Below are 72,089 nucleotides of genomic sequence, written 5' to 3' on the forward strand. Positions count from 1 at the left end.
GATGCCGATAAAGGTGATATCTTGAGTTTTGAACCAAGACTGTCCCATGGCGGAAAATATATATGGGAGATTAATATATATGCAATGTTAAAAGGTTCGAGTATAAAGGGACCTTATCTCTTGGGGACCCTTCGCATCGCAAAAAGCCGAGTCAGTGATCTGACACCGCCGACAGCTTTCCTCTGATGCGATTGCTTGGGGATCGCTTATTGCTCCATTTTGTGTTAAATGGCATCACTTTGTCTTCTTAAAGCGCAAGATGCGATGCACCATTAAGTTCCAAAACCTTAAAGGGTCGTCAGGAGCAGAAAGACATATAGATTTGGAAATCCTTGTAATTTTGGTTGATTAGGCCAAGGCCCAACCATTGATCCATAATACAGTAAACATTCTAGTTAACCAAAAAAAAATTCATATATATATATATATATATTTATTTATTTTTTTTAATTTGAGTTTTTTTTTTGGGTAGTTTTTTTTTAAGTTTTTAATATTAATTTTAATAGTTTTTAATTTTTTTTTGTTAATTTTTTATTTTTTTTAATCTAGTTTGTTTTTAATTTTTTTTTTCGTTTTTGTTGATGTTTGTCTTAATTTTTCTATTTTTACACTTAATTTTATATATATATTTTTTTTTAATTTTGTCTTTTTTTCAGATTCTTTTATAGTTTGACATAATTTTTTTTAGTCTTTTTTATATCTATTTTTATAAGTAATCAACATTCAAAAAAAAAAAAAAAAAAAAACCACTTGAAAAAAAAATTATGGTTTACAAATTTATTTATTTTTTTCCATTTTTTTTGAATATGTTTTTCTTACTATTTACTTGTTTATAATTTTTAAGTTTTTTAATTCCTATCCTTTATAGGTTAATTTTTTTTTTTTACATTTTTATGATTGATTTCTTTTTATGTTTGATTTTCTCTCTCTCTCTCTCTCTCTCTCTCTCTCTCTCTATATATATATATATATATGTTTTGTTATTTTTTTTATCTTTTTTTTGTTGTGTTTTTTCGTTGTTTTAATTTTTTAATTTTTTATTTTATTTTATGTTTTCATTATTCTTTTAAAATTTTAATGTTTTTCGGGGTCATGATAAAATCTTTTATGCCATTATTTCAAAATGTTGAAATTTTACCCTTGAAAAAAAAAAGTGTTATCCCAGCGTTAACACTTTTCGTTTTGAAAGTTTTTTGGACAATTTTTGTACAAAAAATTGGTTTTCACCATCATTTTTAAAACATGTTGAAAATTTACCCTAGAAAAAAAAGGTTTTATTCCAACATCAACACTTCTCTTTTTTGCATTGTTTTTTATGTTTTTAGGGTTTTTTAAACTAGAGTTCCCGTTTTGAGTTTATAGTTCCCGTTTCAAAGTTTACATTGTTGTTGTCTTAAAAAGGGCTAAAACCACCAGGGCAAATTTCCATCTAAAGAAGTGGAACTATAACTTCCAACAAAATTCCTACCAGATTTGACAAAGAATTTCAACAAAAGAGAGGTTGAATTAATCCACTAATTAATTTACTCCATGTGTTAAACGTCCCTTCTAGTTGTGTGACATAATTGGGAGTACTAAAGCTTTTGTGCTTGCAAGTTCAACCCCACTTAAAGGGGATGGAGGAGGTCCTAAAGCACATTGGTTAAGGAGATGCCAATCCATCTAAAAATTACATTCTTCCTCTAAGCACAAAGTCTAGGGGCGGTTTTTGCTCCAACAAGGTCTAGCTGGCAAGAGTAGGTTTCATATAGCAAGTGTGACAAACATTGCTTGTGTTTTGTGTGGTGAAGATGAAATGGTGGCGCATAAATTTCTTTGTTTATGTTGGGTTGCACAAGTGTTATGGACATGTTTTCAAGTTAAATATTGCTTCTTCACTGCCCCATTTTTGTGGAAATACCCACTATTGGGTGATACTTGGATGCTGCGAAACAACTATAAATCATTGTGGTAGTCCTTACAATTTATTGCTATCAAATTTTTGTGGAACAATTAGAGTAAAATTACTTTCCAAGAGGACCACTCTTTTTTTAGCCTTGGCTAATTAAGGAGATTTAAGCAAAAGTTGGTTCTTTTTTTGAGATTCAAATTCAGTGCCTCTTCGGTGGATGTTGAGTTACTGTCACTTGGTGCACACGAACATATGCTTACCCTTATGGTTCTTTTTTAGGGATTTTCCCAATCTGCATATTAACCCTATCATGCAAATTTTTTATTTTAAGTATTCTAATTTAACCTTTGAAGTAACATACAAAGCATTTCAAAATAAAAAAATAAAACTTAGTTACATTGCCTCTATTAAATGAATATAGAGTTTATTACCCAGTCCAAGGGAATACAGAGGGTGGATTTCCTCCTGGGAGCATATTGTCTCCAAAAATATCGCCTTCCTTTGGGGAGATGACTATCAGATTACCTCTATGCATCAAAAACATCGTAAGGTTGCTACAAAGGAGTCAAAATCTGTTTCTCAAATACTAAAAGACAACCCATATGATAATGACAAACAAATCTGAGAAGCCATGTTGAGACATTTTTTAAAGTGAATGAGGTTCATAGGGCCATAGGGACACAACTTAGAGCTCATGAACACCAACTAAAGGTAGGATACAAGCCAATGAGCTTACGAATGCTTTCTTCAAGGCCTTAGCCAATAAGGAAACCAAGGGGCAATAACCACTCTCAAGACTACAGTTGGCCAAGTGTCTAGTTAAGAAAAAATTGAAAATAAATTTGTCCACCACTTTAATTATCTTTCAATCCCAGGAATGTATGTACGAATGCAAGATGTCCATGTTAGAGTCCCTAGATATTATAGTCTTGCATCACCTCTTGGAACAATATGCAAGGGCTTATGAACAAAGAGTTAGCTCCTGATGAATTGATAACAGCTCTAAAAGAATAGTTGATGAAAACATCCTTGGATTGGATTGTTTCCCATGCAACCTTTACAAAACAACATGGAACTTTGTTGGGGTAGACCTCCTACAAGCATACAAGAAAGCATTGAAAACACAATCATTTGGAACATGCATCAATCAAGGCAATATCTAGTTTATTCCCAAACCTTGAAATCTTAAGAATGTTCCAAACAAGTGGCATTTTACTTTGTTGAATGTTTTATATAAACTTTTGGCCAAGCCCTTGGCCTCTATATCAAACAAATTTTGCACAAATTTATGTGGTTTGTGCGAAAAAACCAATTCTTGGGCTTGGATTCTCCCTTCATCAAAGTGTCTTTGAAAAAGCTTATGATTGCGTAGAATGACCCTTTATTCTTGCCATTTTGAAGGCCTTGTGATTCAGCTCCTTGTTTGTTATTAGGCCTTATCAAAGACATTCCATTGCCTTAATCCAAAACAATATATTTTGTGTATGGCTTATTCCTCACCCAAATATATATATATATATATATATATATATATATATATATATATATATTGGGATAACAGCATGGAATGTTCACAAACCTTTTATGATGCTTTTAACTCTAATATTCAATTATCCAAGGACCAAAACTCAATGTTATAGATAGAGCCAAAGTGCTTCTAGCCCAAATATTCAATGTTCCAAGGCCCAATACTCAATGTTATAGATAGAGCCAAAGTCCAATGCCTAGGTGGCTTGAAGGCCAGGGGTGAACCAAAATCCATCCAAGTCATATCCTTAAATTTCTTGGCATTTCCTTTGCCTTCCAAGCTTCATTTTAGAAGGTAGTTGTTCAAATAGTGGAGAAGAAAATTCAAAAATCGATTACCAACCTTTTGACTTAGCAACTAAGGTTTCAAATTTGCATTAAAGTTATGGCTACCACCAATTTGTATTAATCCTCATGTTAAGTTCCTTCCATGAAACCATATTAGAGGCTAGAAAAGGTCCTGGGTAAAGGATTTCACCTAGTTAATTTGTTATTGTATTGTACTCTAAGAAAATGGATATGCAAATCCTAAAAAGCCATGCACATGCTCAAACTTTGTGTGCTAAATTAGTGATTCAGGCATTGGGTTGTGTTACCACTCAAACTAGCAGGGGGTCCTAAAGGGGCACTTTCTAGGTCGAGCAACAATGACGTTGAAGCCCACTGTCACCATAGTTAAGGCTTCTTACTCTTTACGAACTTTCACGGATGGGAGGAGACCTGATATATAGAGAACCACTTATGAATGATAGATCAACTAAGATGGGTGTGAAGTGATCTCGAGGACCCTTTCCTAGGGGAGGCTCAAGAATGGGACTTGCTTGCTTCTTAAGCAAGGTACAAGGCTTTCTAAGAGAGGGGGATGAGGATTTAAAGGCTAGGTTTTAAGGAGTGTGAATTGTAAAGGAGCTTCCAAAACCCTAAAATCCTTGTTGAACTTGGTTTCCCAAGTGGATTTGAAGATTTGACTTTTCAAATGTATGGGACTGCACAAGACCAAGTGGACCCAGCTTAGGTCAAGAGGAAGGAGTCTAGCAACCAATGATAGATTTGACCTAAACAAGGAGGAGAAGGGGATCAAAGAAGTGATTTTCACTCAAAGGTGCAAAATGATCCCTATGAGGAACTAGCCTAGGGAAACTTAGGGCAAAAACCAATCTCGAGGCTAGGGCTTGGGATATCTCACAACCCCACTATCGAAATTCCCTCAAATTTGGAGGAGGCCTAGGAGAGACACCAGTGCAGTAGAGGCCAAGAGATTGAAGTTTTTCTATGGGTGGTTTGTCGAGAAAATGATGCCCTATGAGCCCTAATGTGGCTAGACCTATAAAGAAAGAGAGGTGAAGAAAAATAATTCTTTAAGTGATCACCTTATGGTAGACCAATGCCTAATCCTTTGGGGAGATTAGAGTCAAGACAAATATGAAAATGGACTTCGTTTCTAGGTCAAGGAGGCTCTAAGATCAACTTTGCTTGTCATTAGGGAAAAGGAGAGTGACCTTAAAAGCTTTTATACTTCGTTTTGCAAGGTAAGGTGGCTTGTCAAGATAAATTCAAACATAGAATTATCCCTAGGAGAATTCGTTCAACATACATGGCCCATACATAGAGATATGTTATATAGAAACATAATTCCACAATTTCAAAGTAAATGCATGCAGCAACTAGCCCTAGTATAGAAAAAATCTCATCATCAATGGATGTGACAAAGTAAAAGAGTAAATAGCATTAGATTTGTACTTACATGTAAGAGAATATATCCAACCACCAATAAACTTGTCAATCATGAAGCTCCAAAGTAAGAAAAGACAATCCATACATCAAAATTCATCCATGCTCCAAAATTTCATCCACCAAGGAGTAGCAAAAATCTCAAGAGAGATACAAGTCCAAACAAAGTGATGATGAAAAATGAACTCTCATCATTTATATTTATACACTTCTAATTTGTTCGATTTAGCTATTTAAGCCTACATTAGCCCCTAAAATAAAAAATAATGTGCAAATAACTAACTTTTGGTGACAAGCCCACCAAACTAGCTCATAAACCAAATAACAAGCCTCTCAAGAAGTCAAATGATCAATAATACATATTGTTGGGCTCTCTAAGAAGGCTGATGAAGTCCATAGGTGACATAATGATGAATAAGACTTCAAAAAGTGATGGACAAGGGGTTGGCCCCTTGTTCTCCACATAATAAACCTTTGGTGCTCCTCATGGGTCTCCATGTAAGTCGAAGATGCCTGTAGACCATTTGCAAGGGCTCAGATGATGGTTTAAATGATGCCACATCAGCATACAAGTTCATTTGCCAAGTGCATGGTATAACTGTAGGGTTGTTTGGGCAAAGGTGAACCAGGTGCATCTTCCTCCTCTAATGGTGAATCTAGAGTAATCTTTGAACGTCTCTAGGGATCCATGGAATGTTGTCTACTGATATGGAGGCCCATGGCTCTCAACGCACACCCTACATGTGCCAATGTAGCCCTCTAGAGGGTTAGGACCCCATATAGGGAGACCAAACCCAAGATGGAAACCACCTGCAATCCTGCAAAAGATCCAATGCATCCTCTAGCCTTGCAGTACAACAAGTCATCAAGGAAATCGAGTAAATTAACTTACAAACCATGGACAACAAGAGGGGACTTCATAATGGCATGCCCTTCCATAATTGGCTTTGGCATGTGCTAATGTCTCCGAGATCCAAGTGGGATTCACCAAGTATCCAATTAGGTGGTCTCTACTTCTAAAGGGGATAGTATGTCCAAGGTACATCCTTTAAACAGTGGTGGTACGTGATAAAGAGGTGAATGGAGTAGGGAATGAAAAGGGGCAGCCTTGGGCCACATGCTAGGGTACAAGGGTAGCTAGTAAAAGGGAAGCCCACACTTGGGTATATAATTTATTGAAGGGAGAAATTGTGGTAACATGAGGTGCCTCGGCCTTGATTTTTCCACCCTTATTTATATGTCTTTTACTATTTTTCTTTAATTGACTGCTCGGGGCTCAAGGGGTAAGAGCATGATGTGTGAGATATAGCAATGGATACCCCCTTTAAGGTAGGGCAGTTCATTGCCCACAAGGGTTGGGACAATCATGGATTCCTAAATGATAAAGGAGGCTCATCTAGGGCCTGTAGGAACCAGGGTGATGACCATGATGATGGGGTAGATCTCATGTATTGGCTTTTGCACACATGCTAAATGTGTTTGTCTCAGCCATCTTTTGCATTTTGTGGTACATATTCCTATTGAATGTAGCCAATTATGCTTTTGCTATTCTTTTCCGCTGCATCAACCTCCGGGCATCATTCCAAGCCTGACCTAAGGTGTGGGCAAAGGGGAAAGGAAAAGCTAACCCTATGTTGACCCAGTGGAGGAATGTGGACCCATGTGGGAGAAATGCTGAATGGGGTTATAATGAGCGAAAAGGGAGTAATATATATGGATGAGGGAGCCCAAGTCAGTAAAAGAGATCCCACGGGGCTAGGGTCCAAGGTTAACATCCAAAAGAGGTCTAAGGGACAAGAGCACAGACCTAACCCATTATTTTTGTCTAATCCCCCCATTAATCCATGTCCATAAGTGTCCATGATAAAAAAACTACAATACTCAATTACCAAATGACAAGGCATGCCTTTAGGCTCGGAAGGCCCACCTTCAAACATATGATCATGGAAAATGGGTGAGGGACCACATGGTTGGCTCGGGTGGCAGAGAAATGGCACAACGAGCTAGTCGCTGGCTGCAAGGGGTTGTTGGCTACCGTCTGAAGAGCATCTAGGCGAAAAAAATTCTCCTAAGGATATCACCCACAAAATGGTGGGTAACAGGTTGATTATGGCATAAAATAAACCAAGCATTTACTAAGGGAACCCCCTTGAGGGTTTGCCTTGTAAAGAGACTCAGTGACTACTCCACACCCACAAACTAAAAAGGGGATGTGAAAACTTGTGTCTGTGACATTGCCTTCCATGTGACTGTTGTCCTTTAGTGGATTGATCTTACCCTGCCTTGTGGTGGTCCTGAATGCATTAAAAGTTAAACCCTTAAAAATTCCAGTGTTCCACAGGGACGTGTCCCCCAGGCTAGGGGACGTGCCCTGACGCTCCCCCACGCTCCAGGGATGGGGAAACTTCTGGGGAAATGTTTCCCCCACGTCCCCTTTTTGGGGAAACTCGGGGAAACTCTGGGGGGATGTTTTTCTGGCAACGAAACGCGACTCCTTTGCAGGGGGGACGTTGGGGGGACGTTGGGGGGATGCGGGTGGGACGCAAGGGGGGGGGCATCGGGGGGACGCCCCCCCATTTTTTGTCTAATAATTTTTATAAAACATTAAAAACAAAAACAAAAACAAAAACAAAACAAATCTAAATATATGAAAAAAATTAAAAAATTAAAAATTAAAATGAAACTATATTAAAAAATAAAACTTGTTTTTTAAAATAAATTATATTATATTAAAATTTAAAACTTAACGTTCGCATGGGGTAGCTCAAGTGGCAATGGCCGTGGAAATGAAGTCTCACCGAACCGGAGATCTTGGGTTCGATTCTTGTGCTACCCTCCACGGAAATGGGGTGAATAACGTACATGTAAAAACTCGAAAATGAGAAGGTCCTACCGAAGCTGACACCTAAACCAAAAAAAAAAAAACTTAACAAATAAAATGAAAACAATAACAAAATAAAAAACTTAAATAAAATAAAAATAATAACAAAATGAAAAAACTTAAAGTATATTAAAACTTAAGACTTAGTATTTATTAGTATTATTTAGTATTTTTTTAGAAATTTACTAGTATTTCATTGCTCAATGCTTTCTATGTTTAATTTTAGTTTAATATTATATGGCTATTTTAGACTTCAACATAATGTTCATGTCATTGTCATATGATGAATTTACTTGTTATCGTGTGCATTGCATAATGTCAATTGTCAAATGATGAATTTATTAATTTAATTTAAATGTGCCTTGTGTCATGCCAAATGATGAATTTAGAAGGAACATTGCATACTGTCAAATGATAATAGTCTAATGAATTTAGAAGGAACATTGCACAATGTCAAATGATAATAGTCTAATATGTAATGATGATCATATTTAGTCTTTACATATACATTTCATAATTATTAAGATTTTCTATTTAGTTATTGACATATTTTTGGAATTTCATTTTTTTTATTTTTATATACTAAAATAAACTTGTGAAACAACTCGGAATCTCCCTGATCTATGAGGGATCGTCCCCTGCCGAGATGGCTTTATCAAGCACGAATCTTACGTCACCTAGAGAGTTTCTCAAGCAATCGAATGTCGAACCCCACATTGGAGATTTTTTCAATCTAACAGCCTGTATCAGTTCTCAACTATTATAATATTTTGCTTGAAAGAAAAGCACTTTTTCGCGTTGTACTTTAAGCCAGAGTCTGTCTCATCCTCTTCTTCCTTTGCTGGCTGTTCAAGGCTGATCGTTTCTCTTTTGAAATGCTTCGCGCCCTTTAGCTTTAGTTGTCTCTGCCTCAGCTTCCTCAAAGGCACCTTTGAATGCCTATACAGCTTTGGTGGTTCAAGGTCTTCGCATGCCCTCGTCATCTGGAATGGTCTGATCTTCTTCAAGGACAACAACTTACAATATTGCATAATGAATCAGGGTTTGAGAACAGAAAAGTCTTTTAATTCTAATTTTCTCATCATAGCTACAGCCTTGTCTATTTGTCTTCTGTTTCCCATACTCTCCAGGCCACATTTCCACTTCTCTATCCCTTAGTTCTTAGAGAAAATTCAAGCTGGGAAGTCAAATTATTTGGAACAACAACCCCCTTCTCAGATTCACAAGCCTGTGTTTGAAGTGCCGTTTTACTGTGTGCAACACCCCCTGTATATTGAGGCCCAGCAACTTTAACAGTACATATAATGTTGGGAAATGTATCATTCCTGTCTGGATACAGATGTTTGATCGGTAACTTTATCCAAATGGCACAAAGAAATTTGTTTAAATCTATAAGTAGAACAGAATTTTCAGAATATCTTCAGTTAACAGAATAATCTTCCAAAACAAATTCTACTTCCATGCTTGTCCCAGTGTCACTTTGTGCTGCTTTATAAGACTGCTGACCTGTATCATAACTTAGCATTGGTCCAATGCTAGATAACTTTTTATGAAGTTTGTAACTGAGTTGACAGATATGATAACAATTGAAGCTTCAGCCGGAACAAACCAGTCACTTGTAAGAAAATATGCAATGTTCGCTAACTGTGGAAGGCTAAATGTTGCAGGAGCTTCTCTCAGGAACATATAATTGAGCATGAAAAGGCCATAACCATAATTATTTGCTGGGGCACCTCAAGAGAAATGAATGGAATATAGTAAAAGCTTTCAGGAGTAATAAATGATGCTTCATCCACCAGAAGTTGTTCAAAAAAACAGAAATATGCAAGCATGCTGATCATGATAAGGGATGGACACCCCTGTTAAAATGGTGGTAACACTACCAATCACAGAGATCTGAGGACTCCTCATTATTGGTTGTTGTTTAGGAGAGTACGCAAAGGAGGCACAATTGGCCGCCTCCTCCTATGCAAAACAGTGATAAGTTTCTAACATTAGCTTTCACAACATTGGAGAATGGGAAACCTCCTAAGCGGGCTAATAATGGCCAATATCCGATTGTAGTGAAAGCTTAGTCCATTGGTACTGGTTGGGTCCAACCCCCAGTGATAATGATGATCCTCCGCTTGATGTTGGACTACTCCCTATTGTAGCCAATGTTACCAGAACCGACAAAATTGGTCGGTCCAACCAGTTATGAGGTTGTACTGGTTTGATTGAATGCTCCAATCCGATATGGTTCGTAGTACGTAGCGAAATGGTAATAAATGTCAAACTCGATCAGTTCCATACCTAACCAGACAAGTGACAATGGGGGTCACTTAAATTTTTTGAAAATAATCGATTAAAAAAAAAAGTTAAATGCTAAACGTAACCCTAAGTCCCCCTGCAATGCAATCTAAAGAGGATTTGAATATTGTTGTTGGATGAGTACCTTCAGGGCCAGGGGAATCAAGCCAAAATCCCATTTTTGAGTCTAGTCATGTTAATGATGTAGATGATGAGGATTCAGTTAATTCTCTCATATGATTAGATTGTAGAGTCTAGAGGCTTCCTTATAGTTATTAATTAGTACTATGCTTATTTTTGGACTCTAGAGCCCATTTAGAGCCTGTTTTTTGATGTATTTTGATTTAGTTACGGATTTCACTCGATACTATTTTGGGTATATGCACCCTTACTCGCTATATACATGAGAAACTTTGCATATTTTTGTATAATGGTTGGATTCACATGGATACATGATTTTTTTTTTCAAAAGTTGAATGTTTTATATGCATTTTTTGGTCGATCGGTTTGGTGGTCCATTTTGTCTGATACCTAATGGATTAAGATCATGATCAAAAATTAGTCTTGATGATTTGAAAGGTTCTGATTAATATGATTTTTGTTTCTGTTTATGTCCACTTCCAGTCTGATTTCAGTTTCTGGGGTTGACTATCCAGTTCTGATAGTTTTGGTTGCATCTTAATGACACTGTGTTTATGCTTGGACCTTCAGCCATTATCTTGTCATGTCTCATGGATTGCTTTTGTTATGTATTTATGGTTAACCTTTATGATGGCACTCTAAACTTATGGGTATTCTGGTAGATAGTCGACTCAAATTAGCTTTGATAGTGCTTGTGAAGGCTACGTTTGCAACCCTTGTTTCACTGAAGCATTCTATGGACATATTCTAAAAATTTCAGTCAAAGGGAGATGTTTATTCAAAAGAAAACTAATTACAATGATGAAAAATTAGGGAGTAGTGTATGAACATTTAATGACTTGAGGAAAGACAACCATGAAGGACCCTACGAGACCTAGAGTTAGTAATAGAGAGAATTCCAAGGTTCCAAAGCTGACTGCAAGATCTGTCATCACTACAAGCAACACAAGTTCAATCATGCCAATCCCTAGGATTGGATGTAGGATATTGAATTTTAATCAACTGTACAAAAGAACTATGTGCAAAGAGGAAAAAATTCACAAGACAGAGAAGGCATTCTATTTTATTTTGGTAGCATGTTTACCAAATGAATTTAGCCACCAACTTGGATATTTGCACACAAATTCATCTAAGAGCTTGTCAATCCAATGATTATTGGGCCTCTACACCCTGCAAGCCTTGTTGCCTGAACAATTCAATTGCCCTTTGGTGACAAATCCAGTCTCATGTAGTAGCAAGTACTACCCCAAAGATTCTATGAGCATAAGACATCCCCAAAGCTTGTTGCCATAGTAGGACCTAAACATTCACCCTCACAAATCCCACAAATGCCTTTGTGTAGCTCAAATCACAGCATGCTACCAACTTACCTCACACAACCTAGATTTTCTGTCACAACTTTGATTTGTTGCATCTACCCTCACAAAGAATAAATCGCCCCACAAGCAACCTAAATCTTTCTTCATATAGTTCAGATCTATTGCAATTGCCGTCACAAAACCCAAATTTGTCCTCGCACAATTTGGATCTACTACATTTTCCTTCATGAATCTTGAATCTACCATCACATGGCCAAGATTTGCCCTTGGAAATGCTAGTGACAAAATAAACTCAATGAAAAATGTTCCAAATATCATGGTTTTCCCACTTAACAAAATAGCCCAATTTGTAGCCCACAAATATTAGCAACAGAAGTGACAGTAAATGATTCTCAGGAGGACATTGGCATAAAAATGGAATGTGTGGACTAGAAGTGGAGGAAGATAAGGGCTTCAACTTTTTCTTTGATGATAGTGTAGAATACACATACTAGAGTTAGAATTTTGAACAGAGGGGTTATTTTATACATTGTTCAAAAAATGATAGTCTTCCTAGATGAGGAAGCCTTTGATTAATAGTGGAGTTTTAAATGGCAAGTGTGAATAATTCCTATAAACTCCTAATGGCAACTTGGCTCTCGTTATTTATGTCCACATTTTATTTATGAGGTGTTGAAAATCAGCAGCTCAGAGATGAATTTCCTTTAATAAAAGCTCATTTTGACAATTCTAGAGTGACTTTCTAAAATTAAAAAATCATGTCTAGTATCTCAAATATGACTTTTCAAAAATAGTAAATCACCTTGCATCAATTGGTAATCAAGTATAGTTGATGGAAAATCACTTAAACTTATCATTAATCAATCCCAATAGTTGAATTTTGATTTAATCATCAATATTATTATTATTATTATTATCCTTTATGCTACTATGATATTATCAAAAGGAAATTCAAGTCCCCTTTCTTTCATGACACTCAATCACTTTGCACCTCTCTCCTTGATGACTCAAATAGCACTACATTACACTCTCTTACACACTCATTAAAGGCATGTCATGAAAGATTCCTCTTACACTCTCATTAATGCATATGTTACACTCTCCTCATTTAAGTCATATATTTCTCTCCTAAAATGATGACACTCCTTAATGGCATAAGTTACACTTCTCTAAGGCATGCGTTGCCTCTCCATAATGGCATAAGTTACTCTTCCCAAAAAGGCATGCGTTGCACCTACCTCATGGCATGCGAGTTGTACCTCCTTTATGGCATGAATTCATTGCACCTCCTATATATATGTGTCTCATATCATCTCACCTTACTACTTGTGCGTTGTGAAAGAAGAATTCGAACTTGAGAGAGAGAGAGTTGGAGAGACTTGAAGAAGATTGTGAGAGAGAGACTTGGAAAGTAAGAGTAAGACTTGGTGAGCCAAGGTTGATTTAATGTTTCAGTGTTGATTCAGTTGAAGGGAAGGTTGATTCAGTGTTTGCATCTGCTGTTGCTACCAATGATCTTTATGCTTCAGCTTGTTCAAATTTGGGTGAACTTACTCATTCTCTTGATCTCTCATTGTACTCTGTATCTCCGTTGAACAATTGATATCTAATATAAGAAAAATCGAGTTGTGTTTTTCCCCTTGTGGGGTTTTGCCTGGTCATTGGACCTAAATTCTCCGAGTCTCATTTTGTTCTTGGCTATCCTCTATTGTGCATTTGGTTTATGTTCTATCTACAATTGCATAATTGATATTGCGGCAGAAGAAATTTTTGTAATAAGTAATTGTTATAGTATAAAACATCAGAATTTCAACATGGTATCAGAGCTTTGGTGAAGACAAGCCCAAGAATATAAGAGATATCACTCCTTTAAAAAGATCTTACTTGTTGCTAAAATTTATTTGACTTGATCGAGATGTCTTCTTCTTACTTCAAGAATGAAGAGAAGTTGAATGATGCTTCGAATTTTGGTCTACGGAAGGCAAGATTGGACATTACTCTTGAAGAACATAATGTATTGGAATATGTGGAAGGTGTGGTAGCAGAACCACCAGAAAATTCAAATGTTGTTGTCAAGGCCAGATACAAGAAGGGAGAAGTCAAGGCTAAGAAGATTATTTCTTATTCTCTTAGAGACCATCTCATCACCTATGTCTCCAAGTTGAAGAAATCTAAGGAAATGTATGACAAGCTGATTGGAACGTAATAAGTAAACAACTTGAGACAAATGTTTGCTTTGAAGAATCAACTCAAGGACATTAAGATGAACAGAGGAGAGACCATTCAATCATGTTTCATGAGGATATCTAAAATCAAGGATCAACCGTCAACTACTGGTGAAATTGTATTTGATAAAGAGCTAGTGTTGATTACGCTTGGAGATCTTTCTCCAACTTGGGAAACTTTTATTACTACCATCAACAACAATGATAAGTGTCCCACATTTGATGAGCTCTTTGGAAAGTGCAGTCAAGAAGAGGCCAGAATGATTGCTAGAGGAAGAATTCCCAAACATGAAGAGGAAGAACCTACTGCCTTTGTTGTCCAAGACAAGAAGCAGAAAGGAAAAAGAGGTCATCACTTTTCAAGAAAGCCTGCTCCCAGATCCAATAGTTCCTATAAATGGATGTTACAGTTGCCATAAGCATGGCCACTATGCCCGTGATTGGCCAAAAAATAAAAGTGCACCAAGATCCAACCACAACAATCGTAGCAACAACTTCACCGCTAATTATAGTAGAAGAAGAGAAGATTGTTCGTAAAGAAAGTTATTGTTCTTCCAATATTTCAAGGAACCCAAGGTATAATAATAATGCATTTGAAACATAATCACAATACTTTCTCGTTTCTACTCTTTCTAGTTCCTCTCCTACAGATTCTTGTGATAGCTGGTTGGTTGATAGTGGTGCTTCAAGACACTTTATTGGTTATAAAGAAGTTATCTCAAATCTGGTTGAGAGGGAAACGAATCTGAAAATTATACTTGGAGATAATTCTACATATCCTATAAAGAGATCTGGTTTTGATTCTTTTCATTTGGATCAAAGTAAAACTTTATCTCTTCAAGAAGTTTTGTATGTACTTGGTTTGAAAAAAAATCTTGTATCTATATCTGCCTTAAAAGACAAAGGAATGAAAGTTGTTTTTATAAATGGAAAAGTTTTCACTTGGCCAATGAAATCTAGCATGAGAGATGCCTTCACTCTGGGATCAAGATTTGAAAGTATTTATAAAATTAATGGAAGACCAATCCATGTGTTGATTCATGATAGTAATCATCAATGTGAATTGTAGCATCGAAAGTTTTCTCATCTGTACTATAAAGCTTTGTCTCATGTGAGAAAGATAGTTTCTGGGATGCTTGAGATTATAGTGGATCACGATGGAGTTTGCCAAGGGTGCGCAAGTGGAAAGCATGTAAAGGGACCATTCCTTTCAAGCAAAAGCAAAACCAGTCAATTACTTCACCTTATACATTCTGATTTATGTGGACCTATGCCTGTGACTTCTCTTGGTGGCTACTTGTATTATATAATCTTTGTGGAAGATTTTTTTCACAAGACATGGATTTTCTTTCTAAAAAGCAAAGGTCAAGCATTTGGCATGTTCAAAGACTTCAAGGCTCTAGAAGAAAAGAAAATTGGAAAGCAGATCAAAATCTTCAAATCTGACAACGGAGGAGAGTTCACTTCAAATGATTTCAATGACTTTTGCCAAAAAGCTAGAATCAGAAAATAGACCACCATACCATATAACCCAGAACAAAATGGTATGGCTGAAAGAAATCGCAGAACTATCATGAAAGCAATCAAAGTTATGTTGCACGATCAAAAGCTACCAAAGTTTTTATGGGGAGAAGTTACTAACATTGTTGTCTATGTCCAAAATAGATCTCCACACCGAGTCTTAAACAACAAGACTCCTGAAGAAGTCTTCATTGGTGAAAAGCCCGAGGTTGGGCACTTAAAGATCTTTGGTTGCCCTGTCTACTTTCATGTGCCAAAGGAAAAGAGGACCAAGCTGGAAGCTTCAAGTAAGAAAGGTACGTTTGTTGGTTATTGTGAAAATTCTAAAGCTTACAAAATATACGTCCCTAGTCAAAAAAATATAGAGTTTAGCAAGGATGTAACATTTGATGAAAATCCGCCTCTTGGAAAAGCCAAAGACACTCCTCCTCCTGCTAATGTTGAAAGACAAGATGATGCCTTGGATACACAAGAAGATCCTGGGCCTGAGCCTGATCGTGTTGATGAACCCATGGATCCCTTGGATCCTCCTCCATGTGACCCTCTTGCTAGGAAGAGACCATTTGGCTTTGTGACACTTACAAGATGCTAATAGACATATTGCCCCCAAAGGAACCCTCAGAGAAAGCAAGAAACCATGTCGGTTCCAGGGATACGTTGTAGTCATGAGCAACATTATACAAGCTGAACCATGCACTTTTGAAGAAGCGGTGAAAGATCAAGTATGGAAAGATGTTATGTCCGATGAATATGAGTCTATCATACATAATGATGTATGGGAAGTAGTTGCAAGGCCTAAAGGCCTAAAGGGAAGTCTGTTGTGACTTCCAAATGGTTGTACAAAATTAAGCATGGTGCAGATGGAAGTATTGAAAAAAATAAAGTTAGATTTGTGGCTAGAGGTTTCTCTCAAAAAGAGGGAGTAAACTATGATGAGATTTTTGCACTTGTTGCCCAATATATTACCATTTGATCTATTGTGGCTCTAGTTGTTAGCCAGGGGTGGACACTTCATCAAATGGATGTGAAAAACACTTTTCTACATGGCTTCCTCAAGGAAGAAGTATTTGTGGAGCAACCGCAAAGCTTTGAAGAACATGACAGGAAAACTTGTGTGTAGACTGAAGAAAGCTCTCTATGGATTGAAGTAAGCCCCAAGAGCTTGGTATGCCCGCATTGATAGCTTCTTGATGAAGCTTGGTTTTACCAGAAGCAATGTTGATCCAAATCTCTACTTCAAAATGGTCCAAGATATGCCTTTGATTTTGGTATTATATGTTGAAGACTTATTCTTGACAAGTGGAGAACCTCTTATCCTCTAGTGTAAGAGGGAGTTAGCTTCTGAGTTTGAAATGAAAGATTTTCATTTGATGCACTACTTTCTAGGCCAAGGTATGGCAGAGACCTGGTGAGATTTTATTTTCCTTTCTCAAAGAAAATATGTTGTCAAGCTATTGGAAAGATTTGGTATGACAAAATGTAAGTCCATGAATACACCAATGGAAATGAATTTCAAGAAGTTATGTGGTGAAGCTGCAGGACCTGATTTGGCAAATCCTTTTGAGTATCGACAACTGATTGGGGCACTGATGTTCTTAGTGAACACTTGTCCAAACATACATTTTGCGGTCAATACCCTGAGCCAATATATGATTGAGCCATCACATGCACACTGGATTGTTGCAAAGAATGTGTTGAGATACCTGCATGGGACCATGAATCTTGGATTGAGATATCCTGTCGGAAATGTGACACTACATGGATACTTTGATGCTAATTTGGTTGGTAACTTTGCTGATAGAAAGAGCACATTTGGATGTTGCTTGAGTTTTGGATCTGGCATGATATCTTAGATGAGCATAAAACATAAGTTTGTAGCCCTTAGCACGGCTGAAGTCGAGTACATTGCTGCAAGCATGGCTAACTATGAGGCAGTATGGCTAAGGAACCTCTTTGGAGAGATGTTTGAGCATGTACCAGATACGATAGCAATATACTATGACAATAAGAGTGGGATTCGACTTGCAGAAAATCCCATGTTCCATGACAAGTCCAAGCACATTGAGATTAGATATCACTATATCTAGGATATGGTGCAAATAGGAGTAGTGAGACTCCATCATATTGCGACTGATGATTAGATAGTTGACATACTCACCAAGCCTTTGTTGAAGAATGTAACTAGTGTCGGTCTTCATAATTGTACTTGTCAAACAAAAATTTATTATTAAAGAAAATGACTTATTAAAGCATGGGTTTCATGCTTGGGTCAATGTTTTCTAGGTCAAAGCCTCCTTTTAAGGCTTCTATGTTGTGTCTTGAGTCATTAAAGTCATTTTCATTTTTATTAGACCCTTCTTGGACTTTTGTATCATGTAAAATAATTATTTTCGAGTCAAAAAGGTTATTTGTCACCTCCACGCCAAGTTGGCCCTCTTCCCATGAAGTCGGCCTACATTAGGGCAATTCGACCCAAGAGAAAGGCTATATAAAGAGAGGCAATTCGACCTATTTGGAGCATTCACTCAACAAGTTCGAACTTCAAAGAAGAGAGGCAGAAAAGAGAGTGAAGTAGCTGGAGAAGGACGAAATTTGCTGGGAAGACCTACTCTGAGTTTCTATGCTATCTATCTCTCGCCCGTGTGAAATTTCTGGGCATTTGCTAGGGCCGAAATTTTGTGTCTACTGCAGGTCTGAAATTTTGTTGTTGGGGGTCGAAGTTTTGCTGCTAGGGTGTCGAAATTCTAAACTCAAGTTGTTGCTAAGATGCCGAAATTCTAGATTGAAGTTGTTGCTGGGGAGCTGTCACTTGGAGATTTTGTCAAGGATTATCTATTGAAGGGAAGAGTTGACTTAGTGGTTGGAGGAGGTCTTTGTCTAGGTCTAAGAAGTCTGGAAGTGTCTCATCTTGATTTGAATCCACTGATGGAAGAGTTTTTGACTGGGTTTCCCCATGTAAGGGTTTTTAGTTGGCTGAGCACCTACATCTTGTGTCTCTTGTTCTTGTGGTTTTCATTTACATATAATTTGGTAATTGCTTAATGAAAGACAAACTAACTAAGAAGTAAAAGGAGCCAACATAATTCACAAGTAATTATCAAGAAAGAGGAATCAAACCCTAATTCCTATATGTAGGAATTTACAGGGTAAGTTCCTCAGATAGAACACCAAATGACACTGCTCACAAACAGATCACGAATCAACACACCCGTATTTTTAACATGGTTAAAACCCTCAAAGAGGGATACAGTCCACGACCTGAGCCAACACGGCCACTTCAGGCAATTTATTAATAAAAGAAAGAAAATTTGCATAAGCTTCTCTCATGAACGGTCACCCTACAAATGACCCTCCATGCTCTTTAAATAGAGATCATGGACCAATCGGGTGTTAAGCCACGAATCAAGTGTCAGTAATACCGAGGAGAGAATGAACCGTCAGATCACTTCATGTCTAGAACATATCGTGATCGCTGGATTGTAAGTTACAAAAGTACACAGTAAAGAAACACACTTTACCTAACTCTACATTAGACCAAGTTGTACTTAACTATTTCCTATGTGTCGGAATATCCTAACATCCCCACTTAAGAACAACTTGGGATAGGATTGAAGGATGTACAAATATGACACAATAGGAGAAGGAAGGAGGCATTAGAGCCTATCCCCCCTTAGTGACAACTTCCTGAACTCCAACTATAAATCGAAGTTTAGTAAACTTCACCTCTGTGAGAGCCTTTGTAAAGATGTCTGCGACTTGATCATCAGTTGAACAATATTGTACTTCAAGAACATGGTCATGAATGAGCTTTATCATGAAGTGCATGTGTAGTTCAATGTGTTTGTTGCATTGATGTTGGACTGGATCTTTGCATAGTTGAATGGCACTTTGATTATCACACCAAAGTGTAGTCGGATGTTGCTGCTGAAAGCCAAACTCTGACAGGATTTGACAAAGCCACAAGGCTTCCTTACTAGCTTCTACGGCGCCACGATACTCTACTTCTGCTGAAGAAAGATAAATGGCACTTTGTTTCTTGCAAGCCCATGTAATAGGTCCAAAACCAAGAGTGAACACATAAGCTGCAGTAGACTTCGGATCATTAGGGTCACTAGCCTAATCGGAATCAATGAAACCAACCAATAAAGGAGATGCTTCTGCACTGTAATGAATCCCAAACTGAACTATACCTCGAACATAACGAAGTATTCTTTTAGCTGCTTTCCAATGACTTTCATGTGGGTTTTGCATAAACCGAGCAATAAGGCCAACAGCAAACTGCAAAGGAAAGGTCAGGACGTGTATGGGTCAGATACAAAAGTTTTCCTACAAGCTGACGGTATAAGGTAGCATCGACTTCAGGAGAAGTACAAGTGACTGAAAGTTTGGCTCCAGACTGAAAGGGAGAAGGGGATGGCTTACAGTCTTCCATGTGAAAGTGGTGTAGAAGATCACAAGCATACTTGGACTGGGGAAGGGAAATACCTTCCTTGGATTGCAAGACTTGAAGACCAAGGAAATAATGCAAGTGTCCTAAGTCTGTCATTTCAAACTTCTTTTTAAGGCTAGACTTCCCATGGTTTATAAGGTTGGGATCACTTACCAGTAAGGATAAGATCATCAACATAAAGAACAAGAATGATAAGGGACTTACCCACTTTCTTGGTGTAGACAGTATTGTCAGAATGACACCTAGAAAAGCCAGTATCTAAAAGAAAGCTATCCATTCTAGCATACCAAGCCCTAGGGGCTTGCTTCAAACCATAAGGGGATTTCTTAAGCCCACATACAAGGTTGGAGTCTATTTGTATAAAGCCAGGAGGTTGTTCCATATAGATTTCTTCATGCAAGTCCCCATGCAAGAAGGTAGATTTAACATCCATCTGATGGACTTCCCATTTGAAAGAAGCAGCAAGGGAAAGAACAAGGCAAATAGAGTTCATTTTGGCAACAGGGGAGAAGGTTTCAGTATAGTCAATGCCTTCAACTTGTGAAAAACCCTTAGCAACAAGACGAGCTTTATGTTTATCAACTTTTCCATCGAGTCCAAACTTGGTTCTGTAAACCCATTTACATCTAACAAGTTTTCTTCCCTTTGGAAGAGAAACAAGATCCCATGTATCATTTGTGCTAATAATGAACGATATTCTTCATTCATAGCTGCGTCCCAATCTAGATGGCCTGAAGCTTCTGCAAAGGTGTCAGGATCATGATTCGCTGAAATTTGAGCCAGTAAAGAAGAGGCTCTATCTACCTGAGAACGTGTACATCGTTGATCTGTAGGATCACCTGCAAGAGCACCTGCTGCATCCTGAGTAGCACGGGCCCATTTTGGAAGCTGAGGAGTTGAAGGAGGATCCTGAGAAGGTGGGGGAGGATTGTCATCCTCGCTCTCATCATCTGAAGAAGAAATGTTTTCAGAAGTAGAAGAGATAGAGGGAGGTGGCACATCCGCCGAACTAGGCTCCTAGGCCAATATATTTTCAGCAAACTTTACATCTCTTCTAATGATAATATTTTTGGACTTAAGTGGAATAAGTCTATATCCTTTGACATCTTCAGAATATCCAACAAAAATACATTTTTCACTCTTAGGTTCTAAAGGTTTATGTTTCTCATCTGGAATATGGACCCATGCTTCACTTCCAAAAACACAAAAGTGACTTACATCTAGTTTAATTGAGCTCCATGCTTCTTCTGGAGTGATATTCTTTAAAACCTTAGTAGGAGTGTGATTTACTATGTAAGTTGCACAGTTAATTGCTTTTGCCCAAAAATTAAGATTAAGTCCTTTGATTGAAGCATACAATTAGCCATTTCCTTTAAGGTGTGATTCTTCCTTTCAGCTACACCATGTTGTTGTGGAGTATATGGAACAAGATGTTGCATTTGAAATCCATGCTTAGTGCAAAAGTTGATGAATTTGTTGTTAACATGTTCTCCGCCATTATCAGATCTTATCTTAAGAATTTGATGTCCAGATTGTTTCTCCACAAAGGCCTTAAAGGCCAAGAACATGTTAAATACTTCAGTCTTGAGTTTTAAGAAGTATACCCAAGTGCGTCTGGAGAAATCATCAATGAAAGTTAAGAAATACTTGTAGCCAGAGAATGAAACAATTGGAAGTGGACCACATAAATCACTATGCACAAGCTGTAAAGGGGCTGAGGCATGCCAAGCGACACGTTTTTCAAAACTATCCTGATGATGTTTTCCGAGTACACATCCGGAACAAACACCATCTCTGTAAGATACCATAGGAAGACCTGTCACCATATTTTCTTTACATATATTTTGAATGGAGCGATAGTTTAAGTGACCAAATCGCTCATGCCAAAGTTTGCTCACTTCATCATTATGAGCAACAAATACCGAGGGAAGTGTTGATGACCCAAAGTTGTTAAACTTATACAACCTTGTAGAATCATCAGTAATGCCAGTAGCTAAAATCTGTCTAGGATCTCTTAGGTCCTTAATTACAACATCGTGAGGTGAAAATTCAACAGTTTTACCTTCACCTGAATGAGTTATCTGATATACAGATAGAAGGTTGAAAAATAAGGTTGGAACACATTGTACATCATTAAATTGACCATTGTCTAGATGAATAGTTCCAGTCCCTGCAACACTAAGAGATATATCATCACCAACATATATATTTTTGGTGTTACAATCATTTAAAGAAGAAAACATGGCTTTGTTTTTGGCCATGTGATAAGAAGCTCCAGAATCAATGAGCCACTCATGAGAATGAGAAGAAGAAGATACATTTAGTGCATAACCAGACCGAGATGCTTAACAACCACATTATACTTAACTAGACCAAGTTATACTTAAATATTTCCTATGTGTCGGAATATCCTAACACTATAAGCATTGATTTCTCAACATGGTATCAAAGCTAAGGTCGAAGAAGGTCGAAGATCATTTTGTTGACTTGGAAGAAAAGGTTACTCCCTCTATGGCAAGTTACTTGAAGATAGGATTCAATATCATGAGAATTGCAAGAAGATGGATTGGAAGGATCATCTACAATCAATCTAGGAGATTCAAGAGTGAAGGATTCTTGGTTGCACTTACAGGTACTCTTGATGATGACAAAGCATGGATCATTGGTAGTGGAGCATCAAGATATATGACGGGAGAAAGTGGACAACTTCATACTCTATCAAAGGAACCATCATCTCATGTAGTAGAGCTAGGAGAAGAACAATGATACAGTCAAAGGCCTTGGATCTGCATCACTGAAGTTGGAAAGTCGAGCAAAGCTACACCTCAACAATATACTTTATGTCCCAAGTTTGAAAAAGAATTTACTTTCCATTTCTTGTTTAGAAGATAAAGGAGATAGGATTTTCTTTGTAGATGGTTAAGTTTTGGTTTGGGGAAAGGATTCAAGTATTGAAAAGGCAAAAGTTATTGGAGTTCGTGAAGGAAGGTTATATAGAGTTATAACACCATCTCCTCAAGCCCTAGTTCACATGGAAATCAATCTTATCGAACTATGGCATTGAAGATATGGGCATATTCATTACAAGATAATACCCTCACCTAGTCAAATGGTAAAGGGCATCCCAACATCAAGGAAGATCATAAAGGAGTATGCAAGGGATGTGCTTTGGGAAAGAATACAAGGAAACCTTTTACAAGCAGTGATACAAAGTCTAGGGAGATCTTGGACCTCATTCATTCCGATGTGTGTGGTCCAATGTCTAACAAATCTCTTGGAGGCCATCTTTATTATATGACCTTCATTGATGATCACTCTGGAAAGACGTGGCTATATCTTCTCAAGACAAAGGACGAAGTATTTGAAAAGTTCAAGGAATTTAGATCCGAAGTGGTGACCTTAACTAAAAGAAAGATAAAGATGTTGAGATCCGACAATGGAGGGGAACATACTTCAAAAGAATTAATTGCATATTGTAAAGAAACTGGTATTAAGAGGGAGCTCATTGTTCCCTACAACCCTGAGCAAAATGGAGTTGCAGAAAGGAAAAATAGACAATTGAAGAATGCATACGAACTATGATATTTGATCAAGATCTACCAAAGTTTCTATGGGGAGAAGTAGCAATGACAACAGTATATATACAAAATAGAAGTCTTCATAGAATCCTTGATAATATGACACCGGAAGAAGCATTCACAAGGTAGAAGCCTTGTGTAGACCATCTTCGAATCTTTGGGTGTCTTGCATACATCCATGTTCCAAAATACAAGCGAAAGAAATTGGATTCTAAAAGCATGAAAGGATCTTCGTTGGTTACAGACTTTCTTCGAAGGCTTATAGAATCTACATCAAGGAAGGAAGAAAAATTGAAGTCAGCAAGGATGTTATATTTGATGAAAATAATGCCTACAAAAGATCCAAGGATATACCAATCGAATCCGATGATGAAGATGTACCATTATTTGAAGAAGAAGAGCATCATGACAAGACAACTACAAACCAAGAAGAAGAAGAAGAAGGACCAAGTGAACCTATTCAACTTTTAATCATTCCCGAAACAAAGAAGAGGCCAAAATGGTTAAAAGCTACACTTGAAGACGCTAAAGGACATGGAGCAACTAAAGGATCTTTTTAAAAAAGCAAAAGACTGAAGAGATATTCAAGATATGTTGCATACATGACAAAATTCATAGAAGTTGAACCAACTACATTTGAAGAAGCTACTCATCAAGAAGAATGGAACAAGGCGATGCAATAAGAATATCAATCCAACCTGAAAAATGGAGTCTAGGAAATCGTTCCTAAACCAAGTGACAAATCGGTTGTTACCTCAAAATGGATTTACAAAATCAAACATGTTGTTGATGAAGCAGAGACAAAGACAAATCTATATTCATTGCAGTGGGTTTCTCACAAAAAAAGGGTATAGACTATGAAGAAACCTTTGCTCCTACTGCAAGGTATACTACTATAAGATCTTTGGTTTCGCTAGTTGGTACTATGGGATGGAATATCCATCAAATGGATGTCAAAACAACGTTTCTAAATGGAACCATTACGAAGTATACATTGAACAACCGGAAGGCTTCAAAATAAATAGCAGAAATACATATGTTTGCGGACTCAGGAAAGCCCTATTTGGCTTGAATCAAGCTCCTAGGGCATGGTATGCAAGGATGGATGCATATCTCTTAAGAATTGGGTTAGTCAAAAGTTTTGTCGATGCAAATCTCTACATAAAGGTGGTGAAGAATGAATCAATCATAATACTATTATATGTGGATGATTTGTTTATTACAGGTGTGGAGCGCAAAATACTAAAATGAAAGAAAATGTTGGCAATTGAATTCGAGATGAAAGATCTGGGACTCATGTACTACTACTTGGGCTTGGAAGTCTGGCAAAAACCTGGTGAGATATACCTAAGTCAAGGTAAATACATAATCAAGATGTTGCAAAAATTTGATATGATGGATTCCAGGCCTATGACTACTCCCATGATCACTAATCTTAAGAAGTTAAGACGCTACAACTCTAGTCTCTTTGATCCTACTAGCTACCGCAAGTTGTTGGGTTCTCTGATATACTTGGTAAATACAAGACCTGATATATGTTTCGTTGTAAATGTTCTTAGTCAATTTTAGTTGGAGCCTTGTCATGACCATTGGATAGCTGCCAAGCATATCTTGAGATACCTACGTGGCACAATACATCATTGTCTGAAGTATAATGGAAAGGAAGTAAAGTTAACAGGTTTTACCGATTCCGATTGAGGTGGTAGTGAGACTGATGGAAGAAGCACTATCGGTGGATGTTTCAGTTTGGGATCTGCAATGATTTCATGGATGAGTAGAAAACAAGATCTTATTGTGTTAAGTAATGTTGAAGCAGAATATGTGTTAAAATTGGCAACTAGGGCCAAACTCCATGTGGGTCATCTTATTTATGGCAACTGATATTTTTCTTGGATTCCTCTCATCGAGAGGTGTAGGATTGATCTAAAGATCATCCGATTCCAATAAGTATTCATGGAGATATGAATTTATTTGTGTTACGGGACAATTCGTCAAGGTCGGCCAGCAACTAAATAACACCCACATGTGCTCAACGTTTTAGTATAAAAAGAGGTGACTTGATAGTCATTTCTACACACACTTCACTCTTGATTTCTCTCCACTTGTTTTGGGTTTTAGTGGAAGAGAAATCTAAGAGAGGAAGCCCTAAACGCAGAAGGTAAGGAGCCCTAGTATGAGCCCTAGACGCAGTCAAGAAGGAGGGCTACTCGCTGCCCTGGTCTCTAGAAGTCCTAGACGCAGTAGGGAAGGAGCCCTAGCATGATCTACGCATGACCTAGCCACAGTCCTAGATAATCTATGCATGACCTAGAAGTGATGCCCTAACTCCTAACGCAGTGATGGAGGAGAGGCCTAAGTGTTGTCCTAAAGGAGATTCTGGGACAGCGTGATATAGAGGAGATTAAGGAGGCCAAGCCGTGGATGTTTTGAGGTCTGTTCTCTTGTAACAGGCCGAGTAAAGGGACCTTGCTAGGCCGCAGCTAAGGCAGCATTCCAGCGAGGAAAAGAAGGCAGTGTGGAGCCTTCTAGGATCAGTTTTGAGGGTTGGTTGCTACAGCAAGAAGGTTGAATGTGTTTAAGGCTAAACGCAGGTCTGTTGGGCAGCAAACAAGGTAAGGAACTCTGTTTTGAAGAGGGTTGTAGGTGACAGCAAGGACTGTGGTAGGCCGCAGGCCTAACCACTTCAAAACAGGGACAGCATGGAAGTGTTTGGGGCTGTACAGTGCCCAGAACAGCAGCACGAATGGAGAGAAGCCTTACTAGCATAGGCCGCAGTTCATAAGGGCAATTCTGGGCCAAGATTTGAGGACGGTTAGGGACTGTTGTGTGCCCTAACCAGTCCCAGAAATTACAGCTGTAATAAAGTGACAAACAACAGCGTTTGTATGGTGACATGGCAGCAAAGAGGACAACAGCTATGACATGGCAGCAAAGGCACAATAGGACAACAGCGATGACATGGCAGCAAAGAATAGGACAACAGTGATGACATGGCAGCAAAGGCACAATTGGGACAGCAGCTATGACATGGCAGCAAAGGCTACAATGGGACAGCAGCAAAAGCATGGTGCTGCAAACTCATTAGGACAACAGCAAGGTACAGCATGCCAAATGGGGCAGCTAGGCAATGGTGCTTAGTACAGCAAGCAAACGGGACAACAAGTACAAAGCGCAGCAAGGTGCAGCAATAGTACTTGGGACAGCAACGATACTTAGTGCAGCAAGTACATGGTACAGAGATGATTGGTGAAGCATGATGAGATGCAGCATAGTGATGATGGGAGCAGCATGGTGCAGCATGATGATGAGGAGCAGCACAATGATAGGTGCAGCAAGGCGATAGAGACACCCTGGAGAATCAGTTGAAGCAGCATGTCTTCAACTGAGTTCAGCTACCTCATGTATCATCTTCTTAGAGATGATCTATGCTCTTATTTAGATAAGTCAAAATGTTGATCTTTATTGTATATGTACTATCTCTCTCTCTCTCTCTGCTGAACTATTGAAGAACATATAAGAAGAATTGATCAAGGGTTCCCCACATTGGGGTTTGTCCCTAGCTAGCGCCACATCTTGTGTCCTCTTGTCTTGGCTTGTCTTCTGCGATCTATGTTTATGTTCTATTTGCAATTTACTTTAATGCTGATGTGATTGCTAATCTGGAAAAGATATTGAACTAATTGTGAAAATTGAAATAAATTGCTCTAAGCATAGAACATACCTAAAATTAACATGGTATCAAAGGTGAGGTGAAGACAAAGCCCAAGCAAAAGTGAAAGAGCAATCACCAAAGACAGTTGGGAAAGGACAAAAGGCTCAATGGATTCCTCATCCCTCTTCAAATTCACCAATGGTGAAGTCGAAGCAGAGAATATTATCAGAATGGCGCAGTGGAAGCTTCTACCTAAAGATCACTTCAATGGGAAGTCCAAACCTAACGGTGGAAGGAAAGGCAGATGCCTTGTTTATAATAAGTTCGGCCATTATGCGAAGAAGTATCCGAATGGTAGGGACACATCACTTGATGATGATAACAATCATTCCAGGGACATCTTCAATGATCGGAGGAATGACAAGTAATGCAGGTCATCAAGGAAACGACCAACTCTTCAAAGAAAGCAAGGAACCCCAGGTATGAAGAATTAAATGTTGTTTCTGATAAGATAAAGAAGCGTTATCTTGTATTGGCCCTCTCCTTCAGACTCTTTAGGAGTCTGGCTTATTGATTGTAGTGCTTCAAGGCACTTCATTGGATAGAAGGGTGCTCTCTCTAATTTGGTAGAGATGGAAACAATCGTGGGATTATAGTTGGAGTTGATGCCACCTATCCCGGAAAGGGTGTAGGGAATGTCACCCCTCAATTGAATGAGGGTAACTCGATTCATTTACAAGAATCTCTTTTATGTACCTGATCGCAAGAAGAACCTGGTGTCCATTTCGGCAATGGAAGTCAAAAGTTTCAGGGTGGCATTCATCGATGGAAAGGTACATATTTGAAAATGGAATTTTCAAAGATGCTTTTGAGTTCAGGGTTGTATCAAGTTGCAGGAAGTCCATTGGGGACCATGTCAGTTGTCACATCTCATCTATAGCACCGGAGGTCTACTTATTATGGGACCCTACCCAATGTGATTCAAATGGTGACAGGGATGCGTGAATTCAAAAAGAGCATGAAGGTACATGTCTGAGATGTACCAAAGGAAACTTATAACGAGACCATTCCCCTCATGTAGCAGGTCCACAGGTTTGGAACAACCCAAGGGGTTTGAGATTCATGATCGGGAATCTCATGTGTGCAGGCGGAAGAAAGCCCGCTATGGCTTGAAGAGAAACACCCTAGGCGTAATATGAAAGGATTGACCGCTGTCTGATGAAGCTGAGATTCACTAGGAGTGAAGCCGATCCAAACCATTTCTTGAAGGTTGTGGATGATAGACCTCTCATACCAGCATCTTCTGAGGACAACCTCTTTCTTACAGGCGCAGACCCTCTCATTTGCAGAAGTAAGAGGGAGTTGGATTCCGGATTTGGAATGGTGAACTGCAAGCCCGTGACTACCTCGATGGAGCTTAACTTTCAGAAGCTATGTGGTAGTGATGCCGGACCATATTTGGGAAATGCCTCTGAGTTTCATAAACTCATTCGCATTGATGTTCTTGGTGAACTTCCGTCCGGATATATGTTTTGCAATTAGCATGTTGGGCTCATACTTGGTTGAGCCTCACTAGATTGGTGCCAAGAATCTTCTGAGATATCTTCGGGGCACAATCTCTCATGGATTGAGATACATTGCAAGAAATGTGAAGCTGCATGATTATTCGAATGCTGACTGGGCAGGCAGTGTGGAGGATCACAAGAGAACTTCTGAGTGTTGGTTCTCTTTCGGTTTTGCTTCTATATCCTAGATGAGCAGGAAGCAGAAGCACCGCTGAGACCGAATACATAGCTACGAGTATGATCTCGTGTGAAGCTCCCTGGTTGCAAAAGCTCTTCAGTGAGTTGTTTATGCACATGATGGATACCGGGGGGGATTCGATTGTTGAGGAATCCCGTATTCTATGATTGCTCTAGCATATAGACATCATATACTACCTTATCTGGGATATGGTACGTCGATGAGCGAGGAGGCTCCATTGCATTGAGATTGATGTACAGGTCGCAGACATTCTGTCGAAGCCCCGGGGTAAGGTCAAATTTGTGACTTTCCCGAATGACTTGGAATCGTTGAGAGACCCTCTTATGAGGGTCCTACATGATGCATGCATTGAGCTCTGGGATCTCCATGGGGGATTGGGGTACTTATTGGAGCAACAAGCGACCATAGGGCGACTCACCCTCCCCTAATGGTGCGTTGTGTACACGGTGAATGGCTCAGCGTTCCCCAATGATACCCCATGGCGACTTATGGACAGAATGAATAGTTCTCCTGTCGAGGCATCCTACCCATGCAGTTTGGGAATCATGGGAAGTACCTCTCATCTGGCCAATGAGCAAGGAAATGGGGTTAGGGACCATAGTAGTACTATCGATGGACGCATCGTTGTATCTACCGAAATCCCTATGCTAGGATGACCTCCATTGATCTGGGATCAATATGAGTGGTTTGAGACACTCTCTTTTGATATTGATCTGGGATCAATGAAACTAACTTCGGGTCAGTAAGAGTGATATGACTCACTCTCTTGGAACTGATCTGGGATCAGTAAGAGTGGTATGACACACTCTCTTCATATGGAATTGACTTCGGGTCATTAGAGAATGGTATGAGACATTCTCGATCAATTTTTCTTCTTCATGGTTCAGCAGAGCAAAGCCGAGCAGTGTAGGGCACTGTTGGAATAGATAGTACAGTCTAGCAGATGGAGTTCTCCCTAGTTGAGAGGGAGTGTTAAAATTGGCAACTAGGGCCAAACTCCATGCGGGTCATCTTATTTATGGCAGCTGATATTTTTCTTGAATTCCTCTCATCGAGAGGTGTAGGATTGATCTAAAGATCATTCGATTCCGATAAGTATTCATGGAGATATGAATTTATTTGTGCTATGGGACAATTCGTCAAGGTCGGCCAGCAACCAAATAACACCCACATGTGCTCAACGTTTTAGTATAAGAAGAGGTGACTTGATAGTCATTTCTACACACACTTCACTCTTGGCTTCTTTCCACTTGTTCTGGGTTTTAGTGGAAGAGGAATCTAAGAGAGGAAGCCCTAAACACAGAAGGTAAGGAGCCCTAGCATGAGCCCTCGACGCAGTCAAGAAGGAGGGCTACTCGCTGCCCTGGTCTCTAGAAGTCCTAGACGCAGTAGGGAAAGAGCCCTAGCATGATCTATGCATGACCTAGCCGCAGTCCTAAATAATCTACGCATGACCTAGAAGTGATGCCCTAACTCCTAACGCAGTGATGGAGGAGAGGCCTAAGTGTTGTCCTAAAGGAGATTCTGGGACAGCCCAATATAAAGGAGATTAAGGAGGCCAAGCCATAGATGTTTTGAGGTCTGTTCTCTTGTAACAGGCCGAGTAAAGGTACCTTGCTAGGCCGCAGCTAAGGCAGCATTCCAGCGAGGAAATCTCGGAAAAGAAGGCAGTGTGGAGCCTTCCAGGATCAGTTTTGGGGGCTGGTTGCTACAGCAAGAAGGCTGAATGTGTTTAAGGCTAAACGCAGGTCTGCTGGGCAGCGAACAAGGTAAGGAACTCTGTTTTGAAGAAGGTTGTAGGTGACAGCAAGGACTGTGGTAGGCCACAGGCCTAACCACTTCAAAACAAGAATAGCATGGAAGTGTTTAGGGTTGTACAGTGCCCAGAACAGCAGCACAGATGGAGAGAAGCCTTACTAGCATAGGCTGCAGTTCATAAGGGCAATTCTGGGCCAGGATTTGAGGACGGTTAGGGGCTGTTGTGTGCCCTAACCAGTCCCAGGAATTACAGCTGTAATAAAGTGACAAACAATAGCATTTGTATGGTGACATGGCAACAAAGAGGACAACAGCTATGACATGGCAGCGAAGGCACAATAGGACAGCAGCTATGACATGACAGCAAAGGCACAATTGGGACAGCAGCTATGACATGGAAGCAAAGGCACAATAGGACAGCAGCTATGACATGACAGCAAAGGCACAATTGGGAAAGCAGCTATGACATGGCAGCGAAGGCTACAATGGGACAGTAGCAAAAGCATGGTGCTGCAAACTCATTAGGACAGCAGCAAGGTACAGCATGCCAAATGGGACAGCTAGGCAATGGTGCTTAGTACAGCATGCCAAATGGGACAACTAGGGCAATGGTGCTTAGTACAGCAAGCAAACGGGACAACAAGTACATAGTGCAGCAAGGTGCAGCAATAGTACTTGGGACAGCAATGATACTTGGTGCAACAAGTACATGGTACAGTCATGATTGGTGAAGCACGATGAGATGCAGCATAGTGATGATGGGAGCAGCATGGTGCAGCACAGTGAGGTGCAACAAGGCGATGGAGTCACCTTGGAGAATCAGTTGAAGCAGCATGTCTTCCACTGAGTTCAGCTACCTCATGTATCATCTTCTTAGAGATGATCTATGCTCTTATTTAGATAAGTCAAAATGTTGACCTCTATTGTATATGTACTATCTCTCTCTCTCTCTCTGTTGAATTATTGAAGAACATATAAGAAGAATTGATCAAGGGTTTCCCCACATTGGGGTTTGTTCCTGGCTAGCGCCACATCTTGTGTCCTCTTGTCTTGGCTTGTCTTCTGCGATCTATGTTTATGTTCTATCTACAATTTACTTTAATGCTGATGTGATTGCTAATCTGGAAAAGATATTGAACTAACTATGAAAATTGAAATAAATTGCTCTAAGCATAGAACATACCTAAAATTAACAATATGTTGTTCTGCATGCGAAGTAGGAAAGGAAGTTATTTGGTTAAGAAAACTCTTGTCAGATTTGTTTGGAAAGCCTCAGGATCCTACAGTGATAAATTGTGATAACCAAAGCAACATCAAGATGTCTGAAGACCATGTATTCCATGCAAGGACGAAGCATATCAACAACAAGTAACACTACATTAAGATTTTGGTAAAAGATGGGGTCGTGAAGCTGCAATATATTCTAATAGATGAACAAGTAGTTGATGTGCTAACGAAATCTCTTCCTAATAAGAAGTTTGAATATTTTAGAAGCATGCTTGGGTTGGTTGATGTTACAGATTTAGTTGATAGGGGGAGATGAAGCATCTTATGCCAAGATGCTTGGGAGGACATCTGGTTGACCCATGTGTTGATGTCTAAACCCCGAAGTAGGGAGGGTGGCGTTGGTCATGGAGCTCCAACCTTGGATACGCACATAGATCCCTGGGTTGATGGTAGAGCTTATAAGCCTGATGGTACCTAGAGTGGCTAAAGCTTGAGTCCATCTTAGTCCCACCTGTTTAGAGTACCTTGGTCAGGTATCTAATCTGTAGCACTTATTGAAAAATGTAACCAGGTTTGTTCTTCATAAATGTATTTGAGATGTACTTATCAAAATAATGAAGAAAATATTTTTATTATTATTTCTATGACTTATTAAAGCTTGGGTTTCATGCTTGGGTCATCATGTTTTAGGGAAAAGTCCCCATTTAGGACTTCTAGGATTTATTCTAAGTCATTAGAGTCATTGTACATTAAAAGAGACCCTTCTTGGGCTTTCGAATCATGTAAAAAGAATTATTTTTGAGTCAAAAAATGAATTTAGTCTCCTCCACACCAAGTCGGCCTCAAGAAGAGTAATTTGACCTCCTTGGAAGGCTATATATACAAGGCAATTCGAATTCATTTGGAGCATCTCACTCTCTCACACATAGTTCGATATCTGAAGTTGGAAGCTGGAAGTGTGAAATTGAGAAAGGGCTAGAAGAAGAGCTGGAAAGAAGTGCGAGTTTTTGGAGGAAGATAGAAGACCTCAAGATCGAAATTTTGGGACAACTCTCACTCACTTCTGAGGTGTATCAAGGGAGATCGAAGTTTTTCTAGTTTGGTCGAAGTTGTTGCTGCTACTGCTACTAGGTCGAAGTTGCTACTGGGTCGAAGTTGTTGTTGATGCTGCTAGGTCAAAGTTGCTTTTGAAGGGTTGTCATCTACAAGAAGGATTGAGGGTTGACTTGGTGTGGAGGAAGTATTTGTTTGGGTCTAGAGTCTTGGATTATCTCGAGAAACTATTGAAGGAAGAATTGTTGACTGGGTTTTCCCCTAGATAGGGGTTTTGCCCTGGATGTCCGCCTACACCTGTTGTCCTTGTGTCATTGTTTTGATAATTTCTTAATGAACCAAAAGATAAAAGAATCACAAGTAATTATATATATAAGAAAATCTTTCTGACTTTCTGATTTTCTAACATGGTATCAGAGCTAAGGTGGAGGAAAAAGGCAATCTTGAGTATCTACTAGAGGGAATCTAAAGGATTGATCTAGGGATCATATAAGGAGTTCTAATAAGAGAAGAAGCTCACTATCTTCAAGGACAATGTCTAACACAATAAAGAGTGACAACAAATTGGAAGGAGCATCAAACTACAGATCTCGAAAGAAGAGAATTGACCTCATTCTTGAAAAGAACAAGGTCTTAGATTTGGTCAAAGGAAAGGTGAAGAAACCTACCGAAGAATCCAATGATGCAGACAAGGTGAAGTATAGAGAATTGGAGATATTGGCTATGACACTGATGGTAGAAAGCATAAAGGACAATCTTGTCCCATACATTTCCAATATAGACCATGCTCAAGAAATGTATGAAGCATTGTCAAAATTATTCACTATCAAAAATATTGGTCAAGTAGCAAGTTTGAATAATGAGTTAAGGACTACTAAGATGACAAAGAATGATATTGTGGCTTCCTTCTTTGTGAGGATATCTAAAGTTAGAGATGAACTTCAAGCCATAGATGAAATTGTACCAAAAAAGGAGTTAGCAATCATAGCACTATTGGGATTACCACCTACTTGGAGTTCTTTTGCTTTAGGTCTCAATAGCTGGAAAGAAGCTGCTACCTTTGAACAATTGTGGAATGCTTGCACCCAAGAAGAAATGAGAATTTCATTAGTATCCAACAACGATGAAGAAAATGTGTCAAATGCATACTTTGCTTCTCACAAGAAAGGACACTCCAAGAAATCAAGAGGGCCAAGAAGGAAGGTTGATATGTCCAAGATAGAATGCTACCAAAGCCACAAAATGGCTCACTATAGAAGTGATTGTCCTCACAATCCGAAGAACAAGAAGAGAAGCAGAGATCAAGCCAATGTTGCTAAAGAAGGATCTCCAAAGAAGACGAAGCCCAAAGAACTGGATATAAGGGACTTACACTACTAAAGTCCTTTAATATAAGCTTTAGTTATTTTTTATTTTTAGTATTTGTAGGTTTAACACATTTTGGAAAAAAAAAAATTATTTGTTCTTAAGGTTATAGGTATCCTTCAAGCTTGGAGGGAGCCCTCGTCAACCTCCAAAGATAAGTATCCTATTACCATTTTCTTTTTTAGTTTTCCTTACTTATCTAGTTTTGTTTGCATTAAGTACTAATCACATTTCTACTCTTATTTAGGAAAAACTCGTTGAAGGCTCAAGAAAGAAGGCCTCACAAGACAAAGCATTGGAATTACAAAGTTTGTTAAGAAACAAGAGGTATGTTTTGAATTACAAGTTTTTGTTATCTCCATATTCATTCTCGATAAACTATTACTAACATCATTGTGTTTAGCTTCTTAAATCTTAAAGATTCTTGATTGGGTGATTCATCATTAGATAAATCTACCCTCCTCATATCTTTCATTATTCTTGTGTAACCCTAGAAAGGTTCATTGTGAAAACCCTAACTTCAAGGTATGTTGATGATTAGGTGTGGAACCCTAGCCTACTTAGGGTTATTGATGAAGTCTAAAGAAAATGTTTGATGCTTTGATGATGTCATGTTTGGGGTTTTGGTGTGGGTATGAAAACCCTAACTTGTTAGGGTTGAATGGTAATGTCTGAAATCCTGAACCTTTGAAGTATTGATAATTTAGGGTTTTCTATGTTTTGTATTGAAACCCTAGATCATTAGGGTTTGGTAGGATGTATAAGAAAGACCCTTATAATGCCTTAGAAATGAAATCCTTGGCATGTGTATGTTTATCCGATCAAACCCTATTCTAATCAAGTTTGTATATGTCTAACTCTTATTGATATTTGTGTAGTTGGGTTTGACTAACACATGTTATGATATGCTTGTGCATGATGATGGAATCCTAGATGTATGAGTTGACCTAATTGTTGATGGTCATGAGTCCTAGGGTTTGGAACTAAGCCCTAGTTGAAGTTTGATTCTGTAGGATGATAATATTCTAGGGTTTTGTAACTAAACCTTGGTAGAAGTCCAAATCTCTAATATATGATGACAATGTGATAATTTGAGATTTGTGTAAGATTGTTGAAATCTAAATTCTAGTTATGATTGATGTTTGTTGAGAATTAGTAAAATCTATGGTTTACAACAAACCCTAGTGGAAGCTAGTCATGTTGTTGATTTAGCTGTGATTGGTTTTGATTGTTGAATCTCATATATGAAATCTAGGGTTTGTATGAAATCCTAGTAGGAAGTTTAACATATGAATTCTGAAAGTTGTACTTTGTAGATCTATATTTATCTAAATTGTTTCTAGGGTTTGCAATATGATGTAGTAGGGTATGTCATACCTCTAGAAAAACACTGAAACCCTAGATAGTTGTTACGAATTGCTCAAATTCTTGATGAAGTAGTCTAGGGTTTATGACAAAAATCCTAGCAAGAAGTCGAACTGTATGTGTCCCTTGTGTAACTAAGTTTGAGTATTTTTGTCTAAGTGTCTCTTGTGTAACTAAGTTTGAGTATTTCTATGTCTAAAGTTGAATGCTTCCGTGATTTTGATATGGTTAAATTCATGCTTCTATGGATTTGGTTGTACTTGTTATCTAAGTTGTGCAGGTACATAATCTTCAAAGATGGTGAAGATGTTCAATTGATGTGATAAGCATGATGTGAATGATGATGATCATGTTGTACTTGTTATCTAAGTTGTGCAGGTACATAATCTTCAAAGATGACGAAGATGTTTAGTTGATGTGATAAGCATGATGTGACTGATGATGATCATGATAACTCTGATGAAAAGAAATCTCTCTATCTTAAGAGGGAGAATGGATAAAACGAATCTCCCTAGTTGAGAGGGAGCCTGGATGAAAAGAAATCTCTCTAGCTTAAGAGGGAGCATGGATAAAACCAATCGCCCTAGTTGAGAGGGAGGTCATATCATAGTCATGATGGACACCTTGAAAGAAGAAATTGGAGATTGTACTTTGAGGGGTTGTTGAGATAAGAAGAGCCGAATATATTTATAGTATATGTTGTTGCATGAAAAGTAGGAAAGGAAGTTGTATGGTTAAGGAATCCTCTATCAAGATTCATTTGGAAAGCTCTAAGTCCTACTGTGAAAAGTTGAGAAGCAACATCAAGTTGTCTGGAACACCCTGGAGGTTTGTATCTATTTATGTACATTTGAAAGTTTGTTACTGATTAGGGTTGTGTTTGTACAGGTAAATCTCTCGAAGGTTTGATAGCATGTTTTACATGCTTAGGGTTGTCAATCAGTTTGATCGGGAGAGATTTGTTGCCAATCTATTTGATCGGGGAGGACTTGTTACCAATTGGAATAATCAGGAAGTTGAGGCTTTGTGTGTGAGACATTGCCTGGGAGGACATCTGGCCAACACTATGTGTTGATGTCTAGTTCCCAAAGTAGGGAGGGTGGCGTTGGTCGTAGAGCTCTGACCTCGAATACGCACCTAGATCCCTGGGTTGATGGTTAGTAAGTAAGCCTGATGGTACCTAGAGAGGCTGAAAGCTTTAGTCCATCTTAGTCTCACCTGGATAGATTTCCCTGGTCAGGAATCTAGTCCATGGCATTGTGATGCCTAAACTATTGGAGGACCTTGGATAGATTGCCCTAGTCAGGAATCTAGTCCATGGCATTGTCGTGCCTAAAATTCTTCATGGTTCATGTGTTCTGAGATCTTCCTTGTACTTGCACTGATGAATACCTCCCTAGATAAGAGCATTGTTTTAAAAAACGGTCGTCGAGTCAGGCTGAGCCAATACCTGGCTGGGTCGGCTCGGTGGCCGAAACAGAACGGTTGGCCGAGATGTTAACGAGCCAGACATTGACTCAATCGACTTGATAACAACTCGGCAGACTCGGTAATGACTCAGCCAGCTCGGCAACAACTCGACAGACTCGGTAATGGCTCGGCCGGCTTGGTAACAACTCGGCCGGCTCGACTCTTTGACAAAAACCCTGAAGCACATTTGTCAAAAGTTGTTCCGTCTCCTACATATCAATGGTTGGGTTGTTCTTTATTGCATATTTATAGCCCTAAAGTAATCTATCACTGTGAGAAAGTTTTGGAAATTACGAGGCTGAAGTATGGTTATCCTAGTGGCATGAATAAGAAAACTGAAACAATGCATTGAGCCATACAATGTTTTTAAAAAGGCAAACGTTCTGGCAATGGACTAATAAATACATATTTACCTCTGATTGTTCTGGAGCTTGACCATAATTAAATCAAGGGTTTTGAGACTTCATTAGGGGCAGAGAATTGATATTATTGTTGTTGTAGTCTAGTGATTGTCCTTAGGCTAAGGCAGTAAAGAATCTTGGCATTGGTGGCTACGTATGAACTTTGTATTGGACAGTGCACTGGGTGCCATTTTGATATAATGGATATATTCATGAGCCTACTTTGATCATATGTTGTCTTCTCTCTATATTCTAAAGCTTTGTGTTTGGAAACATGAATGAAAATCTTTAAAATTATGTTTTTTATAAAAAAATGAATATTTAATGTATTTTTTACAACGACCGAGTCATTGAAATCAAACTGGCCGAGTCGATTCCGAGGAGTCGGAGTCAAAGCCGACCCTCGGCCATTTCCGAACCGAAGTCGGAGTTTTAAAACATTGGTTAAGAGGGAGTGTTGAAAAATGTAACTAGGTTTGGTCTTCATAAATGTATTTGAGATGTACATATCAAAAGAACAAAGAAAATATTTTTATTATTATTTCTATGACTTATTAAAGCATGGGTTTCATGCATGGGTCGTCATGTTTTAGGCCAAAGTCACCATTGAGGACTTCTAGGATTTATTTTGAGTCATTGGAATCATTGTACATTAAAGAGAGACCCTTCTTGGGCTTTCGAATCATGTAAAAAGAATTATTTTTGAGTCAAAAAATGAATTTAATCTCCTCCACACCAAGTCGGCCTCAAGAAGAGTAATTCGACTTCCCTAGAAGGCTATATATGCAAGGCAATTCGAATTCATTTGGAGCATCTCACTCACTCACAGTTCAATATCTGAAGCTGGAAGTTGGGAAGTGCGACATTGAGAAAGGGCTAGAAGAAGAGCTCGAAAGGAGTGCGAGTTTCTGGAGGAAGATAAAAGACCTCAAGATCGAAATTTTGGGACAACTCTCACTCACTTTTGAGGTGTATCAAGGGAGATTGAATTTTTTCTAGTTTGGTCGAAGCTGCTACTGCTACTACTACTAAGTCGAAGTTGCTACTGGGTCGAAGCTGCTACTGAGTCGAAGCTATTGCCGATGTTGCTAGGTCAAAGTTGCTTTTGAAGGGTTGTCATCTACAAGAAGGATTGGGGGTTGACTTGGTGTGGAGGAAGTATCTCTCTGGGTCTAGAGTCTTCGATTATCTCGAGAAACTATTGAAGGGAAAATTGTTGACTGGGTTTTCCCCTAGATAAGGGGTTTTTCCCTGGCTGTCCACCTACATCTGTTGTCCTTGTGTCATTGTTTTGGTAATTGCTTGATGAACTAAAAGATGGAAGAATCACAAGTAATTATTTATATAAGAAAATCTTTCTGCCTTTCTGATTTTCTAACAGCACTGAGTGTGCTAGAACTCTTCTTAGTCCATTTCATTTTGAGATCTTCAATGTATTCTTATATGTATGTAAATATGATTCATAAATACCTCCCTAGTTAAGAGGGAGTGTTGAAGAATGTAACTATTGTTTGTCTTCATAATTGTACTTGTCAAAAGAAAATGACTTATTAAAGCATGGGTTTCATGCTTGGTTCAATGTTTTCTAGGTCAAAGTCTCCATTGAAGACTTCTAGGTTTTGTCTTGAGTCATTAGATTCATTGTCATTTTTATTAGACCCTTCTTGGGCTTTTGCATCATGTAAAAAGAATTACTTTTGAGTCAAAAAGGTTATTTGTCATCTCCACACCAAGTCGGCCCTCTCCCCATGAATTCAGCATACATTATGGCAATTCGACCCAGCAGAAAGGCTATATAAAGAAAGGCAATTCGACCTATTTGGAGCATCCACTCAACAAGTTCGATCTTCAAGGAAGAGAGGCAGAAAAGAGAGCGAAGTACCTGGAGAAGGACGAAATTTGTTGGGAAGACCTAATTCAAGTTTCTAAGCTACCTATCTCTCACACATGCGAAGTTTTTGGACAATTGTTAGGGTCGAAATTTTGTGTCTACTGCAGGTCTAAAATTCTGTTGTTGGGGATCGAAGTTCTATTGTTGGGGGCTTGAAATTCTGGACTAAAGTTGTTGTTGGGGCGCTGTCAATTATAGATTTTGTCAGGGATCATCTATTGAAGGGAAGGATTGACTTGATGGTTGGAGGAGGTCTTTCTCATCTTGATTTGAATCTACTGAAGGAAGAGTTTTTGACTGGGTTTTCCCCTTGTAGGGGTTTTGCCCTAGCTAAGCGCCTACATTTTATGTCTCTTGTTCTTGTGGTCTTCATATATAGATAATTTGGTAACTGCTTGATGAAAGAGACACTAATTAATAAGTAAAAGAAGCCAACATAATTCACAAGTAATTATCAAGAAAGAGGAATCAAACCCTAATTCCTATAAGCATTGATTTCTCAACAACCTTTGTCAAAAGGGAAGTTCTTGGTATTCAGAGAACAGCTTGGACTAATGGATGTGACCCTCCCTGGAGGGGATGGTCATGGATGATCAGGAACACTGAGCTATGCTCTTCCCTAGTGTCTGAGCTCACAAGTTGGGAATGGAGCCAGGAGAGCTCCTGGGGTTGAGGGAACTTTTGAATGTAGGTTGTGTGCAATCTTTGTCATGTGTTGACAAATCCCCTCTACCATCAAATCTGGGACTTGCCAAGAGTATACCAAAGTATACATTCTACCCACAAGTTGGGCTTGTTGGGATTGCCACCCACCCGGCCAATGGGTATGGTGAAGCATGGTTGTGCGCAATCCTTATCATGTGTTGACAAGTGGTAACCCCCCCAAGTAGAGATGAGACTTGGTTATTATCGTGTGTTGACAAAATCTGTGGATGCAAGTGTTCTACCACTTGACTCTTGAGGTGAGACTTGGTTGTGCGCGATCCTTGTCACGTGTTGACAAGTGGTAATCCCCCCAGGTTTGTGTCAAGGTGGGAAGATCAGTGGATATAAGATGATAGATAAATCTCCCCTATGATGATTCTTCTTCATTAAATTGAAACATCATTGTTCCAGAGCAAAGATGAGCAAAGATATTTGTTGTAGAAAGAAATTCCTCCCTCGCTGAAAGGGAGTGTTGAAAATTGGCAACTCATGGATGAATTTCCTTAAATAAAAACTCATTTCTGACAATTCTAGAGTGACTTTCTGAAAATTAGAAAGTCATGTCTAGCATCTCAAGTATGACTTTCCAAAAATAGTAAATCACCTTGCATCTATTGAAGAATGTAACTAGTGTCGGTCTTCATAATTGTATTTGTCAAAAGAAAATTTATTGTAAAGGAAAAATATTATTGAAGCATGGGTTTCATGCTCTTTCAATTGTTTTCTAGGTCATAGCCTCCATTGAAGGCTTCTAGGTTTTGTCAAGAGTTAAAAGAGTCATTGTCACATTTATTAGACCCTTCTTGGGCTTTTGTATCATGTAAAGAAATTTATTTTTGAGTCAAAGTAGTCATTTTGTCCCTCCTCACCAAGTCGGCCCTGTCCTAGAGAAGTCAGCCCTATTGGAGGCAATTCGACCTCATGGAAGCAGTATAAATAGAGGGAGCTTGATTCATTTGGAAGCACACTCACACAAGTTCGATCTTCATAGAGAAAGAGGACGAAAAAGGAGAGCGAAGTGCAAGAGAAAGAAGACCTAATCCAAGAAAGAAGAAAATCGAAGTTTTTGGGCATCTCTCTCACATGTGTGAAGTCTGCTAGGGTTTCTGGACTGAAGCTGGGGGTCAAAATTTCTGAATTAGTTGCAGGTCCGAAATTATGGATTGAAGCTACATTTGAAGAGTTGACACTTGGAAACTTTGGCAAAGATCATCTACTTAAAGGAAGGGTTGACTTGGTGATTAGAGGAGGTCTTTGTCTATGTCTAAAGGGTCTTGGATTGTCTCATCTTGATTTGAATATACTAGTGGAAGAGTTGCACTGGGTTTTCCCCTAGATAAGGGTTTTTCCCTGGCTGAGTGCCTACATCTCATGTCACTTGTTCTTGTGATCTTCATATACATTTTATTTGGTAATTGCTTGATGAAAGACAACATAATAAAGAAGTAAAAGAAGTCAACATAAATCACAAGTAATTATCAAGGAGGAATCAAACCCTAATACCTACATGCATTAATTTCTCAATGTGGATTCAAAGCTAAGGTGGAAGAAGGACTAGTTGAAGATCACTTTGTTGGCTATCAATTGAAGGAAGAAAAAGCAATCTTGGAAGAAAAGATCACTCTCTCAATGGAAATTTATTTGAAGATGGGATTCAATCTCAAGAAAATTACAAGAAGCTTGGTTGGAAGGATCATCTACAATCTATCTAGAAGAGTCAGGAGTGAAGGACTCTTGGCTGCACTTAAAATTACACTTGATGGTGACAATGCATTGATTATTGATAGTAGAGCCTCAAGACACGTGACAGGAAAAAGTGGACAACTTCAAATTCTATCAAGGATCATCATCACATGTAGTGGAGCTTGGAGACAACAACAGCTATACAGTCAAGGACCTTGGATCTCTATCATTGAAGCTAGAAAGTGGAGCAAAGCTACACCTCAACAACATCCTCTATGTCCCAGGTTTGAAAAATAATTTACTTTTTATTTCTTGTTTAGAAGATAAAGGAGATAGAGTTGCTTTTCTAGATGGTAAATTTTTGGTTAGGGGAAAAGATTCTAATTTTGAAAAGGCAAGGGTTATTGGGATTCGTGAAGGAAGATTATATAGAGTTACAACTTCATCTCCTCAAGCCCTTGTTCATATGGAAATTAGTCTCAACGAACTTTGGCATAGAAGATATGGACATATTCACTATAGGATAATACCCTCTCAAAGTCAAATGATGAAGGGCATCTCTAACATCAAGGAGGATCACGAAGGAGTATGCAAAGGATGTGCCTTGGGAAAAAATACTAAGAAACCCTTTACAAGCAGTGATACAAGATCTAAGGAGATACTAGATCTCATTCATTTTGATGTATGTGGGCCCATGTCTAATAAATCTCTTGGAGGCCACCAATATTATGTGACCTTCATTGATGATCACTCTAGAAAGACATGGCTCTATCTTCTCAAGACAAAAGATGAAGTATTTGAGAAGTTCAAGGAGTTTAGATCCAAAGTTGAGACCCTAACCGAAAGAAAGATAAAGACTCTAAGATCCGACAATGGAGGTGAATACACTTCAAAAGAACTTATAGCATATTGTAAAGAAGCAAGCATCAGTGTTACTTGGGAGCGAGAGCGAAAACGAGTGCGGGAGCGACATTTTTAGAAGCTCCCGGTTTGGGAGCGAATCCCAGAGCGTTTTTTATATAATATATATATTTTATATATTTTGATCAGTGTTGCAGGAAACATTCAAAACCCCGATCCACAATCCATACGGATGCATGGGGGAAGCATAGTCCGAAACGCGTTTCGGGCTGATAAACACGCTTACTAGAAATTTCAGGAAGCGGCGCTTTGGTCGTACGAAGCGTACGGATTGCGAGCTTCCTCCATGTTTTTTTTGTATGAATTTTTTGAGCGATTCCAGGATGATGATGATCATGTTTTGATGCCACCCCCATCTGGTCCCTTGGTTCCTAGGTTCCATGGTTCAACACCAACAACAGGGGGTTCGTCTTCATCAGTTTCAATGCCACAACTTCCACAGGCACCATCTTCTTCATTGCCACCACGTGGAGGCCCGCCGCCACGTTCTCTTCGTGGTGGAAGGAGGAGAGATTAGTAGATATATTCACAATTTACTACTTTTGTCATAGATTAATCATTAGACTTCTAGGCTTGTGAATTTGAACCTTTTTGGCTTGGCGGTGACCAAGTGACCTATTTTGTAAACATTATTATTTGAATTTTGGGCATGACAAATGTTGACAGTTGCTCACTTACTAGATAAATCATAATATGCTCTATGTTTTATGTTTTATAATATGCTTAAATGTTTTATGTTTTATAATATGCTTAAAAATTTGATGTATGTTTGTAATTGCTAGAATATAGATGGTTGATGCTTGAATAATTAATCATTGATGTACATAGTGTTGATAATATCGACGATATTCGTAAATATCGCGATATTTTCGGCAAGCCGAAATATCACCGAGAAAATATCACGATATTTTCGGCTCCCGAAAATATCACGACATTTCGGCAAAATATCGCGCGACGATCCAAAATATCGCCCAACGACAGTCAAAAATTTCCGCGCGGGTTATAAAAGTCCGATTTTGGTTTTTTTTCAATCATTTTCATTTCTGATTGCTGGAGAAGGAAGGGGAGAGCTATGTGCTTGCTTTCAAGGAGGGTTTGAGCATTCCATAGCTATTATCACCACCAACAACGAAGATTTCATTGATCTAAGCTTCAAGAACAGTGAGACAATTTCATTTCTTCCATTAACAGGTATGTTCAAATAAACCCCTATTTTAATGAATTTTTTAGTTTTAGGATTGTTCTTGCTTGCCTATTTGCCTACAATCATTTTACTTGATTTTTTTTCCATTTGAAAAGATTTTCATGCCCATGAGCAAATGCAAGGGTTTTAAGTTTTTAAGTTTTCAAGTTTTCTCCATATTTGGAGAGCAAACTCCATTTTTTTTGAATTCATAGCTGCAGAGGCTATTTATTAATTTTATTATATATTAGGGGTTCATCTCTATAAAATTTCTTCACCTTAGAAATTAGTTTCTTATTGTGCAATGTGAAGTTGTGAATAGTGAGGTAGGTTTACCGTTTGCCTATTTCTAAAAGTAAATTCTATGTATGAATTTATGAAATTTCAAATGAATTTATGAATATTCAATTTTCAATTCACATTGCAAAATTGCAAATTTGAAAATAATGTAGCAAAAAAACTGTTTTGTAAAATGATGTGGTTATTAGTATTACTTATTAAGTTACTAATTCCAATTTTTTTTGGTGCCCTAGGTTTGAGTTAGCCCACTACAAAATAAAAATATGCCAAAAGCCTTGGACCCATTTTGGGAGTATGGGAACCTGATGGTGGGACAAATCGTGCATACCTTACATGCAAATTGTGTGAGACCAGGATGACAGATGGGGTTACACGACTGAAATACCATCTTGCTAGACTCAGTGGACATGATGTTGGGGTTTGTACAGTTTCTAGTCTGGAGCTTATACAAAAAGCTCTTGAGGCAATTGATGAAAAGGACAAAAAGAAGGAAGAGGCAGAAAGAAACAAAGTTGAACGTGCAGGTAGATCTTTCGGGATATCTTCTCCTGATTTTGATGTTGAGGGTAGTGGCCCTAGTGGGATGGGCTTCACAGCTGGCACACCATTACCTGCTACTGCTAGTGCGACTGCGAGGTCATCATTTTTTGTTCCATGAACAGGACCTGCAACACAACCTGGCATAAAATCGCTTGTTAAAAAGAAGGAGAAGCAAGAAGCAAATAGAGTCATGGGGAGGTGTATTTTCTGGAACGACTTACCTCTCAGCATCACCAAAACCAATCCATTTTGGCAACCAATGTGTGATGCTATTGTTGTTGTGGGCCCAGGGTACAAAAGTGCCACATATGAGGAGTTGTGGGGGCCAATTCTTCAAGCAGAAAAGCAGGACATCAACTCTAGATTGGCGGAGTTGAAAAAGACATGGGAAGTTACTGGATGCACAGTGATGTCTAATGGTTGGACAGATAGGAAGGGTAGGACCCTTTTAAATTTCTTGGTACATTGTCCTAAAGGTACGATGTTTATTAAATCATTGGATGCATCAGAAGATATCAAAGGTGCAGAACGATATGTGAGTTGTTAGATGGGTTCAATGGGGAGATTGGTGTGCAGAATGTGGTGCAAGTCATAATAGACAATGCAGCTAATTATGTGTCTGCCGGCAAAATGCTTATGGAGAGGCATCCCACATTGTTCTGGACTCCGTGTGCAGCACATTGTCTCGATTTGTTGCTTGAGGATATGGGGAAACTCTCCTTCATCAAGGAGGCGGTTGATATGGCTAGGAGCATCCCCAAGTTTATTTATAACCATGCTTTTGTTCTTAGCCTCATGAGGAGGTTCACTAGAAACAAGGAGTTGCGGCGTCCTACCATCACATGTTTTGCCACAAACTTTATTACTCTTCAATCTTTGCTTCAATGTCAGTTCGAGTTGAAGCAAATGTTTGTGTCTGATGATTCGCGTAATTGTAGATACAACAGGAGACATGACGGGAAAGCCATTGCAAAAATGGTGTGCTCTGAGACATTCTGGCATGGAGTAGAAGAAGCATGTGCAGTTAGTGAACCTATAGTAAAGGTTCTTAGATTGGTGGATGGGGAGAAGCCTGCAATGGCTTATTTGTATGGGGGCATGGATAGGGCCAAGGAGGCCATTCGTTCCTATTATGCAGACAAGGATTCTGTTGGCCTTGATAGGCAGATGATGTTATGGGATGTGATTGATAGTCGGTGGACAAGGATGCTTCATCGACCCATTCATGCAGCAACACTCTTCCTCAACCCCGCATTTTCATACAAATGCAACTTTGATTTTGATGGCGAGGTGATGGAAGGGCTCCATTCCTGTATTCAGAGGATGGTACCTGATCCTGAGCTTCGTAGCAAAATCAATCGCGAGATATAGCCTTATCGGGATTGTGTTGGCCTATTTGGCTTTAATGATGCTATTAGGGAAAGGACCCTCTTCATGCCACGTAAGTGACAAGTCATCACTCATTAGAAATTAGAATTTTCAATTTAGAATTTCCTTACTTATAATTCTTTTTTTTTTAAATTCAATTATGTAACTTTTATTTGAAAGTTTAATTATGTTTTAAGTTTTTGAATTTTTTATTTCATTATTTTGTTGTAGATATTTGGTGGTGAAGCTATATGGTGCAAGGGCACCAAATTTGCAGAAATTGGCCATACGAATCTTGAGTCAAACATGTAGCTCTTCAGGGTGTGAGCGCAATTGGAGTGTATTTGAGAAGATACACGCCAAAAAGCGCAACAGGTATAACTTTGAGCTTTTCAGTTGAGCAATTACACTTATTGTAATTTTTAATTTTTAATTTATGACCTTCAAGTGTCAAGAGTCAAAACTCATTACTTTTTTTGACACTCTTATAGGTTGGAGTTCGCACGCCTCAATGATTTGGTGTATGTGCATTACAACATCCGACTTCGAATGAGGCAAATAGAATCACCAATGGATCCAGATGCCATTTCCTTAGACAATATTGATGTATTGTCTCCGTGGAGGGTGGAGTCTGAGGAGCCCATCTTGGAGGAGTCACCTTCATGGTTAGAGTCAGTGGCAGATGATCCATTAGAACAGGGGCAGCAAGAGAAGGACTCGGAGTCGGAGGAGCAATAGCAGGAGGAGGAGGAGGACACTGCGGGAGCATCAACATCAACACCATCTGCATAGCCCCATACCTAGCACTCATTAATTGACATTAGGTGCAAAGGCAAGGTCAGGGCCTTCTACTACTAGGGGCAGGCCTGGCAAACAACCCATCATGTTTTCCTGTAAAAGGGGGAGAGGGCAGTGATTTCAGATAGATAGCTGCTAGTTTTATTTGTTATGCTACATATAACTCATGATGATGAGATACTTTTATATATGTGATGTTATTTTGTATTGGTTCTCCACATTTGAGTCCTTGAATGGACAATTATCAGGGATTAGTAGGATTTGGTATCGCCTTTGATGTATCATTTCTATTTGACATCATATATATCAATGTTTTCTTCATATTTATGTGCCAATGTGTTTATTTCATGTTGTTATTGCTTTATATGTTTAAAAAACTGCAACCAAAAAAAAAGGTGAATATATTATGCATTTTTTATGCTTGCCGATATTTGCCGATATTTTCGTCGATATTGCCGATAAGATATTTTCTGGACCCTCGCCGATATTATCCCGATACCGATATTATCAACACTAGTACATACTACATACTAGTAACTACAATGGAATCATGGATGCCATATCTATCTTGATTTATGCAAAAATATGCATGTTTTCATGTCTTCTACAATTAATTTGGAATTTGGGATGTTTGTTTTGAATATAAATGCAAAAAAATATAAAAGATATATATATAGTAGATGCTTCGCTTCCTAGATTTTTGGAAAATGACACTTGCACGTCCCCGCTTCCAAAAAACGTCATCGTTTCATCCCCATTTCGTCCCTGCTTCGTGCAACAATGATTTTGATACATATATGTCAACAAAAGCATGTAGAATGATGAATTAGAAATAACAAAACAAAACAAAACAATAAAAACAAAAACAAAAACAAAAAAAAACCAAGATTGAACCATATAACAACAATCATCTAGAAGTTATAATCTTCATCAACCACGTCCACAAGTTAGTAACATAGTAACATACAACATATTGAAAGAAAGATAAAGACACTGAGATCCGAAAATGGCGGTGAATACACTTCAAAAGAACTTATAGCATATTGTAAAGAAGCAAGCATCAGTGTTACTTGGAAGCGGGAGCGAAAACGGGTGGGGAAGCGACATTTTTAGAAGCTCCCGGTTTGGGAGCAAATCTCAGAGCGTTTTTATATAATATATATATATTTTATATTTTGATACATACATGTCAACAAAAACATGTAGAATGATGAATTAGCTATATAACAAACAAGGAAAGTATAATTAAATAAACATAAATAAAAAATAAAAATTGAACCATATAACAACAATCATCTAGAAGTTATAATCTTCATCAACCACGTTCACAAGTAAGTAACATAGTAACATACAACATATTGAATCTCATGATTCATCAATCTTAAAGTTTCAAGCTTTCAAAATTCAATATATAACATTTATCATCATTGATCACCAAAGTTGTACTTGTAAGCTAAGTGTAACCATTACAACAAATAATATCTAACATGAAATGAAATGAAATGAAACAACTTTCAACTTTCATGAAGCATCATATTCATAATTCATTACTAATGAGTTATAATTGCCAACTTCAAACTTAAATTGTCATATATTGTTTAAAAAATATCATAATAAATATGAAAGAGTCAATAGTTATAAAAACTACTTGAAACTAGAAAAGACAAGTAAATCTATTATCTATTGATTATGCTTGGGCCTCTTGCCACCACGAGAAATGTCTATTTTTTTAGTCTTGTTGGAAAATTAGGATCTTTGTCATTAATACCACCCTCTAAGCATTAATATCCAGAGGTATCTTTGTCATTACCTCTGTATCTGTACAGGGATCTTTGTCATTAAAATCGCCCTCTAAGCATTAACATAAGATAGAAAAAGCATGGCATGTCAAGTCAAGATTTTGTTTGAGTGATGCGTACATTTTTAGGAGGGTCATGATAGAGGAGTTCAACAACCAATGTCACTAACATCAAGGTACATAGAGGGATTGGTGCTCTTGATTAAATACAAGTTCCATACCCTAATACATGACAAAATTCAATGGAAACATTGCAATCCCCCAATCCAAAGATTTCCCAAAAAACGGGTTGACTTGGTGATTGGAGGAGGTATTTTGTCTAGGTCTAAAGGGTCTTGGATTGTCTCATCTTGATTTAAATATACTAGTGGAAGAGTTGGACTAGGTTTTCCCCTAAATAGGGGTTTTTCCCTGGCTCACTGCCTACATCTTGTCTTGATCTTGTGATCTTCATATACATTTCATTTGGTAATTGCTTGATGAAAGACAGCAAAATAAAGAAGTAAAAGAAGCCAACATAAATCACAAGTAATTATCAAGAAGGTGGAATCAAACCCTAATACCTACATGCATTGATTTCTCAATAGCATCAAGTGGTAATCAAGAATTGTTGATGGAAAGTCACTTAACTTATCATTAATCAATCTTAATAGTTCAATTTCGACTTAATGATCAATATATTATAATTATTATTATTATAATATTATCAAAAGGAAATTCAAGTTCCCTTTCCTTCATGACACTCAATCACTTTACACCTCTCTCCTTGATGACTCACATAGCACTATGTTACACTCTCTCTTACACACTCAATAAAGGCATGCCATGAAAGATTCATCTTACACTCTCATTAACGCATATGTTGTTACTCTCTCCTCATATAGGTCATATGTTTCTCTCCTAAAATGATGACACTCCTTAATGACATAAGTTACACTTCTCTAAGGCATGCATTGTCTCTCCATAATGGCATAAGTTACTCTTCCCAAAAAGGCATGCATTGCACCTACCTCATGGCATGCAAGTTATACCTCCTTTATGGCATGAATTTGTTGCACCTCCTATATATATGTGTCTCATATCATCTAACCTTACTACTTGTGCATTGTGAAAATAATTTGAACTTGATAAAGAGAGTTGGAGAGACTTGAAGAAGATTGTGAAAGAGAGACTTGGAGAGTAAGAGCGGGACTTAGTGAAACAAGGTTGATTCAGTGTTTCAGTGTTGATTTAGTTGAAGGGAAGATTGATTCAGTGTTTCAATGTTGATTCAGTTGAAGGGAAGGTTGATTCAGTGTTTGCATCTGTTGCTGCTACCAGTGCTTCAGCTTGTTCATATTTGGGTGAACTTACTCATTCTCTTGATCTCTCATTGTACTTTGTATCTCTGTTGAATAATTGATATCTAATAGAAGAACAATCTGGTTGGGTTTTCCCCTTGTGGGGTTTTGCCCTGGTCATTGGACCTAAATTCTCTGTGTCTCATTTTGTTCTTGGTTGTCATATATTGTGCATTTGGTTTATGTTCTATCTACAACTGCTTAATTGATATTGCAGTAGAAAGAAGATTTGTGATAAGTAATTGTTACAACATAGAACATCAGAATTTCAACATGAGGCAATTGTATTACATTTTGCAATTCAAGACGTGGACAGTTACTAATTTGTTAGCCTATGTCTATGATCCAGGTGGATGTTGATGGCCACCCACCTATCCCATTTGGACCCCCACAACTGTCTCTTTCAATCTTTTCAGTTTCCTAAATTGTAGCACAGTTTACTATTTTTAGCAATTTTTCAGGTCCTAAACTTCTGGAGCCGTTTTGAGGCCCTAAACGACGTTTTTTGGGAAATCTACCGCCAGCGATTTTTCTGTCAAAAATCGTCTTTTCCGTCGTAGTCCTCGGAGATATCTTTCCAACGGGCTATCATGCACGTCAAACGGAAATAATACTTCATTTCATTAATGGAAAATACTGAAATATGCTTACAACCAGAAATGGAAATAAACCAGCTAGGGCGACGGTAGCTTGAGAAGAGATGTGTGGCTACATGCCTCTGAACTGTGTTACAATGAGGGTCGAAGGCCTATTTATTGTTGAGAAACAATGGAAAACCCTTCACATTCCAAAACCTAACCCTAGAAGATGAAACGCCAAATTGTGGGCCCTATTTCTGGGTAAGTCGGTACATCAACTTCCCGAGGTCGCGAATTGGGTTTATTTCCATTTCTAGTTGTAAGCATATTTCAGTATTTTCCATTAATGAAATGAAGTATTATCTCCGTTTGACGCGCATGATAGCCTGTTGGAAAGATCTATCCGAGGACTACGACGGAAAAGACGATTTTTTGACAGAAAAATCGATGGCGGTAGATTTCCCAAAAAACGTCGTTTAGGGCCTCAAAACGGCTCCGGAAGTTTAGGACCCGAAAAACTGCTAAAAATAGTAAACTGTGCTACAATTTAGGAAACTGAAAAGACTGAAAGAGACAGTTGTGGGGGTCCAACTGGGATAGGTGGGTGGCCACCAACATCCACCTGGATCAGTCTACTCTTGGAAACACAACTTCAATTCAATTATTACCAATCAAGCGCAATACCCATATGGATTGAGTTCCCTGGCCTCCTAATTGAAACATGATATGGGGCCTTTTGTAGATGTGTTTGACCCAAGATTCGGCAAAGTACTAATTGTGATGGCAATCGACACTCTTTTCATGTCAAAGTAGATTTGAACAAGTTGCCCTACCAGCAATATTTTTTGAAATTGACGGTCTTCATTTGTAGACGGTAAAATATTTGAATCTATCAAACACTTACTTTGCATGTCAAGCCAAGGATCCAAAATAAGGGATTGACCTATTAGGAAACCTTGCCTTGCATAGCCTCAAACGTTCCTTCATCCAATCTACAACAAAGTTCTGCAATGAGTTTTGCACAGATACTGAAATCTTCTTATCATCAAGTTATCAATAATTTACCTTCTCCTAATCAAGCTATCAAATCATTAGGAGAGGGGAACATATCTCATTTCCAAGTTCATTCCTTCTATTCCCAATCAGCTCTACAATATAAAGGAGAAAATATGCCAAGTGAAGTAATCAAGCAAGAGGAAATATCTCAAGCTCAACCCTATTCACTCAAAGAAAGCTTGCAAAGTGGTTGATTCTCAACAACATCCCAAAACATACAAGGAAGTGACAAGTTGGTCTCCAACTCACCCAACCATCACTTTGGGACATTATGTGACCGATAATTGATTTGGCAAGCTCTTTGAGGAAAGTTCATCCATGTGAAGTTGACATTGATGTCACGGAATGTTAGAGGGATGCCAACCCCCAATAGGAAGACACTTGTGAGAAATGTTTTGTAGAAAGTTAAACCAAATATTGACTTTGCACCAAGAGGTGAATTCAATCAGTTTTGAGCTCAGGACAAGGATGGAGTATTATTGGCAATGACCCTTCAAGTCTTCTAATCAACAATTTGGTAGTGGTGGTGTGGTACTTTTTGTTGGTTTATGATTACAAGTATGCTTTCTAGACCATGGAACAAATCCTTTGCACAGATCTATACAAACTACCTTTTAACTCATGGGTAAGATGTTTGGGTTTTCCTTTGTTCACACACCCAATGCAATGCAAGGTAAGATCAATTTATGGAATTGTATGGCCTCTTCCTTACCCAATGTTTGAGAGGTCCTATGGGGGATTTCAATATATGGTGGAATAGGTGGGTGATAGAAAATGAGAATTGCCCTTCTTTATCTAAAAGTGGAAGAGAAACTTCCAATTAGAAGCAAAAGAATATTTATTATGCAAGTCAGATTACTTAGTCTAAATTAAGCGAGAACGAAAAAATTCATGTTAGATTAGACATCTTTTATGGGCATAGAGATGGGGTGGCTTTTGCAAACCTAAGGTAGAGCAACTGATGTACAAAAGTGAGCCCTAGACAAATATCAATTGACCATTGCTTCCTCCTTCTCTATTGGTCCAACATAGGAAGATCTAGATGTGATCACATTTAGACTTAATGTTTCTCACTTGACCCCTAAAGATTTCAAAATCTAGATTATAAGGTCTGCAATTTCATACCACACCCCAAGGGGGACAGGGTTGGATTTATGGTGGGAAGTTGCAACCTGCAAGACTATATCATACACCCATGGTTGAGCGGGATGGTTGGTAGAAACTTTTATCTGAGATGGTTGCAAAATGAGACTTTAAGGAGTTGAAAACATTCATGGAGGAGGATACATTCAACTCTGATCAAAGGTGGCCAAGATAGAGAATATTATTAGATCAACAAAGGAATATAAGGAAATGGATGTGCAAGTTAGGGAAGGATTCCAATGGATCAAGGAGGGTGATAACTTCCAAGTTATATTTTGATTCTCTAAACGTGCAAAATTCTTCTTAAAGGATTCTAAGTTTGTAGAAACCTAATGGAGAATTGAAGAAAAGATTTGCATAAAACAAGAATATGTTTGGTTCACATTTCCAAAATATATTTGCTCCTAATTCTCTCTAAGATCAAAATGGAAGCCAGAAGGGAGTGTAACAAGGTGGTCCCCACTAAATTCAAAGCTTTCAAGAGGAAGCTATTGAGTAAAATAATTGTATTTTTTATCACTTTTCTTTTATCCTTTTTGCTTGGAAGAAAACTAGATTTTATTTGTCCTTTCCCTCTTCTATTCTGAGGCAACCTCAAGTTGTCACTTGCTTCTTGGAAAAGAAATCTGATTTTTCTCCCTTATCTTCTTGTCTGGAAGATTTACTTTTCCTTTCATGCCTCTTTGGCCTCTTCCCTTTGCAAGACAAATCCAATTTTGTCCTCACTCCTTCCTAGTTATTAGGAATACAACTTTTCTTCCATACCTCCTCTTTAATATTGGTTTGAGGTAAACCCCAACCACCTCATTTCCATCTTGGTTGAAAGATCAATTCTCTTTCATCCCCCTCTTTACTTTTGGAGGTTTCAAAAAAACTACAATTCTCTCATCCCTTTTCTTATTAGGTGGAGGATCGATTTCCGGCTTTACCTGTTCCTATTGTCTTGTAGATTTATGGGAAAAGTGTGATTTGCCCACTCTTCCCCTTGGAAGAAGCTGCTTCTTATTCTCTTGTTGTTGGATGGTGGCTTGAGTTGACACCTCAACGACCTTCCTTCCTCTCACTGGCTCTTTTTCCTGCCATCTTGATTATACTATGGTCCTATTATTTGATGGATAGCTGTTTAGTATTACAATGCGATGTCGATTCAATCCATAATAACTCTTGTTCATTTAACCACCTTCTAGCATAAGGACTTAGTCCTTCATGAGGACATGAGCAGAACTATTTTCCCAGATTTGACAGAATGTATCCAGACTCCAAACAAGCACAGAAATCAAGAAACCATGTAAAGAGATGGACTTAACTAAAACCTTTAAAGCTACTCATTCAAAATGAAAAATAGATTTGCCAGAGCCCCTTTGGCATGATTGGAATGGAGTTTTGGGTGCCTCTTGGTTAGTTATGATTCTCACAGATTGTATTTCATTCTTCATCAGCACCATCAGTTTGGTCCAGTGCTGAAGGCATGGTGGGTGTCTTCTACTGCTGAGAGTTGTTGGATCCAAAGAATGCATAGTGTGTGGTCGATGAGTCTTACACGCTCAAAGTATTTGCTTGGTTGGTGACCTATCCAGGTGTTCCTTCTAATGCCCACCTGGCTAAGAGTACCTTCTCAAATGGGGTCTGCCCTTCTTGTCTCGGGCCAGAAACAGCGAAAGAATTATTTTGAGATTGTCATTTGGCCAGGTCGTGTTAGGAGCATGTTCAGACTATCTGTCTGTTGTTTTTCAGGGACATATTAATTGGCATCCAGTGTTGTTGGGTGACCTCAGATCTGTGGTCCATTCATCTCTTAGTGTTACTTGGCATTGCCCGAGAATTATTGCTTCGCGTGTTCTCCAAAACTTCAATGCAAACATGTTTTTGAGAATGAGGTTATCTCTCTCCGCCTTTTGTCTTTTGTGTAAAGAAGAGGTATGTATGAAGCTGTTGGCAAAATGGTTTTTTAGTCAAGGATGCAAACTTGTTAGACTCTGGTACCTATTCAGATTTTATTGCTTTGCTTGTTGCTTTAAGGAAGAGGATATAAATTCTATTGTATATACCCTTCCACCTTTTGTTTTCTCTTACTGAAAATGTTGTTTTGTAAATATATGAAATATTTAAAAAAAACAGAACACTGGAAAATTTCTTAGACTCGATCATCTGTAAATATTTACCATCAGTTGCATCACTAAAAGATAAGAGGTCTAAATGCAAAATATCTAACAGTTGAACAATACGCATAATAATTGAACCATTCAACCACTAGAAATTATCGCCATTGCACCTTTAACTTTAAAAACTAGACTTTGCTTAAGATGCTTAGTGCTCGAATTAATTCTGAACAAATATAAATAAATCCTACGGGACTTGAGCAGTGAAGGTCTCAAATGTCAATGTTCGTTTATCTTTCCTCATAATCTCAAATGCTTAACATAGTAACTGTAGATTCATCAAAATCACCTTTAACCGAATCTCAAACACACATGAACAATATCAAGGTCTTTAACAGGAACACGACCAAAATGTTGTGCTTGCACAACAAGTAACATGCAGATCCTTAACTGCAACCAGACTAAAATGTGTCGCCCTCAAAAGGCTTAGAACATGAAAGGCAACACAGGAAGGTAGCTATACCTAACACAACCTAACACAATTTAATAATATAAGATCAAGAGCCCACACTCATCAGAAATAAGCAAATCTAGATTGCATTGTTATAACAAATAACCATACATTAAACAGCAAAATACTGGAATGATGAGCACGACATAGTTCTCGCCCTTTATTTACAAGATCTTGACGCATTTCTGGATATAATGTTCATTACACATGTACAGTCTCAGCTGAATTATCAGTGTCTTTTCTCATCTCCATAGCTTAGCAATACATAATCCTAGATTATGTAAAACGATACAATGATCTCTTTTCCTCTCTGATATTTGTAAACTTAATAACATCTAGCATGCTCCCTTAGCTTTATTAAATGAAAGATCCTAGACGACTCCTTAGAGCTCTACTTTTGCAAAATCACAAAATATCACTAACACCAGTCAACCAGAGGAGGACCATGTTCAAGGCAGTGGACCCCGTTCCATTAATCAAAGAACCACTAATTGGCCCGCTCACAGTATGGGAATAATCACTCATACGCCAGGATATGAACCAATCCATCAACTGCAAAGATTTTGAAATCTCACTATGCTGGGAAGATTATACCAGAGGAAGGATGCAGATCAATAAAACCAATCCCCACCAAAATATTTGTCAATTCAGAAGTTGGCTCTGGGGTACATGTACCTGGTTGGATGTGAGAGCATCCTCCTTTATTTCAGTACTAACATCACCAGCGGTATCGTTGCCATGCCTTGTGGGCCCTCTCTGCCTTGTGAGGGTTATCTATGTGATCTATTACAAGCAATTATTACAGTGGCATATCCTTATAATGAGATGTAGCTCCTACAGTAGCATATCCCTATTATGAGATATAGCTCCGGAATAATAATTACTCTGCTCTACTGAGCTAAAAATGGAAAGAGAGACGAAACCACTCTTGTTTTTATGAGCAAATAAGCTGAAGGTCTGAATGAGGTCAAATATAAACAGTATAAAACCACGGGTTATTTGGACATTAAGAATTCATAGGCAGGACTCGGGATAAGACGCGGATGCAGACGATTCACATCGAATAGAAAATTCCAAAAAGAAGAAACACAAGAATACGCGAAGATGAATTAAAAGAAAATTAGATGTCTGCCAACAAAGGAGACGAAGCAAGTTTTGTTTGATCGTCACCTGCTGGATGACTTGGACTTTGAGCGGTTACTGTCATACAAGTGCGAAAACCGCCCAGAAGTTGCATGCTTAGGCCTTGCTTCTGCTGAGGGTTTCTTCCTCAGCCCAAATACCTCCTGTACAAGAGGAACATGTACCAGAACCAATTTCCATGCAGCTACCCATCCTGCACATACCCATAACACAAATTTAGGGGTACTGCAGCGAAAATTCCCAAAACAGGGCAAAATGACCCGCAATGAAATACCCAAATTCAACTTCGATTCCAAAACGCAGAATTAATATGACCTGTACTGTAAGTTTTCCCAATTTATACACGAAACGATTGAATCGATTTTAGTGCGAATTTTATATATGGGAACAAAGTAAATGAGCCACCGTCTAACTCCAATGGTTTAAAAATGATAATAGCAGTACAGTTGAGTTCAGGGGTAAAAAGATGCCGCTACCCAGGAGGATTAAAGTGATGACCAGGAGTACTGCGAATATGGGACGCCCAACCACCATGAGAGAGCATCCCAATCCCCATGTTGAAGTCTCCTCCTCCATTGCATCTATCGAAATGAAATTTCACTCTCAGATCAGAACAAATGGAACATTGAATGCTCCACTGACCAATTGGATATATATGCAGTTGTGATTTGATAAAAAATTTGTTCACACGCTGCGTCTTGCCATTCGCGTGCTCCTTTTTCACAAAACCCAGTAAGCGGGTCTATTTTTATGCGGCATACGCAAGGTGTCCTCTAGCTTGTTTGGGTTGCAAGTCTTGCGTACTTAAATATTTAAAAACTGTTCACCCTGCTCCTGCGGTTTGCAACGCGATACTTGGAGACGCAAGGTGCCCTCTAGCTTGTTCGGGTTGCACGTCTTGCCTTTAAGCGAACTTAAATATTTAAAAACTGTTCATCAGGATCCTGCGGTTTGCAGCGCGGATGGGGATGTTAATTTTTTTTGTTTGAGTGATACAATTACAATTTTGATGAGTAATCTCTGCACAATAGAAGTTTGCTACGAGTCAAAAGTTCAAAAAATTTCACTAAAGATTACCTACCAAGGTGGGTGAAAGTCCAAAAAATCCCACTCAAGACTACCTACCAACGTGGGTGAGGTTTTTCTATGTCTAGTGAATTTTGTTGCCTCGACTTGTGGTTGATACCTGGTGTCTAGTGAATTTTGTTGCGTACACTTGTGATTGATCCCTGGGTTCAAATCTAGGGGCTATCATGGTTAAGGTAGTTTCAAATGGACTTGTGGTTGTTACCTGGTTTCAAATCCCGGGGCTATCATGGTTAAGGTAGTTTCAAATCCAAGGGCAGGTTGGAAGGATAGTTATCTTATTGGAGTGTGAGAGTTCTATGGTCATAGTCATAGGTGGAAGATGAGTTTTTGATATATGTAACTTAAATGAGCATAGTAGTTTTGTGACATAATAGGTCCAAAATATTTATTATGTCAACAAAAATTAATCTTTAAAATTTAAAATAAATAAATAAATTATAGAAACGCTCTGTAACCCAATATGGAAGAGATGTGATGGTGTAATGTCATGTCCAGTCATGTTATATAACCAAACTAGATCCATTTTAACTCTGGATCTACTAAGCGTTGAGAGGAATTAAATCTCTTTTCAAAGAGGTTTGTGTGCCAAGAGATTTGATCCCTCTTGGTGTTTGATAGATCCAGAGTTAAGATGGATAAATAGGCTATATTCCACATGAATACCATGGGTTCTCATAAATCTAGAGCTCAAAAACCACGAGTGACTTGCCCAAGTCAAATTTACTTTAACTACCAACGAAAATTAATAATAATAATAATGCAGAATTTTTATTTTTATTATTTTACTTTGAAATTGTTTTTTTTTTTTTTTTTTATTTTATTTTCACTGAGTTAAAATGTTTACGAGACATTACAACATCCCTACCATACTAAGTTGAAGAACGCAACCATTTTAGCTTAGCCAAATTACATAATAATAAAATTTAAAAAATAATAATAATGAAAATAAAATTGTGAGGTAAAATAGTTAACTTATCGTTGGTGGGGTTTTGGGCTCTAGGTTTTGACGACCCATGGTTTTGTCAATGGTATTAAACTAGCTTAAACCCATCTTAATTATATATCTACCAAGCACCAGAGAGATCAAATCTCTTGAGGTCATCTCAAGAGATTTGATCTCTCTAAACACTTGGTAGATCTAGAGTTACGATGTATCTAGACTAGTTTAATTCTTATTCTTAAAATTTTATAAACTATCCAATAGGATACAAAAGTAAGGGATCAAAAGTTAATGAACATTTTAGTTCCATGTATATCACACTTAAGGAAATATTTGGTTCAATGTGTATGGCATCACTTTAGATTTGGGTGTGAGAATTAGTTCATGAAGACAACGTTTGGTGCAACATAATGTGTCAGGGATAGATACAAGTTAGTGTGTTGTGAAGTATCACTAGAAAAGATGGTTTATTGCTATGTTTTATGTATCACAATGGTTTTCATTTTCATGTAATACATTGCATGGAGAATATTTCTTTCTTGATGTGACATATTGTGGGTAAAAGAATTCAATGGATAGTTTCAATTCTTCTTCATTGGCATACTAGTAACTAATACAAATTCTTGAAGGTAGACTTTCTCCGTAGAGGTTGTTTCATTAACATTTTTTAGAGTGTGTAGTAAAGGTGGTCAATTATGGAAACATGACCATGATTTTGGGGTAGCGCTTGTCTTTTCTTTGCACCATGGTTCATGAAATTCAACCCAACAAGTATATTTATTGTGCAACACTACTTTTCTGAGTGAAGTGGGTAATGTTCCCAACAAAACTCTTAAAATTAACTCTAGTTATGTCAAAAAAGTATCATCACCTCTTTCTTTCTTTTTTGCTAAGCAAGAGTAGGGCCTTCTATTTCATTAATAAAATACATAAATTACAACGGTCCACCTGGAGATGTGGAAGACGGGAGGGACCATAAAGCCCAACCGAAAACGGGCAGGCTACCCAACTACTAAAATCGAACAAAAAGAGGCCAGAGGCCGGAAGTGTTTCCAAAAACCAAGAATAAAGTTGAAGTCAACAGCGGGAAAGAAGAGCAGGCAAAAACTTATCCGGCAGATCAAGAGCAACCAAAATCAAAGATCCTCATCAAAGAGCCTGCATAACCAAACCAACAGTGGAGGAAAAAACGCAACGGTAAGAAGCATGACCCTTACCAAACCCGACCACCAACAAGCATATTCAATCTTGGTCGTCGAACCGCAGCAAAAGATCCAATGGCCAACGGTCAAATTGCGTCGACCAACATGACTGAACATTAACGTGCGATAAAGGCAGTTTTCAAACCGACCCCCCCCCCCCGTGCCACGTGTCGCGCTCTGAAGGTGTTCGCTGCAAAAATTGAAAAACCGTTTACCACCCGCGAGGCCCGCGATCGTCGGAAAACCATCCTCCGTCCGGTATTCCGACGTCAACCTACGACCGCTGTCAGCCTCGACCGCCAAAGCACAAAAAGGAGGGAACTGATGGGACGCGTCGACAACAAACGGAAAGAAGACCCTGCGGGCCCCACAAAACCACACGGGCAATCTCCACCATCCAATCTGAAGGCTAGAACTGACGGTCAGGAACAATATCGCAGCGCCGAACCCGACCACGCTATAACGTGAGATGAAGGGCGGTTTCCAAAACTGTCCCCTGCCACGTGTCGTGCAATCTATGGGATTGCTCTCAGAATAACAAAACCACTTACCACTGAGAAGCCGAGCGATCACCAACAATCTGCCCTTCTCCATGACCACAATCCCGAAAGCGGGAAGGGGCCGCCTACTGCGGCACCCCAAAAAATGATCATTCTGCCAACTCATTCCGTAAACCCTGGAACTACTCCCGAGTTTATTAAGGAAATAGAACCACAAAGTGTAACCCAAAGGCCTGGGAAACCTTGTCGAGATGAACCGGGAGTAGCTGCACCCAAACCAGACACTCAGCCTCACAGGAACATCCGAGTGGGCCGAGAAGGAACCCTCCAGCGACATCAATTCGTTGAATTCAACCCCGCTCGGTATCGGAAAACTTCCTTGTCCTCAGCAGCTTGATCCTCACAGATAGCCTTAGACAACTTGGAGGAATTTCTAGCCACTTTATCCCCTATCCACACTCCGCACTGCTTGCCCCTTGATTGGCCAGTAAGTCAGCCAGCTTGTTGGCCTTACGTCGAACATGGTTGAAACTTATGGTACGGAGACCCTGAAGATGTATTTGGATTCTTTGAAAAACTTGGATAAGTTTCCAATGACTCGAGACTCTTTTTGGCCCAGAACCCCCGTTGATGCTTTTCACTGCGTTGATAGTAATCTCTGAGTCTACTTCGACAATGATATTATAGCACTGATTCTGAGCTAGGATCTCAAGGCACTGCTCCAGCGCCATCACTTCCACCATGTTATTGGTAGCCCTGCCTAAATGGTAGTGGAAGATAAATAAAATATTGCCCTCGTCATCTCTTAAAGCTCCTCCATAACCTGCAGTTCCCGGATTGCCTTTGGAGGCACCGTCAATGTTGAATTTTAGAAAGCCTTTAGGTGGGGGTTGCCAGTAGTCCTTTTCTGTTACCATGGTATTATTCTTTCTGTTTCTACCTTGAGGAGTTATCCCCTACAATCCCAGTTGCCTGAGAATTCTAAGATCTCCATCTGAAGGGGGATTCGAGGGGGTATTCTTAACAGTAGAGCTGACTGTCTCTCTGATCTATTTCAAGATAAGATCAAGAAGATGTTGTGCTGAAGACTTACCATTCTTGAAAATTCTTTTATTTCTCTCTTTCCAAACGTTCCAGATAATAAAGCAGGGTGTGAAGGTCCAGGCCAAATTTAGGACTTCATTCTCCTTGAAGTTCGTTCTCCAGTGGTTTAGGGTGTTTATGATACTTCCTCTGTCCCTATCAGACTGCTGGAAAAACGCAGAGAACGAATCCCACAACTAGGTGGTATAAGAGAAACTATTGAGAATGTGCTCCGTTGTCTCCTCATGCTCCTCACAAAGCTGGCATCTAGAGGGCCCCATAATTCCCCTTTTCCTAATATTCTCCCAAGTTAATATTTTCTTGTGATGAACCAGCCACATAAAAGTGTTGATCTTCATCCAACCTTGTTGCCTCCAAAGCTGAGTCCAGGTCTTATCAGGAACACTATAATTTAGCCATAGTAGACAACCTTTAGATTCCTTAAAATTAAAGGCTCCTTGCTTGTTATTACCCCATCTCAATTGATCCTGCCCTTCTGTTTTTAAGATCATCCTTTTCTTGAGCAAGTCCCCCAGAGCCTTTGCTTCGATTTTAAGGGGACTGTCCTCCCCACATTCAATGTTTCTCCAACTTCTCCATTTTTCCGAGGTCTGCAAAAGATCCCAAAAATCCTTAACTCTGATTAACCCTTGTGCATTTGTTTCCTGCTTTAGGTTAACAAAGTTCTCTGTTAACAGAATTGGTTCTTGCTGCCGTTTGTCCTCCCATAACAGAGCCAGATCTCCTGCTCTAATTTCATCACCTCTTTCAAAATGTGTGTGGAGGTTAACTTGAATAAAGACGTATCCATTTACATCATGATAAAATGAGGATACCACTTGTGGTTATAGTTATAGTATTATGAGAATACAACATTTCACTATAGTATTTGTTAAGGAAGGGGCAACTTGAAGGAATCTTGTCCAATAGCCCTAATCCCTTAAGGGAGAAAGCATTACCCAACATAAATCTAGAGGATACTGACAAATGGTGAAAATTTGGCAGTGGTAATTCCAAAAACAAATCCAAAGTGATCACAACCTCCCACGTTTAGGGACCCAAACATCTCTATGAGGGTTGTGAATTTTATATGGATTCAACATCTTCCTCTTCGATGTAGGGAGTTCCAATTCACCAACTCTTAGATGTGTTAAAGAGACATCATAAATGTGAGAATTTAGAGCCCAAATGGGAAACAATGTCTCAACCAGATGAATGACCTCGAAGGCCCAATAAACCTCACTTCCTTGAGCCTATGAAGGTTAAGGTTCCCATCTTATATATGAATTGTTGTACTACACTATAGTTCATTAGACTTACAAAAGAATATATTAAAGAGTATGTATGTGACTCTATTGGTTTGAAATTATTTTTCTAGGATAGGGGATTTATTTGAAGCTAGTTGATGGCCATTGGAAGGTTCCATGTCTTGAACTATTAAAAGAACGCATATGAGAAGGTGCAATTTAAAGTTGTTCAATATTATGTAGAAGAGTAATTGTTCCATCTTTAAGAAGATGGAAACTCCTACAAGATGAATGATTGGATCAATGGTTATTCCTAGAATCTATGAATTGCAACTACTAACCAACTCAATTTCCATGTGAAGTTACTATATACAATGTTTTTGGCTTATATTGAGTCATCATGGAACTATCTATAATATAAAAGTTTTTTTTGCCATTGCTATGGTAAGACTTTTTTAGAATAGTGATTGGAAGTTGTGCATGTTTTAATGAGTTTTAATACAAAGGTACTTCAAGGCATCCTTCATTCCAGTGTTGGCCAAACATGCCATACATCCAACTCAGCCTCGAATCTGTCAAAAGATTTGCGACTTCCATGTAAGGGTTTATAATATTCCAAGATTTCAACTAGAATATAAGGCATCCATTCGTATAATCTAAGAGGAGTTTCTATCACATGCTAGATCATCTTTTTAATTCACTAGAGAGAGAGACAGAGATTCTTTTACTAAATGATAATATTCATTTGAAATGTTGATTACTTAAAAATCATGATTCCTTGATCCATGAGTTACTTGAGAATATGTATATATGTTAACGAAAAACTTATGACTATAAGTAAAATCATACCCTAGCAAAAGATAATTTCTTCTGGAAAAAAATGTTCTAAAGAAATCAAGTCTTAGGGATAATACTCAAATCATGACTATCATTTAGAAAAGTATCATGGAGAAAATGTTTGGCTTAGTTGAGACATGGGTATTATATAGCATTAAAAGACAACATATCATGAAAATGATGTATTTTGACGATTTTAACGATGACATCTATAATAAGTTAGTCACTTGATCTTTTTTGTTCACACTATGAATTGATATTGTTAAAAGCATTGAACATTCGACACTCAAATACTAATTATGTTTGCACATTGGAAAGTTATTTTTGGAATGATCATTTTGCAGTTGCCTATAGTTGAGATGTATAACACATGCATATGATAATAATGGTTGCCTTGACCACTGTATTGGCCCAGATAGACTAGTTACAAGTTTTGATTATAGGATTGAAAATCATGTGTAAAGAACCAAAATAGTGAAAATATGCGTTACAAGATAGAAAACCTTACATCAATGCTTCATTAATACTTTCATTGAACCATTTGAATATATGTGAGGAGGGACACACTATTTTGAGATTCATATTTCGGTACAATGCTATGTGGCTATGCATGCACATTCTACCAATTAGATTAGCATACAACACTGGATAGATTCTATTTGGACAATCTTTGTGTATTGCATGTAAAATTCTCCACACAAAAAACAAAAGAGCAAAGAATCTCTAAGGCTAGGCTAACACTGCATTTAGTTACTTGCAAGTAACATTCACTACTTCAAAAGTTTTCTCGCTTCACAATTGTCTCAGTGGTTTTGTGTAGTGAATGCACATTAATTGTTGTTGTATCAATTTGAACCCAATGAAAGCAGTACCGATTGAAATTACACCATCATCTTGCATTGTTACAAATCTAGTTCTAGTTACTTGAGATAATAAGCTTGATCTGCTTATCCAATTTTGCAAATCCATAGATCAATCAAAAGAGGAGACGACTAAGTGAAGGCATCACTCAAAATGGAGGGGCATACAAAGGAGAAAAAGAAAGTATTGGTCCCGCACCTTGAATTTATTGTGAACTCCATTGGTTTCTTTTATCATGGAAGCATTTGTTTCTTTTAACTTTCTAGGGTTTAGTTTATGCTCTTTTGTGTGGATTTCTTTGGGGTTTCAACAAGAATTCTTATTAAAGCATCATCTAATTCATGTGGTAGGAGACATAATGATAATGCTTCACTCTACATGACTCCTCAAAATTCAATGGATGAGTAGTGGGCTAAAAAAACAATATCATGGTGGAGATAAATTTGCAATAGACATTAAAAAATTGACATCTAATACCAACGATCAATTTAAACAAGGAACAAACCATTACATATTATGTATAACAACCAAAAAAAATATTAATAATTATTTTAACAATGTATATTCCAAACTATAAATTACAATTTAACCAAAAACTAAAGAAATAAAATTATAAATATAAATACTTAGTATTTTAAAATTGAATTAAAAACATTCTTGAAAAAAACTTTCAATAATTTAAATTACAATTTCATGCCAAGTAAGTTTAATATTTTATAAAATTAAATATCCGTACAAAGTGAGTTAAGATATAAAGATATCCATACTAAGTGAGTTAAGATATAAAGATATCCATACTAAGTGAGTTATGTGTATGTGGTCTTTAGTGAACAAATTTGGAATGACTAGATAGAATGGCACAAGAATGAGGTCCACGTGCAACCGTGGAACCAAATAATTACTCGGGGCTTAGCCTGGCCTAGCATTGATAGCCAACTTTTCCAACAATCAACACAAAATCATAATTGCTTTTTCAAGAGTTGTTTTTTTCGTAGGAAAGAAAAAATGTTGATAATCATATTAATATGAAAAACTAGTATATAATCTATCAATACAACTATCATAGAGAAACTTAAAAACTAGATCCTCAACATATAGCAATATGTTTGTCTTCCCTAATTAGCTGGAAAATATTGCATGTCTTCCCTAATACATCAAAATGTGCTCAATATATACACTTCATATAAGAAATTATAGATTAGACACTATTAATAAATGAAATAAACAAAAACAAAACTTCTGGATGTTACTAATCCTATCTGATATCTAAAAAAAACTAGCACATTGGAAAAAATCCTTCATCCTACCTCTCGCCACTGTGGAGGAAGTTGTAATGAAATAACATTGGATCTGCTACAATACCTATTTTTGGTATCTCATTTGCAACAACATTGAGTTCTTTGTATATGTGCATAAAGGAGATGCAAGTAAAGGACTTCTTCAAATTCTCTATGCGAAGCATCCAATTTACTAGATTAGGGGAACAAAGGTTTTCCTTTCTATTTGACCATTCGATGATTACCCTTGCATCACAAAAAATGGCAATTTGTTCCAAATTCAATCTTCTAACATTATATAATAGCCCCCACAGAGCGATAACTTCAGCTCTTGTATTCGTACCATATCCACCATACCAGTATATAAGAATTTGGTCATCGATGTTCAACTTAACAATTGCTCCATAGCCGCAACGACCCTATTGGGCAGCACCATCAAAGTATCTTGTTGGATAAAAAGATTTTGAGCCATTTCCAAATTCATATGTGGTTTTACTTTGTACTGCTTTTGAGCATGCTCACCAAAACATGCACATATCCTATTAGAAATATGACCAATGTCAAAAGGGCACCCATCAAAGATCAATCCATTTCTAGCATGCCAGATTTCCCATATTATAAACCAAGGTAAAGTCCTGTGAGCATTATGCTAGTGAAGCCACCACTTAAAACATGTTTCTAGAGAGGTAAATTGCCACCCAGAATAAAACTTATAACCTTGTAGAACCTGGATCCAAATCGCAACAACATAGGGGCATTGAAGAAAAAGTGTTAGGTAAACTTGACTCGGAATGGAGTCAAAGTTGACCAGGGTAAACAGTAGTGATGTTTAGGCACATGGTATAGTGTACCCATGGTATTGCATGTAATGGAGCCTACAAAAGGTTGAGAGGACTTCATTGTAAGGTAGGCCAGGGATGTGAGCAGTTAAGGCTCACTTGGCTAGGTTGGCCACGGTTTTGGCCAAGGATAATGAAATTTCATTATGGTCGGTTTTCCCTGGAGTTGGGGTTTTTCCCTGTTCAATATTGTTTGTATTGTGTATGTGTTTTGTTGTTGGTTGTTCCTATCAGTATATAATTTATCTCTCTATAGTAAATTCTTATTAATTGGTATCAGAGCAAAAACTGCTAAGTGAGACAACCCCGCTCACTCTAGCCCTTACCCCCCTCAAAGTTTTTTCCCGGGGTATTGTTAACCCAACAAAAAGATGCATGATGTTCTCGTTTAACTCCCTACAAAGGATACAATGGTTCAGACCGTTAACCCCGCACTTACAAATATTATCCCATGTTAGAATATGATTCTTCCATGCAAGCCACCCAAATAATATAAGCTTCATTGGCATGTTCCAGATCCAGACCACACTGTACTAGCATCAATTCAGATTGTTATGTAAAGCATGAAAAATGTAGGAATAGGCTTCTGATACCACAAGATTACCTTTATGCAATGTACCATTCCAACCCAACACATCTTCACAACCCCCATTGGTTATCCCGCCATTCAGAGATCATAAATGTATTGATTCCATCTATTAACATTGGAATCCACTAGAACCACCGCCTTAGCTGATTTCCAGGATGGACATGTGTTCATCATATCATAACCATCAAAAAATTGTGATAAAAAGAAAATATCATTTGCGTGCAAAGCATATAAGACTACCTCAGGCAAATTGTGGTTGTGTTGCATACCTTGGATTGGATCAATACCAACAATAATCCTATTCCCATTTACAAAAGACCACCATAAGTTCTCAAAAAGGAAACAACTAATTTTTTGGAATCCATTCCATATTTGTGATCCACTTCGAATTAAACCGGATCCAAGTCTGTACCAATCCATAACAGACACATTTTTCAAGTATTTCCCTTTGATTATCTCTTGCCAAGCGCCTCTACCCATTAAGGCTCTCCAAAGACTCTTGATTAATAAATCCCATCCAAATATTTTAATGTCCATCAATCCCCAGCCCCCATATTCTTTTCCACATGTGATGGCATCCAAACAGACAAGGTGAAATTTTTTTCCTCCTCTTGCAGCCGCCCACAAGAACTTAAGAAAAATAGAACTAATTTTATTGATGATTGTGCTTGGTAAAATGAATAAGTGCCTCAAATACACAAAAATGTGTTGAAGGACAAATTGGATGAGAATATAATTGCCCCCTAATGAAAGCCATCTATGAGACCAAAGGGACAACCTATTTTCAAACTTTTCAACAAGTCATTGCCAATATTGGACCTAGTTTTTATTTAGCTTCAAATTGAAACCTCAATATGAAAATCCATTATCCATACCAGATGTATTCACTCCAAATAGTTTTGTAATTTCTGGTACCAACTCATTGTTGTTGGAGGATTGAATCAACATCGTTTTATGGTTATTAGAATATAAAACAGATGTGTCCCCAAACTTTGTGATTATGGAATATAAGGAACTCCATTGAGACACAGACACATGTCCAAATATAAGTACGTCATCCACACACATTAGATGTGAAGCATAGGTATTTTTGGTTACTTGCAAACTGCGAAAGAGGCCATCCTCACGTGCTTCTCTCATCTTTCTATTCAAACTATCAATCACCAAGAGGAATAATAAATGAGATAAATAAAATCCTTGACGAAGACGTCTATATGCCTTGAAGAAGTCTATTAGGGCTCCATTTACCAGCACTACATAGTTACTCGTAGTAACACATGCCATAATCCATTAGACTATATTAATGTTCAACCCAATCTTAGATAAAAACATATGAAGATGGTTCCAATCTACACAATCGTATGCTTTGTGTAGATCCAATTTTAGCACCAAAGCTTATTCCTTATGGGAATTGATGGAGTGAATGCACTCTTGGGCAATTGCAACTGCATCTTGTATTTCTTTATTCCGAAGTAACCTGAACTATTTATCTAATATATATACTAAAATCTTCTATTTAATTTAGTTTGCAATCATTTTTGAAATCAACTTATAAGTGATGTTGCACAAAAAGACAAGGTGGAAGACTTTCAATGTTTTAGGATGTGAAGCCTTTAGAATAAGGGCTATGAAAGTTGAATTAATCAACCTAGCAATATGACGAGAATGTCTAGATTCCTTTGCCATCAACAACAAATCATTACCCATAATGTCCAAGAAATGCGTGAAAATTTCTACCGTCCACCCATCCAGGACAAGACATTGATCCTGAGAAAAGGATCGTAGGACCATAAAAATATCTTCCATTATGATAGGCCTATCAACAAATTCATTTTCAATAGTCGAGAACATTATGGGATATGAATCAATAAAACATATTTTATTTTGTATGTCCACAGATGTTCATTCATTATATATACCTTTAAAATATTTGAATGCTTCCTTTTGGATATCCTTTGTATTGAAAAACTTACCCCCAGATTCAAATTCAATTTGCTAGATAGTATTAGTGCTTCGCCTGTGTGTGGCAAACTGGTGGAAATTTTTGTATTCCTATCAACACTTGTTATCCAAATGGCACGACTTTTCAACTGCCATGTTTCTTCCTGAATCTTTAGAATATGTCTCTTTTTTAATTCCAACTCCTTTAACAAATATAGATGCAACTGATTCGGGAACACAACATCCATCCTCTTATGAATACGGTCCATTTCCTCCTCTATTTCCACAAAATCTTTTCTCATTTTTATTTTTTTCTCTCACTCCCAAATACGAACCATCTTCTTGAGTCTCCTCATTTTGTCCATAACCACTGTCATGCTAGATCTGCCCGGATGGTTCTCATAAGACATCCAAGACTCACAGACAAGTTTACAAAAACATGGTTCTTCCAACCAAGTTCTATTGAACTTGAAAGGCAGGCCCTTCCATGTCTTATCCCCAATCCACTATAAGATAATAGGCATATGGTCCGAAAATTTGACTGTGATACCCATGAACAAACATGACCAAGAATTTCGAGTAGATTTTCATGCGCCATGAACATGTCCAACCTTTTAACGATATATTTTGATCCCACACGTCCATTGCACCAAGTAGGGGTTAGAGGGGACGACTTAACATCCACCAGATAATTTTCAGTGAATAAATCCTGTAAATAGTTCCCCATAGAATCAAATCTACATGAAAATCCTTAACATTCCTCCCTAATACAATGAGATTAAAATCCCTAGCCATGACCAAGGACCGAATTTTCAGAATCCCGCATTCAACCATCCTCTATCAAAATTCCAGCTTGTTCCTGTATGGAGCATATATATTGAGAAAATGGATACAACAAGAGTATCCTATATTGAATCCAAATAATAGGATGCCTACAAAAAAATTAGAAGCCTTTAGATTTACCCATACGAGATCCCACAAAGAAACCAACCCCCCCAAACAAACCACTAGAATTAGTGACTACAAGACACCAACCTAGACATATGGACGAAAAATATGATTTTTCCCTTTCCAGAAAAGCCATCAATTCCTGGATTAAAATGATCACCAGATTCACATATTTGAATAAATGGTGAAGGGATAGATTCTTTGAGGCATCCCCAAGCCCCCTAAGATTAAAAGAAAGAATATTCATGGGGGGAAATGGATGTGGGCGTAAGGTCTCTAAGGGCTCGAGTGGATTCAGAGTTAATAACAGGAACCTCACATAATTCCTCATCCCTGTTGTATGTCAGAGATTTCAGAGATTTTATTGTCGATTTGTTACTTCTCATATGGTGACTCCCTTTGCTCCCATGTTTTTGAGTAGTAACATTCACAACAGATTGAGGACTAAGATAGGTTTGGGGAAGTACCATGGTCCTTATGGATTGTGATAGGCACTAAGTCCATAGAAGGATTCCTCATCATAAAGTCAATGTCACTGCGAATGGAGTTTCGGGGAGAAGATCCTAACTGAGATAGCCTAGTGGGTCCATTAAGAAGTCTCCACATTCTAGTTGCATAGAAGAGAAATGCCCCATAATTAAGGATGGTGGGAGGATGGATCTGGCCCCGGTTGGGTGGATCGGGCCTCCGCCAAGTGGCCAATTGATGTGGGAAGACAAGAAGAAACGAAAACCATATCATTGCTATTGGGTAAAAGATGACCCTTAGACTCCATTTGGATCAATAAATTATGGAAACTAGAACGACAATTGTCCAAATCCTCACAAGCAACATTAGATGAAGATGGATAAATAGTAGACAAAGGAGGATTTAGGGTTTTATCACATAAAGGTGAAAAAATTTGTGGGGAAGAAGTGTTACCTGGAGAAGCTATCCCCACATCTTCATTTGTCAGAGTGGCCACCAAAATCCTATACAAAAGCCCCTTTGAAATATAATCAACCTACTTCTTATGCCTTCATGGGCATCTCACCATAATATGACTTGTATGATGGCAGATTAGAGAGTGAAAATGAATCCCCCATAAATCAATATGCTACCTGTGTTGAATTTTTCCCCACAACAAATCAATGTCATCTAGAAGGCCACCAGAGAAATTAACTTCCACGAGGACCCAGGAAACACGTTTATCCATTATAAACTTTTAAATTGTGTTCCCAATCTCTATAATTTATTTATTTATTTATTTTCTCCGTAACTCTAGCGACAACCCAAGTAATTTCACCCATGTCAGGTGTTTTCGAGGAACCTCCGTCAAAGGATTAAAACCAACATACCAACGATGCAATTGCAGGAATCTTTTACCATTAACCCATGGAGATTTGAGAATGTGATCACCATTGTCTAAGTGTAAGAAATGAACCTCTAACCACCTATTCATCAATACACTAATATTAGGATTATATTTAAGGATAGGCACCCAGTGTTTTTTAAACCACTCCTACATTTTGATGTCATCCATTTCTACAAAGTCCCAACACCCAATAAGGGCTCTTTTCTCAAGACTAGCCACATGATCCCAAAGAACTTCCTGACCAAAACGTAACTGAGTAGTCTGTGAATTAGTTTTTGCAACCTTTGCATTTCTTCTTCATTGTGCCTTGCCACGATCATCGTGAAATTCTTGTCGAGTGTTTGTTCCATGCAACACAGATCCAAATGGTTGAGTGTTCACCAACTTTTGCTCATAATGGGATTGTGTGCCCATTGCACATTGACCCACCATCCATTTCTGCAGGAAGTGCACTTCTTTTTGTTTATTGCTTCGTCAACTTCCATCCATGACTCCAAAAATTTATGTCACATATATTTTGTTGGGTATGCAAATTTCTATAGATATGTATTGTGCTTGAATTCAAGAAGCAATTTTGAATTTTAGGGTTTATGAATTCGTGAAACACAGAAAATCAACATAACCAAATACAAAAGTTATCATATCATCTAATTCTTTTGCACTTCTTTTGATTTGTAAATATTTTTCTTTGTAATAACATAGATGAAGTACATTGAA

The 72,089-nt window shown here is 38.2% G+C and overlaps 1 protein-coding gene across 2 annotated transcripts; it reads right to left on the reverse strand.

Moving 5' to 3' along the window:
* Nucleotides 1-5,556: 5,556 nt before the first annotated feature.
* On the reverse strand, nt 5,557-57,543 carry LOC149192039 (uncharacterized). 2 transcript variants are annotated; one of them, XM_089404461.1, is made up of 3 exons: nt 57,142-57,543; nt 56,693-56,858; nt 5,557-5,662 (listed from the first exon to the last, which is right to left on the reverse strand). In XM_089404461.1, exons 1-3 carry the CDS (start codon nt 57,239-57,241, stop codon nt 5,572-5,574), a joined length of 357 nt encoding a protein of 118 aa, XP_089260587.1. In that variant the 5' UTR covers nt 57,242-57,543; the 3' UTR covers nt 5,557-5,571. The 2 variants fall into 2 exon arrangements, with proteins under 2 accessions (XP_089260587.1, XP_089260588.1); XM_089404462.1 differs by lacking the exon at nt 5,557-5,662 and adding an exon at nt 47,613-47,762 and having other exon boundaries at nt 57,142-57,538.
* Between the last annotated feature and the right edge of the window lie 14,546 nt (nt 57,544-72,089).

The sequence above is a fragment of the Pinus tabuliformis genome, chromosome 2_2, assembly GCF_031772625.1.
Source record: "Pinus tabuliformis cultivar Carrire ecotype Pingquan chromosome 2_2, CPIR1, whole genome shotgun sequence".
Classification (NCBI taxonomy): domain Eukaryota; kingdom Viridiplantae; phylum Streptophyta; class Pinopsida; order Pinales; family Pinaceae; genus Pinus; species Pinus tabuliformis.

What these genes read in the sequence shown, in the direction of transcription:
- LOC149192039 (XM_089404461.1), bottom strand. Translation starts at nt 57,241, where the DNA reads ATGGAGGAGGAGACTTCAACATGGGGATTGGGATGCTCTCTCATGGTG. An exon ending in CATCACTTTAATCCTCCTGG is followed by an intron (nt 56,859 to 57,141) that starts GTAGCGGCATCT and finishes GGGTATGTGCAG; the next exon opens with GATGGGTAGCTGCATGGAAA. An exon ending in AAGTCCAAGTCATCCAGCAG is followed by an intron (nt 5,663 to 56,692) that starts GTGACGATCAAA and finishes AATGGTCTACAG; the next exon opens with GCATCTTCGACTTACATGGA.